This window comes from Zingiber officinale, chromosome 1A, assembly GCF_018446385.1.
Source record: "Zingiber officinale cultivar Zhangliang chromosome 1A, Zo_v1.1, whole genome shotgun sequence".
Taxonomy (NCBI): Eukaryota; Viridiplantae; Streptophyta; class Magnoliopsida; order Zingiberales; family Zingiberaceae; genus Zingiber; species Zingiber officinale.
The window spans coordinates 191,418,050-191,487,187 of record NC_055987.1 but is presented as its reverse complement, the minus strand read 5'-3'; the positions used below and the strand labels follow the sequence as shown (position 1 = coordinate 191,487,187).

The window sequence follows — 69,138 nt, the reverse complement described above, 5'->3', positions numbered from 1 at the left end:
TTATAACGTTATTTTGGGTCGACCAATCCTAAATGAATTTCAAGTGGTTGTCTCCACCTTCTGTCAAAAAATGAAGTTCCATGTGAAGGACCTGGTCAGGGAAGTTAAGGCAATTCATCTAGTCGCTCGTAAGTGCTATGTGGAGATCGTCAAGACAGAGGCTAACGTCACCCGGAAGGTCTAGAGGATGGAGGTTAATACCATCTAAGAAGCGCCACACAAGCTGGTATATGAAGAAAAGGAGGAAGTTCAAATTCAACCAGACCGGCTGGAAGCCACCACCTAAATAGCCGCCGACCTACCTCTGAAACTTAAAGAAAACCTTGTTGCGTGTTTGACACATAACAATGATGTTTTTGCGTGGAAACCCAAAGAGATCACAGGCATTTCACCTATGGTCATGGAGCATGTACTCTATGTCTTCTCTAATGCTCGTCAGGTGAAGCTGAGAAAGAGAGATTTTGAGGCTGACCAGAATAAGATCATCTGGCAGAGGTGGACAAGATATTGGAGGACGGCTACATTCGAAATGTGCAATTCCTAAACTGGTTGACCAATGTTATCTTAGTGTCTAAGCAGGAAACAAATAGAGGGTCTACATCAACTTTAGGGACCTCAACAAAGCATGCTCTAAGGATTACTACCCCTTGCTACGAATCGACCATGTAGTAGACTCAACTTCCGGTTGTGAGTTAATTTGTATGTTGGACGTCTTTCAGGGCTACCATCAAGTGACACTCACCCAGGATGACCATTGCTATAATGTTTTACAGTTTGGATTAACGAATGTAGGGGAAATTTACCAATGACTTATGAATAAGGTGTTCCGAAAGCAGATTGGACAAAATATGAAAGTTTATGCGGATGATATCCTTATCGAATCCCTCTAGGATATAGATCTGTGCTCGAATGCGAAAGAAACCTGCTAGAACATAGAGGCTCAAGCTTTGGCCAAAAAGTTATAAGAAGTAGAGGTTGATCTTCTCGTTGAACAGGCTAATCAAGCGGCTAAACAAGTGGCCAGAGATTTTCAGGTCGAGGAGCATAAGCAAGCCCTCGCCACGAAGGAGGTCGACTTGGAGGCACTGAAGCCCGAGCTAGAGGCATCTAAGGCCGAGTTTGCTAAGTATAAAGAAGGAGAGCCCAATCGGCTTGAAGCCTTCTAAGTGGAGTATATGTGCTCGTAGAGCATCAATCAAATGTTGGCCAATCTGACCAATAAAATGTTTAGCTATGGCTCTGAGGGTATCATCCAACAACTGAAGGATGACGGCTATCTCACTATGGAAGTCCCCAAAAATTTCATCAAGCGTCAAAAGATCTTAGAGATCATACATGATGACGTGTTTACTGACCTTGCTTAACTTTCTTTTGAAGTTCTTCTATGATTTTGTAAAAACTTCTAACAATTTGTGTTCCTATAAGAACAAAGTATCCTTACTTGCATATATATATATAAGCCTTCTATACTTTGCACCTTAGCATTTTACAATGCTTCTTGCTTTCCGTAACTTGCCTAATTTATGATAGGAATATAGGACTCAGGGGTGGGAGCAAGCCCCTTAGAACTCAGACAATTAGTTCGAGAGTCTAGAACTTAGTCGTGAGAGCAAGCTCACTTATAACTCGGTTGATCAGCTTGAGGGTCTGGGACTTAGTCGCGAGAGCAAACTCACTTATAACTCGGTCGATCAGCTCGAGAGTTTGGAACTTAGTCGTGAGAGCAAACTCACTTATAACTTAGCCGATCAACTCGAGAATCTAGGACTTAGTCATGAAAGCATGCTCACTATAACTCAGTCGATCGGCTCGAGAGTTTGGACTTAGTCATTTTCCACTTAAATCTACCTTCATTCATTGAATATAAATTTTTATAAGTTACATAAATTTAATACAAATGTACTTTCAAGCCCGATAGGGCTGTAGATGGTTTGCACTCCAAGACCAGTCCAAGTTCTTCCCATTTTCATCCTATAGGTAATTGGATCCCTAGCTGAGCTTTTGCACCACCTTATACTGCCCGCTCCACTGCAGTTCCAATTTGCTTACATTGTCGACCGACTTAATTCTCTTCCATACTAGGTCACTGACTTGAAAAGACCTTGGAATAACTCTATGGTTATAGTTTTGCTTCATTCTTTATTGGTATGACATTAGCCAAGCGGCTGCTTTGTCTCTAATTTTCTCTACTATGTCCAACTCCATAAGGCGCTGATCAGAATTCTCCTCGTCATATAGTTGTCTCTGATCGGATTCAACGTTGAATTCCACTGTACCACTGCCTCTCCCTCATACACTAAGTGGAACAGGGTTATGTCCATAGCCTCCCGATGTGTAGTGCAATAAGCTCATAGTATACTCAGAAGTTCATTAACCCAACTTCCTCCAAGATGATCGAGATGGGTCCTGAGTTCTTTAATGATTTCTCTGTTGATGAATTCCGCTTGGACATTGCTTTGAGGATAAGCCACGAAAGTGAAAATTTATAGAATGTCATAGCTTGCACACCATTCTCTGATTCTCCGCCATTGAAATTGCCTTCCATTATCAGAAATAATCTTGTAAGGAATACCGAACCAGCACACGATATTTTGTCATAGAAATTTAATGACCATTTATTTCATTATCTTAGCGTGCGATTCAGTTTTCACCCATTTAGAAAAGTAATCCACTGCCACAAGTAAGAATTTCCTTTGACCGGCCACCATGGGGAAAGACCCTATGATGTCCATATCCCACTGGTTAAACGGACAAGAGACAATTGACGTCTTCAACGATTCCATGGGTTGGTGCAGTATGGTTTGGTGCCTTTGACATGATAGGTAGGTGGTGACATGTCGAGCCAAGTCCGCTTGCAGGATTCGCCAAAAAATACCCTGCAAATAGAATCTTCCGAGCGAGTGATCGGGCACCCGAATGACTTTCACATAAACCCTGATGTACTTCTTCCAAAATATATTGAATATCGTCCACTCCAATACACTTGAGTAGTGGTCTTGAAAAGGTTCTCTTGTATAAATGATCTCCAATCAACGTGAACTGACTGACTCTCTTCTTTATCATACGTGTTTGTTCTCGATCAGTCGATAAACTTCCTATTCGAAGGAACTCAATTAATGGTGTTCACTAATCATTCCGCATTTCTGCTTCAGCTAGTCATTCGATATAATCCAGCAATAATATTTGCTCGATCGGCTTGTCTAATGACAAAGGGCTTAAGAAACTAGCTAACTTGGTCCGCTCATCCACATACTAATTATATGCTCAGGGAATCTTTTGTAGTATCACCACTTGAAATCCTGACTTCAACTTTTCAAATGCTTCTATATACAACTTCAACCGTTTATTATTTATTTTGAAATTACCTGGGAGTTGCTGAGCCGCTAGTTAAGAATCCGAGTAAATGGAAATTAGGGCGGTTCTCACATATTTTGCTGCTTGCAAACCAACTATCAATACTTCAAATTCTACTTTATTATTAGTAGCTCAGTAGTCTAGTTAAACGGACATCTGCATTCTATCTTCGCAGGGTGATATCAAAAGAATTCAAACTCCACTAAATGGATGATCCATCCATATAGATTCTCCAAGTTTCCTCTAGGTCTAGATTTTGTATCTCCGTCACAAAATCAGTTAACGCCTATGCTTTGATGGCCTACCAGGGTTGGTATTGTATGTCATATTCATTTAACTCTGTGGTCCACTTGATGAGTCTTTTGAAGGCCTCTGGGTTGATGAGTACTCAGCCTAGCGTGCTGTTAGTAAGAACAATTATGGGATGACAAATAAAATAAAGATGCAACCTCCGAGCAGCTAAGACCAACCCATATGCCAACCTCTAGCTCTAGATTTTAAAAAAACACCGACGGCTGTTCATTGTTGTCCTGCCGCACCAACACCGACCCGATAACCCTCTCAGTGGAAGACAACTTCTGATAAGATCTGATCTTCTTCAAGCTTCAACAGAAACTTCTTCAGCTGATCTTCTTCAAGCTTCAGCAGCAATTCTACCAGAACCGATCAACATCTCCATCTCATGCAGTTTTCAACAGCCACTAATCACATTTGGATTCATTCATTCATTGTGTTGATTTGGTTAATACTTGTTTGTTTTCAATAGTTCTTGATGTTGGTTGATCTTTATTGATAGATGATTGTATTAGATTGGGTTTCTCATGTTTTAGATTTCTTGCATTAGGCTTAAAGCAAATGTTGCTTTGATGTGTTCGATGAAATGCCCCAAACACTTTAATAGCTTTATTAATGCATTTTAGTTCCTTAACTTTTTTCAATGCTTTGTTTGGTTAAATGTTAGTGATAGTTGTCCTTTGATTGAATGCAATTAGGATAGGTTAGCTTAGGTTTCGTTACATGCTCTAGGTTTTATTCTATGCTTAGTTTGTTATTTGTTCACTTTATATTTTCTGCAATTCTAGTGCAATTGTAATTTAGATTAGGTTAGCTTTCCTTTACTTACATTGTCTTTCATTTACTAGATTAGATTTCATTTAATGTTTTGCTATTTCATACCTTAGTTTAATTCCATTGATGGTGAAATTGTAGCGTAGAGTGACAATGCGTTGTGAGATCACTATTAATGGATAGATAGGATGTTGTTCATTTTGTTAGGGTAAATTTCATACCTGTTTTGTTATTTCATTTCTTAGTCTTAGAATCCAAAATCCAAACCCCTAGTTTCATATCAAAAATCCAAAAGTTATAATCAATCCTGAAGTTATCATCTTATCGTTACATTCGTTGGGAGACGACCCGAGTTAGTTCTATATTACTTTAGTGTAGAGGGGTTCGATAACTTTAATTGTAATTTGATAAGCTCTCGTAGGACGACACTCGAGCTCATATCAAATTTTGACGCCGTTGCCGGGGAGCTAATTCGAGTTAACTCATTTATTTGGCTCATACTCTTGGTTGATATTGGGTACTTGGGAGCTAATTGTGTTGTTAATTGACATACTTTAGATTGTTTATAAATTTAGAATTGTTTTGAGCTCAATAGTATTTCTTTTCTTAATTCGTGATATAATCCTCATCATTTGAATTGGGTCTTGTAGGATATTGGAATTGATACATGATTCAAGTGAAGCCAAACCAATTCAAGAGAAATTCAACCAAGTGGAGGTGGTCCCATTCAATTTTACTTCAACCAATTTCTTTAAGCCAACACATTGATTTTGACCTAAGTTCAAACCCCTCACCAAATCCCTAAAATTTCCCTTGAACCAGTCCCAAAACCTTCTCTAATCCCGGTTCAATTGAACCAAGGTATAAAGCTGCAGAAAATCGCGGATGAACACGCTGCGCCTACTGTTCATCGGGCCAGAATTCTGCATTCGCGTTTTCCTCTCCATCGCAGCCCCCATCCTTCTTCCGATCAACTTCTCAAGCGCCGATCTTGGTGCAGAAGCTCAAGGCATCTTATGGGCACTCTCTGGTCATCTGAAATCTCGCGGAGAGGTTTCTCCGGCGAGTTCTTTGTGTCTGAAGTTCTTCCTGCTACCGCGGCTAGAAACGGTGGAGGGAGCAAACTTTCCATCCATCCTTCATCAACGACCACTGGAGGGGTTCTCCGGTGGTTCCCGACATTCATCCGCCTATCAACAGCTCCCCATTGCTCTGTTGGGTTTAGATCTACGATTCCCAGATTTTCTCTGCGTTTACAGTCCAGATTTGCGATTGGAGTCAACGTTGAGAGAGTTTCTTCAATTCAACCTCAGCTTAGAATCCAGTTAGCAGTTGTTTTCTCTTCTTCTCTGATTTCCGGAGCTGAGGATTTCAGTTTTGACCTCTTGCGCGACGCCAAGAAGTGTGGTGTTGAGAATTGGTTGTGTCTAAGCATGGATTGACTCGATTCTGTTGTATTGGTTTTGCAACTTGTTTCTCTAGATTTTGCTCTTGAATTTCTATTTCTGCACTATTAATTTCTGCATTTTAGTTCAGTAAATTGATTTAGTAACTTTCATGTTTAGGAATCGAATTTGGAATTCTTGTTCTGCTCTTCAATTCAGCACTTTTGTTTCTGCAATTTTTTGCATTTGTGTTCTTATTTAGTTTCTGCAAATTTGTGTTAAGTTCCATTAGTTTATTTTATAATCTAGCATTGTTTTGTTAAGTTTCAGCCTTATTATATAGCAACCAGTTTTATTTTAAGTGCCAATTAGCTTAGATCTTGTAAGGGAATGGCTTAAGATAGTGGTGAATTGTTAAGGTGCTTAGTTATTCACTTAGGTTCAATTTCTTCATTTAATTAAATTTCATTTAATCATAATTGTCTTTGTTAGTTTGCAATTTCTTTAAATAAAGAAGAAACCCGACAATCCTCCAAATTCCATTGAGAAAACCCCAAAAAGAGTTTTGAATCTAAATCAAGCATTCACCTACTAGTTTCCTTGAGAAAATCGACTAGAGCTCTATGTTATATCATATCTTTGAGTAGTTGAAGGTTTTCAAATACTAAATTAATTTGGAGTTCATTCGTGACACTTAGTTTTGGGCTTATCAGTCCACTTGATCAGTCATTCAAAGGCTTCTGGGTTGATGAGTACTCAGTCTAGCATGCTGTTAGTTAGAACAATTATGGGATGACAAATAAAATAAGGATGCAATCTCCGGGCAGCTAAGACCAAAAAACACCGGCGGCTGTTCATTGTTGTCCTGCCGCACCAGCACCGACCCGACAACCCTCTTAGTAGAAGACAAGTATATCCACAACGGTTCACTAGCGAAGGGCTTCATGAGCATAGGTAAAGAAGATAAATAACTTTTAAGCTCCTCCAGTGTCTTATTGCACTTGACATCCCATTGGAACTTGATGACTCGGCGAAGTATCTGGAAGAACGATAGACTCCGATCGGACGACTTTGAGATGAATTGGGAGAGAGCGGTAATTCGCCCATTTTGATCCTTAGTCCTCATGAATTTATTTTTGGGCTCTATCCAAAAGGGCTCATACCAATGGAAATATCTTTCATCTTTTAAATCCATGTTCTTTTCCATATATTTCTAATGTGGAATTTTGATTGTATTCACAACAATCCTCCTCTCAAATGAAGGACCGTAATTACTCTCATGGTTTGGACCTTTCCTCAAGCATCTGGTCACTCTTGACTTGCTCCAGACCTCCCCGTAAGTATCCGATCACTCTTGACATGCTCCGGACCTCCCCTCAAGCATCTGGTCACTCCTGGACCTCCCCTCAATTTTGTTCAAGGTCACCCTACATGACATCCAGTCTGAACCATGACTTTGATATCATTTTTAGGACCAAAAGAATTCACATATCTTCATAATGGTATGATATTGTCCACTTTGTGCCTAAGTTCTCATGAATTTATTTTTAGGATCTACCCAAAAGGTATTATACCAATAGAGATATCTTTCATCTTTTAAATCCATGATCTTTTTTTATATATTTTTAATATGAAACTTTGATTATATTTCAACAATTCGAACTTAAAAGACCTACATGAAATTAGTCAATTCGACACTCGACCTCAGTTTTTGACAAGCTAGCACCCTAGCCAATAAGTCGACGAATGGTATCAAAGTCAATTTGACACTCGACCTCAACATTCTACACGAGCCATCCTACATAGAGATTATCCAAGGCACGTGGAATAACCATATATATGATCAAAAGCATAGAAAGACCCATGTCACTGGTGGTGGAGATCTAGGCCTGGGAAGTGTGGACGTACGTGTCGATTTGAAATTACTCATAGAAGTTAGAGTAATAGAAACTATTAATAGCAGCGCTTGATACAGAACTGCCGCTAAAGCCATGCAATGTCAGCATTTTCAAAATTATTTCTAATTGTTGTATCATTAAGAGTGGTTTACAACAATATTTTTTTTCAAATCAAGGTTAAAACTATGCAATACGTGTAGTTTGAAAACCAATTTTAAAACATTAGAGCAATAGAAGTGGTTTATAGTAGTATTTTACATAAAATGATATTAAAAGTATTCAGTAGGAATGGTTTGATAACTGTTCTTAGAAGTTAGAGTAATAGAAATATTTAATAGCAGTGTTTGACTTAGAACTATCGCTAAAAGTAGTCAATATCAATAGTTTCAAAATTATTTCTAATAGTTTTATCATTAAAAGTGATTTTCAGAAGTGGTTTATTTAAATCCGAGCTAAAGTTATTCAACAAGAGCGGTTGTAAAATCATTTTGAAAAGGTAAGACAATAACAACGACTTAATTCAAATTGATTTCATTGTTTAATTTTCAAGAACAGTGTTAAAACCACTCATAATAAACCCCTCTTGCGATGTTAAAACCACTGCTAATAAGTTGACTTGTGCTCCATCGCAAGAGTGACTGCTATAGCTTGCAACATTCCTACAAAGAATATCCAAGTCGTGAGAGAGAATTGAGTAGAGTATTATTTCAATGTCACTGCCTACAAGCAATTAAGCATTCAATTCAATTCATTGTATGAAAGTCCATGAACAAGGCATGCAGAAACTAAGCACCTGGAGGACAAAGAGAGAAGCCCAAGCTAAAGTGGCGAGGATGAGGAAGATAGACACCAGAAATTAGTCCTTGTTGCTTAGGTTGGCGGCTGTCGAGGAATCAGACACACCAAAATGGCCATGCATGTTCTAAGCAATCTCAAGAATGGACCCGTTGTAAAGACACCATGGCTGATGGCCCCTGCCACTGTAACCAGAGTTCCTACCATCTTCGCATGGTATATCACCTTCTTTATATCCACCTTCTCCATCCTACTGAGAGAATTACAATTAATTCATAATTAACTACCTTAATCATAACTAACGAGTAAGATTTTTGTATATACACAGAACAACTATCACAAAGGTGGCAGGGAGCATGTTGCTCATGGCGCATGAGAAGGTAGGAGAACATTTGACACTCGACCTCAACATTCTACACGAGCCATCCTACATGGAGATTATCCTGGCCTAGATGTTGTCAATTGTCTCAAAGCTTATTATAAAAACACTACTTGACTATGACATCTTTGATTTGAGCATCTCAATTTCGGAGGACTAGAATTACTTTCAAAGAAGGAGATGACGAGAGAACTAACTTATATCAAACATCCTGATCAATTATGTGAAGCATGTCTACGTGGGAAGCAATTTAAAAAAGATTATCCAAAGGAGTCAAGTTTAAGAGACCAAAAGTCGCCTGAACTTATACGCACAGATGTTTCGGTCTGATAAAGCCAAGTTTACTTGGTAAGAGTAATTATTTTATTCTTTTCATAGATGACTTTTCTCGAAAAACTTTCGTATATTTCTTGAAGCAAAAATTGGAGGTCTTTGGCATATTCAAGAAATTTAAAACTATTGTAGAAAAGGAGAGCGGTCTTGAGATTAAAACTATGCGTACATTTTGATTGAGGAGGAGAATTTACCTCAAAGGAATTTCAAGAATTTTGTGAAGCCGATGAAATACGACGACCTCTGATAGCTTCAAGATTCCCCCAACAAAATGGAGTAGTGGAAAGAAACAATCAAACAATCCTTGACATGGCAAGAAGCATTCTCAAAAGTAAGAGGCTACCAAAATAACTTTGGGCAGAAACAGTTGCATGTGTAATGTACTTATCCAATCGTTCACCCAAAAGGAGTATGTGGGGCAAGACACCACAAGAAGCATGGAGTGAAAGAAGCCTGAGATTTCTCATCTAAGAGTTTTTGGAAGTATAGCCCACGTTCATGTGCTTGATGAAGCAAGAAATAAATTGGATGATAAAAGCAAGGAGTTTATTTTTATTGGCTATAATACTAACTCAAAAGGGTATAAGCTATATAATTTAGATAATGGGAAGATAATTATCAACCGGGATGTTATATTTATGAAGAAGAATAAAATTGAGAATCTCAAAATGAAGATTACAACTTCCCATACTTTGAAAAGAAGATGTGTTGCAACCAAGGGTAGAGCAAACAAGAGAGGAGATTGCTACTCCACTAGTAATACCAACATCAAGTACTCAAGAAAATTTATCTGCATCAACTTCAAGTGAAATTTTAAGTGAAAGAGTACCACACTTCAGGAGCTTATGGAACCTTTATGATGTAACTGAAAATTTAAGATAATATAACTCTATTTTATCTCTTTGCTGATTGTGAGCCTATGGATTTCCAAAAAGCTATAAAGAGTAAAAAGTGAAAAAAAAAATGTATGGATGAAGAAATCAAGGAGATCGAGAAGAATGTTACATAGGAGTTAACTACACTTCCTGAATAACATAAGGTGATTGGTGTGAAGTGAGTGTACAAAATAAAGAAAAATGCCAAAGGAGAAGTTAAAAAAATACAAAGTAAGATTGGTGACAAAAGGCTACAGTCAAAGATCTAACATTGACTATGATAAGGTATTCACTCACGTTGCTCGATTAGAAACTTTCAGAGTAATCATTTCTTTAACAACCCAAAATAAGTGGAGAATACATCAAATGGATGTAAAATCTATTTTTTTTTAATGGAATTTTCAAAGAAGAAGTCTATATTTGGCAGCCATCGTCTTACAAAGTCAAAGGACAAGAAGACAGAGTTCTAAAATTGAGGAAGACTCTCTACGGGCTAAAGCAAGCACCAAGGGCATGGAATAGCCGAATAGACAAGCACTTACAAGAGAAAGACTTCATCAAATGTCCTTATGAACTTGTACTATATATTCAGAATAAGGATAAAGATGTTTTAATTGTATGTCTATATGTCGATGACTTGATCTTCACAGGAAGCAATCCAAGTATGTTTGGAAAATTCAAAAAAGTGATAACTAAGGAGTTTGAGATGACTAATATTGGGTTCATGACATATTATCTAGGCATAGAAGTGAACCAAAGGGAAGATGAAATCTTCATTTCACAAGAAGATTATTCAAGAGAAATATTAAAAAAGTTCAAGATGGATAACAGTAAGCCCATAAATATCCCAATAGAATGTGGAGTCAAGCTATCAAAGCATGATGAAGGAGAAAAAGTTGATCCAACATTTTTCAAGAGTTTGGTTGGAAGTTTACGATACTTGACGCGCACAAGGTCTGATATCCTTTATGTTATTGGACTTGTTAGCCGCTACATGGAAGCTCCAACTACCACCCACCTTAAGATCGCTAAGAGAATTTTATGCTATATAAAAAGTACGACAAATTTTGGATTGCTTTATTCAATATCTAACCAGTTTAAACTTGAAGGATGTAGCGATAGTGATTGGGGTGGAGATATGGATGATGGAAAGAGCACTACAGAATTTGTGTTCTTTATGGAAGATACAGTTTTCACTTGAATGTCGAAAAAACAACCTATTGTCACACTTTCTACTTGTGAAGTGGAGTATGTGGCTACGACCTTGTGTGTTTGTCCTACTATTTGGCTTAAAAATTTATTGAATAAGCTAAGTTTACCATAAGAAGAAGCAACCAAGATTCAAGTTGATAACAAGTCTGACATAACACTAGTAAAAAAATCTAGTCTTCTATGATAGAAGCAAGCATATTGATATGCACTATCACTATATCAGAGAGTGCATTACAAGAAACAAGGTGTTGTTGGTGCAGTTTGCATTAATTGTCTAACTCATGTTGTGATGAATGACAAGTAAGTTGAGTTAGGTTTTGTTGTGATCTAACCACTTGATTAAGTGTGCAGGAGAAGTCTAGATAGGTCGACGGACTGACTAGATATCTGGCAGAAAATCTAATTAGGTCAACGAGTCGACCAGATAGCTAGTACAAAGTCCAGATAGGTCAACGGACTGACGAGATATCTGGCAAGAAGTCCAGCTAGGTCAACAGACCGATTGGATAGCTGACATAAAGTTTAAACAGGTCCACAGATTGACCGGATGTCTGGCAAATTGATAAGTTAAGGTAAGTCACTAGAGGAGGGTGACCTTGTGAGGGCACGTCTTGGTTGAGGGATAGTAGACATCGATCCAGTTTAGGTCCATTTGGGATCCCTAAACTGAGACCTTGACTAGTTCCTGGTCTTGGGAGGACAGGAACTAATTACTACTCTTTATTATTAATTATTATTGTCTTTGTGTTGCAGGTTATTTGGACTAACATTATATGAACAGTGTCCGAAGACGCTTTCAAGCAGTGAAGGCGCAATCGTACTATTCATAGAAGGTGTCTTCCATAGGATAAATTTTGGACGCAATCTCGAATAAGTGCCGGGTTGCTCGGGATCAAATTTACCAGGTTGAAGGCGCCTTCAACAGCTATAAAAGACACCTTCCAAGCCCCATTTAAGGCAGTCTCGAGAAGGCTTTGGAAGCACACTGATATACGAGTTACTGCACATATGTTTGAGCTTCCGACTGCTCCAAGCTTCTGCTATGACTCTGCTGCAAAGCTACTGCGCCCGACGACTGTTCCGAGGACTTCCGATCGCGACCGATAGACCAACAATGACACACGAGCGCAAGATCTATTACATGGTCGGGTTTCAACCTGCCTGGGATGAATTTGTTACAGGGCCGGATTTTAATCCGCCCCATTGCCATCCCTACACACAATGTCACTGAGCAAGTGATAGATATCTTGGCTCACCTCGGCCAAGAATCACAGATATAACATTAAACATACATTATTCAAAATCAGCATTAATTGTTTCGAAATTGAGAATTTAACATAATGCATAGTACAAAAATATACGCCAATAGGATGATTCATTTTTTTAGACCATTGATTTGGATGGACCCCACCTATTTAAAGATGAGGTTCATCCAAATCAAGGATCCTCATATAGTGGACCATCTCCTGGTCCGTAATTTGCGGACAAGAGGATCCCTACTGGAGGGAGTTGTTGTCTAACTCTGTGTGCTAGCTGTTTGTGCTATAGTAAATCTGGCTGCTATCTGTACCTCCAGCTTCTTGCAAGACTTTCCTTCATTCAATTTATTTCAATGCAAGGAATATGCTTGATCTTGTGATAATCTTCTCCAGTATCCTTGTTAACCCTTCTCTCTATCATTTTCATTCCTCTTATGTAAATTTGATTGAGCTCAGTCAATCTTACAAGTCCCTCTGGTAGCATTCTCATATTTTTGCAGTTCCACATTCTTAGTTCCCGAAGGAAAGGCATTGCTCCGTCTCCCACTTCCCATTGCTCCAAGGTTCTCAATCTATACAGTTCAATCTCCTGGAGACTAGGAAATCCTCCCTTTGGAAACACCAAAACTCTTCCTACAAATGCACCAAAACGCAATCGAAGAATCTGAAGGTTTGCGAGAGATGCGAGCATTGCAATATCTTCATCCTTTTCCAACCTTGTTTCACTAATAAAGAGAGAGATCAGGTTGGAAAATATCATGGAATTTTCTGCCTCTATGTGAATCCTTGCAGGCCTTACCAAAGGTCCATACAAATACAGAAACTGAATATGATGGTAGCAAGATGAACTTAGGACGCTCATCGGCAACGATTCTCCAACCAATCCCAATTTCTCGAGTCTGAAAAGATTCTGGACTGCATTGGCTAAAGCATCCTCGTCAGAGCTTGAAATGCTTTTCAAATACAATGCTCGAAGATTTCTCAGCTTCTCCAGTGCACCATCACATACCCATGGACCAATTGAAATATTCTCAAGTGTCCGAATGTCTTCCAAGCAGTAGTATGCCGCTTTAGGCATGCTCGTATTCTCTTCAGTGAGGAATACATGTCTCAGTGTTCGGATTTTCCAAAATGCATCAGGCAAATGTTGAATCTTAGTACCGTATATATTGAAAGTCTGCAGATGGATGAGGTTTCCAATAGATGAAGGCAGCTCCTTCAATTTTGATCGTTCCAAATTTAGATACCTTAACAGGATCAAGTCCCCAATCTCCTTTGGTAAGTGTTCAATGGGTAGTTCCTGCAAATCCAAGACCCTGAGGAACTTCGCTCCAGGGATGGCAACTGCCAGCATTCTCTTAAAGCCTTCATTACGACAAGTTACAAGTGACCGTAGTTTAGTGGTAGAACAGTTCAACGAGATATGGTCGTTGACATTTTCAGTGACGCTGAGACGCCGTAAAGATCTTGGATCGTCACCTATGTCATCAATGGACCTGAAGAAGTTAAGCTCACGAGCTTCATGACGTGCTAGATCAAGAAGAAGATCATGAATGCGAACTTCGTGGCTATAATACATCCGACCCCTTTGTATTTGTAACATGGACCTGTCGGTCAAATCATTCAAATATGCCTCCGCGAGGTCCTCCATTGTTTGATCCACTTTGTCATTCGTTTGTATGAAACCCTCAGCGATCCATAAATGTATTAACCTCTCTGCCCAAATGCTATAGTCCTCAGGAAAAGCTGCAAAATAGAGGAAGCAAGGCTTCAAATGATGCGGAAGATCATGGTAGCTGAGAGCTAATATTCTTTGGATTTGGTCTTCTCCTTCTCTGAATTCACGAGAAATATGTTCCAACTTTTTCCTCCAGTTACTAGCTTGACTTGTACCTCTCAAAACTCCTCCGAGTACCACAATGGCAAGAGGCAGCCCTTTAGTTTTTTTGAAGATATCTTCCTTGAATCGCTCAAACTCTGGAGGGCAGCATGTCGTGCGGAAAGCTTTCCTGCAGAACAAATTCCAGCTCTCTTCGACATTCCAAAATTTTAGCTCGTGTGGAGGAACATCTGCAACGTTTGCAACATTCATCTTGCGCGTGGTCAGCAGCACTCTGGATCCTGTCGATTCTTTTGGGAAAGCTGCTTTAATGGCGTTCCAAGCTGCCACCTCCCAAATATCATCCATCACGACTAGATACCTTCTGTCGCGCAAGTGCTCCGACAACTTTTCCTTCATCTCTAGTTCTTCCATACCTTTTACTTCCTCATCCTTGAAGTCGAACACTTGCTTGACAATGCTGCACAAGAGTTCTTTGAGCTCATACTTCTGTGACACGGACACCCATGCCTTGCACTGGAAATAGTTTTTGACATCTGCGCTCTTGTAGATCTTATTAGCCAGCGTTGTTTTGCCCAAACCTCCGGGACCAACAACCGAAAGGACAACGCGAGTTGTTGAACCAATGTCAAACAGTTGCCTTTTGATGCCTTTCATGTCTTCATCAAAACCGACAATGTCTTCTTCTAGTTCAAATCTGTAGATGTAATGCCATTTATTAGCGTATAATCTCTCTTGATGTCGAAATTCATGCGATCATGAGTAAGAAGAGATGCTTGCACCAAGTTTTTGTTCTAACCTAATTGTCCACTAGAGCACTGTTGGCTTAGAATCGATAAATAACACATCCAAGGCACACATGATATGCAAGAGGATCGAATAAAGTGAGGAGGAAGATAATTGATAGAATACTTTCTTAGAAGATGAAAAAATGAATTGAATCATTACACATCTCTAGGACCATTTAAATACACTACAAACCTAAGACTAATTCCTATATTTTATCCCATAAAAATAGGAAGACTAATTCCACTCATTTATCCCTTAAAACTAGGAAAACTTATCACCACTAACGCAAGGAAAAAAAATAAAAAAAATAAAACCACGTAGCCACTACTTATCATGTCCGGATTATATGCTCACATTACCCCTCCTAATCCTGACATGGTTCTAAGTCACGGACGCCGAGTAGTTATCACATGGCAGCTAGCTTCACTTCCGGCAATGCTTTTAGTTAATACATCGGCTTGCTGTTCTCCGGTATTAACGAACTCAACCACAATCTGTCCACCTTTGGCGCCACGAGCAGTCCATCTGTCTGCACCACGAACAAGTCCATCTGTCTGCGTTATCCATGGCTCCGCTTCTTTGGCCCCGCACCAAAGTCTATTTGCACACCAAGTGCTCGACCCACAACTCGATCTCTTCGACACCACGAACAAGTCTCGTCTATTAGTTCTCTTGGCAACACGAGCAAGTCCATCTGCTCGCACAACGGGCAAGTCCATCTGTCCACCTTTGCTGCTTGGCATATGTTGCATACCTGCCACGCCCGCTTCGGTGCCAAGTTCGCCTCCTGCAAACTTGGGCTTGGAATGTGCCCAACGCACTGCCAATCCTCTGCTTGGTATGGCTTGCGCCTATTCCACACTTGCAGTTTTGCCAAGTCTTCCTCCTGTAAGACTTGGGCTTGGGCACCCCTGCACTGCCGCTCTGCTTGGCATTCCTTCCACGCATGCCCGACTCGGATGTATGCCAAGTCTGCCTCCTGCAGACTTGCACATGGACAGTGCCCCGCGCACTGCCGGTTCGCTGCTTTGCATGTTCCCTAGCCAGGTTGTGTCTTCTAGTCTTGCTAGGAGACACACTTGCTTGAATATCTTCAAGGTTATCTTGTACAAGTGATTCTGTGTTCGCTTTACCAGCATCAAGATCTTCCCGCTCCTATCAATCACCTATATGGTATCTCTTTTCATGTGCACCTCGTTCCCAGTTTCTGTCAATTGACCGAGACTTATGATATTACTACAAAGTTTCGAAATGTAGTATACCTCGTGGAGAGCCTTCCGATCGCTGTTCTTGCATTCGAACACAATCGTCCCCTTGCCCATGATCTCAATGGTTGATCCATCGCCAAACCTCACCCTCCCGGTGATGGTTTCATCTAGTTCTTAAAACTTCTCGCGATGGCCAATCATGTGGTTGTTGGCACCGTTGTCAAGGTACCAGACGTCTTTATTGTTGGAGAAATCCCAATGGTCCATGGGACCATGTGTTTTGGTGTTTGGGCAAAGGGTTTAAGTTAGGTTCACCCTTGTATTTGATATGTGTACTTGAGTTGTGCAGGACTGCAGGATACACATGTGACTCAGGTTGACGGCTTCGGGTCCGGTGAAGGATGGAGCATCCGAGAGACCGTGGACAAGGCAGCAAGGACAATGGCCGAGGGAAGCGACTTCGAGGCATACGCAAAGGATGGCATTGGGGACAAGTCGCGAGCTTGGATGCATCCGAGGGACGAGAGCCAAAGGAAGTAGGCTTGAAGGCAAAAGGTCAAGGCTGCAAAGAAGAGTCAAATGAGTCGTGAGGGTACGAGTGCATGAGAGATTGTACTCGGAGTAAAATCCTAGTTTTAGGATTTTACTGTAGCGTTATTGTAGCAGTCGACTGGTGCATGAACCAGTCGACTGATGCACTGTAGCAGAGAGCCATTGAGAGAGTCGTTGGGCTGGCACCAGTCGACTGGTGCATGGACCAGTCGATTGGTAACGGGCAAATCAGGTTGTTGATTTGTTCCAAGCTCTATAAGAAGGAGCTTGGTGTGGCCAGCCAAGGTGACGAAATTAGACTTGGTTAAAGTCTAATTAGTAGTCTACAAGTGCTCAAGAGTTTCTCTTGTATCCAAGAGGTCTTGGTGAGTTTGTGGTTAGGTTTCTCCACCCACAAGGAGGTTTGAGCTAGTCGGAGGTTTTCCGGGAAGTAATCCACCGACGGATAGGGATCGTCCACCTTACGGACACGCCGTGGAGTAGAAGCTTTATCTCCGAACCACGTAAATCGGCGCGTGTTGGTTTGCTTGCTCTTTCTTGTTCTTTGTATTTGTATTTAGCTTTCGTATTTGTGTTTGTATTATTTGTATTCCGCTGTGCAACTAGCAAATACGTAGAAAGCGAGCGATTTGGGGGCGCCGTCTATCCAACCCCCCTTCAAGCCGGCCGCAAGATCCTCCAACAAGTGGTATCAAAGCGAGGCCGCTCTCCGTTGGACTAACCGCCAAGGAAGCACAAGATGACCGGCTTGATAGAACCGCCAAAGCTTGAAGGTAGAGGCTTATGGGACATCACGTATTGGATGGTGAAAATGGAGGTGTTCTTCAACACGGATTGGGACACCATGATGGTGGTAAATGAACCATTCGAAGTCCCAAAGATAAGAAAGGGAAGAAGCTACGACCACGACATTGGACGGAGGAACAAACCACACGGTCAAAGGCAAACGATAAGGTAATATCAATTTTAATTGATATGTTGCCTAATAATGTTGTGAGTCATGTAGGTAAATATGAGAATGCCCATGAATTATGGAGCAAAGTGAAGAAATTTCCATGGGAGGAATTTTCACCTACACAAGAAGAAGAAGAAAAATCCGAAGAAAGTGATGAAGTGGTCCAAGAGGAGAAGAAGGACCAATCGGATGTGGAGCCCAAGGAGATGGTTTTAATGGCTCAAGAAGAGGAGGAGGAGCAACCGGAAGTTAACTCATGCTCAACTTCCGAGGAGGAGAAGGAGGATGAAGAAGCATCGTTAACATCCTCAAGAGTTGAAGAAGAATCCAAGACGGAGGAAGAAGAGATCTTGGAGGTCAACCTAGTGAGCACCTCCACCGAAGCAAAGTCAAAGGACCACATCATTTGCTTCGGTTGCAATGAGAAGGGACACTACAAGAGTATGTGTCTAATGAGTAAGAAGAAGGTATCTCCTAAACTCAATTCAATTCCTTTAGAATCTAATTTGAGTTGTAGGAAGAAGAAGGAGAAGAAGCACATTAGATGCTTCACGTGTGGAGAACTTGGACACTACCACACAAGATGCTCGAGGAAGGAAGAGTTCAAGAAGTTGGAGCATCTAAAGAAGTGGGAGAAGAAGAAGAGGAGCTGAAGTCAAGGGGGAGCTTCAAGGGTAAGGGAGGAATACCCTAATTTGAAATGTAATGCAAATTCTTATGTTCTCATGCATGCTAGGAAAAATAATGATTATCATTATGTAGCAATGCAAAATTTTGGATTTAAGTATCATGATAGGAATAGGGTTAATGTAGATCAAAACCCTAGGAGGCCAATTCATGAAAAACCTAGGAATGGTAGACCTAAGGAGACCCAAGGCATTAATCCTAAAAAGGGGAGACATATGCCTAGAAAGGGTAGGTCTAGGAATGTCCAAGGTGGACATGTTGACTCTAGGTTTAGGAACCTAGAAAGGGAAAATCAAGCTTTGAAGGCAAAGCTTGATGGTTTGGAGAAATTTCTTAAGAGATTCACTATTGGATCTAAGGGATTGAGTATGGTTATGGGGAGCCAAAGACCCAACAATGATAGATCGGGCTTGGGATACCGATCTAATCCCTCCAAGGTTAAAAGGAGATTGTGTGCTAGGGTGGCACATGATAAGGGCAAGGGAGAGTCATCCAAGGCCAAAAATAAATATGCTAGGGTTGCATATGACTATGGCAAGGATGATGTGTCCAAGGTCAAGAAGATAAGGAGATCTTCTAAGGGACATCATTGTGGTGTAGCCACAATAGATGAGTCACCTAGGGAGGTGACTAAGGTAAAGAGCTCTAGGGGGAGCTCCAAGAGTCAATTTGAGACCCATGGCCAATGGATCTTAGGTGGGTTCTACTTGAGGGTCTAGAGGATCCATGGAGTGTGCCAAATGATTTAGAGACGGACTTGAGTCTCAAACCTAGGGATTTGGCACACATGGATTGTGTTTCATGCAAGGAAATATGACATTGGGGTCATATAACATGAAAATTGGTTTTGGATGTATAAATGTCATAAAAACCAATGCTAGGGATGCATTGTGGGTTGATATGGGTAAATACATCAAGAGGAAGCAAAAACTAGGACTTTAGGTCAATGTTCAATTGAACCATTTAGCTAGTTTTGGATTTTGTGTCAATCTTGGGATTGGTGATAGATACATTTTGTAATGTATTTTTTCCAAGTAGACAAGGGTACAATAGACCTCTCCACAAAATTTGGAAATTTTTGGAGGTCTAGGAAATTTCTGGTGTATTTCTGAAGTTGGCCTGAAAAAGCTGATTTATTTTAGAAATAGGGTACCAGTCGACTGGTACAGATATCAGTCGACTGGTAACAGTGTTTTTGAGCACAGAATGTCTCTGTAAGCTCATTTTGTCGATACCAGTCGACTGGTGATGATACCAGTCGACTGGTAACAGTAGATTTCGACCACAGAATGCTTCTGTAAGGTTGTGTCGAAGGGGGCAGTCGACTGGCACTTAGGGCAGTCGACTGATACCAGTCTGAAATTGTTTTCAGCATTGGTTTGTGACCATGTCAACTCGCTTAGATGTATGGGATCCAAGGGGGATTAATACATGAGTTTAGGGTCAGTTTGGATGATAAATTTTCAGCAATTGGGATATTGTTGGAGAACTTTTTGGATGTTGAGAAGTAAGGTTTAGTTGGGACAACCTTAAGTGCCTTTGTGTAGGGGGAGCCTTGTGATAGGTTCTTAAAAATCCCTGTAGGAAAATCCTAGCTCATTGGGGAGCTTAGGTGTAGGGGGAGCCTTGGGATAGGTTCCAATGCATGTTTGCATTTTGTTTCGGCGGTTGCCAAGTGTGTATGTAGTCTTGGCAACGTAAGTCCATTCGGCGTTGTAAATCCAAGTGTGTAGCCTTGGTATCGTAAGTCCATTGTATTAGCATGTTTATTTGCTATTTGTTTTCCCTAACTTAAACGTATTGACAAACACCAAAAAGGGGGAGATTGTTGGAGCAATCCTAATGGTCCGTGGGACCATGTTTTTTGGTGTTTGGGCAAAGGGTTTAAGTTAGGTTCATCCTTGTATTTGATATGTGTACTTGAGTTGTGCAGGACTGCAGGATACACATGTGACTCAGGTTGACGGCTTTGGGTCCGGTGAAGGATGGAGCATCCGAGGGACCGTGGACAAGGCAGCAAGGACAATGGCCGAGGGAAGCGACTTCGAGGCATACGCGAAGGATGGCATTGGGGACAAGCCGCGAGCTTGGATGCATCCGAGGGACGAGAGCCAAAGGAAGTAGGCTTGAAGGCAAAAGATCAAGGCTGCAAAGAAGAGTCAAATGAGTCGTGAGGGTACGAGTGCATGGGAGATTGTACTCGGAGTAAAATCCTAGTTTAGGGTTTTACTGTAGCGTTACTGTAGCAGTCGACTGGTGCATAGACCAGTCGACTGATGCACTGTAGCAGAGAGCCGTTGAGAGAGCCGTTGGGCTGGCACCAGTCGACTGGATTATATGCTCACAAGCACATCTTTGAAGATCCAACAAAGTTAACCATTGATACGGTGCATGAATGTGGGGTCTGTGAGATGATATGGCACGGAGTCAAAGCCACAAAAGGGTCAAAAGTCACGCCAGCATGGAGGTCAGAAGTCTATCCCCCGTGGCTAGTCAAAAGTTACACCAGCCTGGAGGTCAGAAGTCTGGCCCCCGTGGCTAGTCAAAAGTTACACCAGCCTGGAGGTCAAAAGTCTAGCCGTCGTGGCCACGCCATCATGGAGGTCAGGAATCAGAATTACAAGGAGGTCAAGATTCCGGCCCACGTGGCTAAAGTCAAAGCTTCAGTTGATGGACTGGTCAAAGGACAGTATTTACGAGTTGGGCCGGATCTGATCTCAAAGGGAATCGAAAATAGACCCGACCCACAGGGCCAAATTCAATTGAGGATCGGACCCATGGGGCAGGTATAACCAGGGATTGGGTGCGACTAGGGGGCCAACTTATTGATTGGATGGAGATACCGAATAAGACTTCCGATGAAGCAATACAGGTTGGGGAGCCGATCCAGCGTGCAGGTCGGGACGTTCATACCATGAATAACAGCGGACAGATGCAGGTCAGGGAGCCGATCCAGCGTGCAGGTCGGGACGTTCATACCATGGATAACAGCGGACAGATGCAGGTCAGGGAGCCGATCCAACGTGCAGGTCGGGACGTTCATACCATGGATAACAGCGGACAGATGCAGGTCAGGGAACCGACCTAGCGTGCAGGTCGGGACGTTCATACCATGGATAACAGCGGACAGATGCAGATCATGGAACCGACCCAGCGTGCAGGTCGGGACGTTCATACCATGGATAACAACGGACAGATGCAGGTCGGGAATTAGACCCAACGTGCAGGTCGGAACATACGTGCCTTAGATAACAACAAGCAAATGCGGGTCGGGAATTAGACCCAGCGTGCAGGTCGGAACATACATGCCTTGGATAGCAATAAGCAGATGCGGGTCGGGAATTAGACTCGGCGTGCAGGTCAGAACATACATGCCTTGGATAGCAATAAGCATATGCGGGTCGGGAATTAGACCCAGCGTGCAGGTCGGAACATACATGCCTTGGATAGCAACAAGCAGATGCGGGTCGGGAATTAGACCCAGTGTGCAGGTCGGAACATACATGCCTTGGATAGCAATAAGCAGATGCGGGTCGGGAATTAGACCCAGCGTGCAGGTCGGAACATACATGCCTTGGACAGCAATAAGCAGATGTGGGTCGGGAATCAGCAGATCGTCAGGAATTAAACCCAGCGTGCAGGTCGGAACATACATGCCTTGGATAGCAATAAGCAGATGCGGGTCGGGAATTAGACCCAGCGTGCAGGTCGGAACATACATGCCTTGGACAGCAATAAGCAGATGCGGGTCGGGAATCAGCAGATCGTCGGGATGTACATACTTCGAATGACGCAGACAAAGGTGGGTCAGGAGGCCAGACACTACATGACAAATAGACCTGCAAGGAATCGTAATCACCTGTCAGAGAACAATCATCACATGTCAGGGAATATTCTAACGGTGGGAGGCTCATACTCCCCTTGGTTCCTCCGCTAGCCTATAAGAGAAAGCCACGTGTCGACCACCGCCAGACAGAGCCTGACATCTGACATTCCCTGACATTCGCCAGGTTCCAGAAGCCTCAGTTGCAGTATAAAAAGGGATGCTTTGTCCCTTACGCAGGTACGCACACTCGTCATTTCTTACCAGTCTTTTATTTTTCGTGTTTTCTCTGTGATTTCTGGAGAAAAAGTACCAGACTTGAGCGTCAGAGAGCCTGACCCGGGAACTTTTTCATTAGTTTCTGGTCTCTAATGACCGGTGGACTCGTCTGAGTGTGTGCAGATCAATAGCATCATCATCTTGATCATTTCTCTCCGTAGAACCGCCCGTGCGAACCTGTGCAGGGGGTACCTCGCTGATTCAGCATCTCAACGACTCTTCGTCAACTTTTAATACAACAAGGCCCGTCTTCATCCGACTTAGTTTCCGGACGAGATCAACCATGAAAATGCTAATAGATGGAAAATGATTGTTAATGAGAATTATTTACCTTCGAGCAAGCGTTGCGTCAGCCGCAGAGGAAGATGAGGAGGAGGTGGGCAAGGAGGACGAGCATTGGATGCCAAGTTGCGACGCTTGTTTGCATACATCTTGAAATCTAGCATGGATGTCCCGCAGGCGCCTCGCGAGCAGATGGCGAGTGAGGATCCGGGAGGGGAAGGCGGCAATCCGTCGGAGACGGCTCTTCCAGCATCCAGCGGTTGAAGCGCGGCCTAGCAGCATCGCGTATTCGTCCACCAGGTCCTCCATCTCGAACACCGAGTTCCGGATCTGCCTCATCCACTCCTGCAAAGAGTTGCTTTGCTCGTATCTGGGCTTCTGGTCGGCATCCCTGAGAAAGGATTGAATCAGTGCCAGTGTTTCCGTCAGCGACTTGATCTCTGCACCCACGTTGAGGAGGCTGGAAACCTCGCTGGAAGCAAGCTCGCCCAGCTTCTCCAGCACCAAGTTCACCACCGTAGATGCCATCTCTGTGTTCTCTGCAAGTCAATGAACCAAGCCAGTGCAGATATTAATTAGGGCGGATGACCAACTTGTTAACATAATAACAAGTCAAGATCAGTCGTAAGTTCACACTAAGCACATTGTATAATAAGGATCATCTCCAAATCCAATTGTAAATTAATCCTAGAATCTTCTCCTATGTTCTCCATCAGCTTTTCCAGCAGGCAATAAACAACTAATTTATCATGCTGGTTATTATTGCAAAACAAAGTGCTTCGGTCGTCTCAAACAGCTTGGTATATTATGTTAATTAATTAGAGCATCATAATGCTCTAATGTTATAATATTCATCATCCCTTTAAAAAATACGGGGCTCACTACCAACAACATCTTTCTTTCACCCATATCATTTTTAACGTTAATACTTATTATTCATGGATCCCACCATCTACTCACTCATCTTAAAATTATATCATATTAAATAAATATATTTTAAATATATTTTAAAATAATTAAATTATTATTATTTTTTTAATAATAATCTTACGTTAAAAAATATAATTGTATTATTTTTCAAAAATAATATTAATTTTTTAAATATATTTATTAAATAAAATAGATGTTCATGAGAAAACGAAATTATAATGTTAGAGAAACGAAATTATAAAATTGGGAAAATGAAATTACAACTGAGCGGCTAAAATTATAAAGTTGGGAAAATAAAATTTATTAAAATTACCATATATTTATGAAATTGAAATGCAACAATAACTAAAATAAACCATACTACTATGTCATTAAAAATAATATATGAAATATTAATTCACGGATTATTGTTGTATTGCCCCCAAATATGCTCAACTAAGTCGGCGCGAAGTTGGTGATGAACTTGAGTGTCACGTAGCTCAGAATTTGTTCGAAGATAATCCTGAAATCCTCGGTTTGAGCCGTGGATAAGTTGTGCGGGTTTGTCACCTTCTTCGTTGTACCAATTCGTCACGTGACCTCTAGAGATGTAAATGAACCAAGCCGCTCGTGAGCTATTCAAAGCTCGATTCGATAAAAGCTCGTTTGAGCTCGTTTAATGAGCCTCGTAAAGATAAACAAACCAAGCTCAAGCTTCGCAATACTCGGCTCGTTAGCTCGTGAACACGTTCGTTAAGCTCATGGATCAACTTTTAAATTAAAAAAAATAATAGTTTTGATATTAAATTTATAGATTTTACACTCTATTTATGAAAAATATAAACAAATATATTAAATTTATTTATTAGAATAAAATTATAAATTTTGATAAGAATATTATAATTTTCTCTAAATATATAATTTAATTTTTAATGAATATTTAAATTTATAATTTATACTTATTCAGCTCGTTTACGCTCGATAAAAGCTCGAATAAGCTCGTGAGCCATGAATATATTCGTTAAATAAAGCTTGAGCTCGACTCGATTATAAACGAGTCAAGCTCAAACATTCAAGAGTTCGGCTCGGCTCGGCTCGATTACATCCCTAGTGACCTACCTCATCCTCAACAATCATATTATGCAAAATAATGCATACTAACATGGTTTGTTTTAACTTTTTCCTATACCAATACTGAGCTGGACTTCTGACAATCGTCCATCGAGATTGGAGCACCCCAAATGCCCGTTCAACGTCTTTTCTTGCAGACTCCTGTCTTTCCTTAAACAACTTCCTCTTGGGATCCTCCGGGCAAGGAAAAGTCTTAACAAAAGTAGCCCACTCGGGATATATTCCATCTGTTAGATAATAGCCCTTCGCATATGCAGTGTCGTTCACCGTGAAATTAATCTCCGGCATATTTCCTTGCAAGACGTTGTTGAATATGGGAGATTCATATAACATGTTAATATCGTTACGTGAACCGGCGACCCAAAAAAATGCATGCCATATCCACAAGTCATGAGACGCGACCGCTTCAAGTACGATTGTTGGTGACCCATGCCCCCTAAATTGAACTTTCCAAGCAACTGGACAATTTTTCTATTTCCAGTGCATACAATCAAGGCTACCTAACATGCCAGGAAAGCTATGTCTCTTATCATGCATTTGAAGAAGACGTTGAACATCATCAGTGATCCTGTCCGAAAGCTGAATCAACAAACGCTGGGCACGTGGCGCTCTCCGAGTCGCTGATGTAGATCTCCGACGGGTCGTACGAACTTCCGACGAACCTGCACAGAAGTCGGGCCGGGAAGGGGTTCCCGGCGGCGACCCTCCGACGCTCAAGTCAGGCAAGCTAACAGTGAAGAAGTGGCTACAAAAATTATAGAACGCGTACCTCCGGCGAAATATAAGGCTCCTTATATAGAGCGGTGAAAGAGCTCACGCACACCTACCGAGGTAAATACGTGTCCTTAGCCCATACCTCGGTATGTGTTTGTCAGAAGGCTTACCTGACACCATACTGCTACAGTCCAGACACGTCTTCGATGGGACAGCAGAACACCTTGCCGCCAGATTTGGAGTATGGCCTAGTCATAGGACTTGACAGCTGTCATAAGATGTTCCTTGTCCTTCTCTCCCTACTCCATGCCGGGGCGTCCGGTCGGCCGGCACTCATCTCCCGTCCGGCCGGCCGGCACTCATCTCACGTCCGGCCGGCTGGCACTCACATCACGTCTGACCCTCCATATGCATCGGTATGCTGGGGAGATCCTCGGTAAGGTGCTATGTGGGGACTGCTAGCAGTATGTTACTTTATGTCTACGGCCGAGCATGACTTCCGCTCGGCCCTTCGTTACTGTTCAATCGAGCGCCGGAACCCCGACCCCTGTCGGGGCGCCTTTTGCCATCGGTTATTCACCGGTCGACCGGCCGGGAGGTCGGCCCATCCTTCTCCGGTCGGCCGACCGGTCCGCCCTTCTCCGGTCGGCCACCTGGCCCTTTGACTTCCACGTGGCGTTGACCCCTCAAAATGGGGGTCCCCTGTTCTAACCGCCGGATCACTTGCCTCCCCCTCAAGTCTAGTCGAAGGAGGCGAAGTCCGACTGACTGGACTGCCGATCAGACTGAGTAACGGCCGCTGCATTAGTCCGCTCGGCCAGGCTTAGGGATGCACATCCGTTCGGCGGTGTCTTGCCCGTGCCTTGTATTCCCTTGGAATCCATGCCGAATCCTCTCCCCTACTGCCAATCACGTGCGCTGTGCGCGGTAAGGGGCGCTCATTAAATGCGACCCGTGTCCTGCTGACACGTGGCGATCTCGCTTCTGTCAGCGTATGGTGGTGGCGTTACGTCCGATGGGACAGCCGCCGTTTAAAATGAGCGGTTGGATGATCGCCTCGTTCTTCACGACCTGAATCGAACGGCTGAGGCCATTCGAGGCTAACGCTATAAATCTCGCGACCTCTTCTCTCCGCCGCATTTCTGCTATATCAATCCCCGACGCCCCGCTGCTCTTTCTTCTCCAGCGACCTCGCTTCTCAACTCTCCGACGACCCCGAGGCCCCTTGCGACCATCCTTTTGCTTATAAGCCTTTCTTCTCCTCGCTTTCTCTTCCCTTTTCTTTCTGTCGGTTGCCTCTTTCATTCTGCCACCTTCATTCCTTGTTTTACTTCCCTTTCCTTTTCGTCCCGCATCTCTTTTTTACTTTCGACCATGACTAGCACTTCCCAACCACCGCCGGTGCTCCTGGTCTCTAGTACATGACCATGGAGAGTCGGTTTGACGAGGAGGACGCACTGCGCCTCGCTCGGACCTATGAACTCCCTGCCGACCACCACATAGTATTAGCCACTCCAGCCGATCGGCCCCATGAGCCGCCGCCCGGCACTGTACTCTTTTTTCGAGATTAATTTTTAGCCGGGCTACGCTTTCCTCCACATCTATTCTTCTTACAAGTGTGCAACTACTTTCGCATCCCACTCGGCCAGCTAGTTCCGAACTCCATTAGGCTACTGAGCGGGATAGTGATTCTCTTTAAACTGAACGACATTCCATTATACCCCAAGGTCTTCCACTATTTTTACTACTCTAAGCAAGCCAAGTGGGGTACCTTCCTTTTTCAATCGAGGATAGGTTTTGTCCTTTTTGATAATATGTCAAGCTCCAACAAATATTGGAAGGAGCATTTTTTCTATATGCGCTTTCCCGAGCCACCGGCCTTCCGAATCAAGTGATAGACGGTGATGCCAGCGCAACCGGAGCTCGGCAAGTTTAGGGGCGATCCGGCCTACCTTCATGCAGCCGACCGGCTGGTCGGCCAGCGCTACCACATCGACAAGCTGCTCCTTCCGGGAGTGATGTATATATTCGGCTTGTCTTCTATTCCCGCCGATCTGCCTTGCAGCATGAGTAAGCTCTCCTATCATCCTCTTTCTTTTGTTCTAACTGATTTATTCTTTGTTTCTGCAGCCGAAGTTATGTGGTGTGCAAAGTCTACCGAGCGGCTGAAACTACGAGCCACTGAGATCGAGGCGGCCAAGAATAGGGAGATCGCCGAGCGGAGCTTGGCCTCAGCTGGTCCGGCCAGCGGAGAGGGTGAGGGGACTCAGAGTGTCCCCGAAGCCTTAGACGCTTCTGCCTCTCTCGGCGAGGCTGCAGGCGATATAGAGCCTGCTCAAGTCGAGGTGGAGGGCCGCTCGGCTAACGAAGCCCCCCTGGCAACTCGGAAGCGCAGACGGTCGGAGCCAGCCACTCAACCAACTCCATCTGATGAACCGCAGTCCGAGCGAGGCGATGCAGCTCCAGTGCTATCCGGGACGGTCTCTATAGAGAGTACCCCCACGCCGCGCGGCTCTCCAAGGGCTATCTCTGAGGTGCCGCCCGCAAGTCCTCCGCAAACCATGCGTCGCCTTAGGCGATTGGGCGACCTTCCTTCCTCAAGTGGTGAGCCGTCCGGTAAAGCAGCTGCGCCCCAGGGTGATCCGAGCGGCTCCAGATTGATAAAAACTGTCCTGCGCCTTCCATCGGAGGAATATATGGCGGCTGCTGATCGGCCAGTGGTCCCCGAGCAGCAGATCACCCTCACGGGTCCTCTTGCCAAAGCCTGGGAGGATGCTCGGCTCCGAATTGCAATGATGACTCCCGGTCAGCTAGGCGACAGCAATCTACAACAGCCGACCGGGGTATGTTCTTTGCCATGTTAGTTATTTGGATTTAGTTTCTAACTTGCTCATATTCGTTTGCAGAATTGGGTGGAGCATATTGCAATCAGCAATCGCCTGGCCGAACTGGAGGATGAGCTGAAAAAGCTCAAAGCCGCGGGAGATAGCAGACAGTCAACGGCCGCTCTGGAGAAGGCAAAAAAGCTGCTGGAAGCCGAACGGGGTAAGTCTTCCGGCTTGTCGAGCGAAGTGGCTCGACTCGAGGCTTTGGTCAAGCAGCGGGACAAAGAGATAAATACCGCGACCACCCGGAAGCACCAAGCCATCGACGACATGGATATGATGAAGTTAGAGAATCGGGGGCTAGAGCAGTGAGTGAAGGAATTAGACGCCTTGCTCAAGACTGAACGGGAGGGCCGCTCGGCCGACCAGGTTAAAGCGGAAGGGGCTTTGCAAGATCTCCAGGCGGCCCTTGACGCTTCCGGAGCCACTCTTAAAGAATATCAAATGGAGAGCCTGGTCGGTTGGCGGAAGCGCGCAAAGCATTCGTCCGCTTGGACGAATTTGGCGAAAAGTTCAGCGACAAGCTGTCCTTAACTTTCGAAGAGGCGATCAAAGTGGCAGTTGAATATCTGAAGAGCAAGGGCCACATACTAACCGAGCTGGCGATTCCTCCCGAAGATCTGGCGGTCATGATGGGCTCCATCCCTGATTCTCTCTTTACTTTTGATGATAGTGAATGAAGGATTTATGAACTTTCTTTAAGTGTTCGCTGTCTTTTGTAAGCTGGCCGTTCGGGGCGAATACTATTATAAATTTTGTCTTTCCTTTACTCTGTGCAAATGAATTCTCTTCTTTTGTTATTTGTTTGTTCGACCAGCATCAAATCTTTAACTTTTGCCTCGGTCCTAATTTTCTTGCGCCAAGTATATTTTATAAGGGAGCCGCTCGGCCACACGTTGCCTTTATTCTCGCCTTATCGGCAGGCCCGATCAGAGGTCGACCTGTTGGACCCCGTGGTAGTTTTGATGTGATCAACCAAGTTAGTTAGGTCCTGCTGTGTTTGATCCCTGTGTCTGAGTGTGCAGGAGCTTAGGAACACAGGAAGTCGAGCGGAAGACGCAGCTAGCGAGAAGGACGGCACGGGAAGGGAGCCGACGGGCTCGGTGCGTCCGAAGGACGAGAGAGCTGCGGAAGAGTACTCCGGTGGGCGTGAAGAGCGTGCGCGACGTTCGAGGGACGTTAAGCCGGGACGGAAGGCTGCTCGAGGAAGGTCGGAAATTGGGTTCGGGTGAGCCCTATTTCGATTGGCCACAATCACCCAAAAGATCGGAGCATCGGAAGTCAAAGTGGAGCAAAGAAACAAGCTGGAATGTTGAGCTGCCAGCTTGGAGGCACCTCCATCAGGCTTGGAGGCGCCTCCAGCTTGAAGGCGCCTCCAGCCTTGCTGAAGGCGCCTCCAAGGGCGCCTTCAGGCTTGATGAAGGCGCCTTCAACAGTGTGTTTTCCGCTGACCGAGCTGGAGGCGCCTTAAACCTTGTTGGAGGCGCCTTGGACCCTCAGGATAGACTTTCCAGGAGCTATAAAAATGCCCCTGGAGCTAGGAATTCAACAACAACTCAAGCATTCAATCTGTAGTGTTTCCTAGCAATAGTTCTGAGCTTTTGAAAGTGTAAAAGACTTCTCCGCCTTCAGCAAAGGAGAGTTTCTTTTAGTGCGCTTTTACTGCCCTGGATTAACAACTTCCTTGGTTGTAACCAGGTTAATTCTTCTGTGTCTTCTTTTACTGTTTTTATTATTCTGTTAACTATTGCACTAAATAAGTTGAAAGAACGAGAAGGGTATAGTTTAATTTTGTGTTTTCAGCAATTCACCCCCCTCTTGCCGGCCTCCGCTGCACCAACAAGTGGTATCAGAGCCTGATCGCCTCAGAAGGACTAACCGCCAACTGAAGCACTACGATCAAGACGATGGCCGGAGCAAACATCCATCCCCCAAAGTTCGACGGAGACTTCGCCACTTGGAAGCGCAAAATGGAGGTATTTTTTAAAACGGATTTTGATATTCTTATTACAATGAAATATGGTTTTGCAGCACCGAAAGACAAAGAAGAAAACACATGGAGCAAGAAAGAGCAAGCCGATTTCGTCGCCAACGGAAAGGCGGAGTTCCACCTGCTTAGCGTGCTGCCACCACAAGAAGTAAATCGGATCGGAAGCTACAACTCAGCGAAAGATCTTTGGGAAAAATTCCTGGAGCTACACGAAGGTACTTCCGAAGCGAAGCTAGCGAAGCGCGACATCCTCCGGAACCAGTTAACGAACCTCCGGATGAACCAAGGCGAGAAGGTAGCGCAACTCCAAGCGAGAATCAAGGAGCTAATAACGCAACTAACGAACCTTGGAGAAGAGGTAACCAACCGGGACTCCATCCGATACGCGCTCAATGTCTTCCCGAGAACTCCAGAGTGGGCCTCCTTAGTAGATGCGTACTACATCTCTAAGGACCTCGAGGTAAGTACGTTAGAACAATTATTTTCAACTTTTGAACTTCATGAATCTCGAGTTTCAGAACCCAACGGAGCAGAGAAGACAAGTCAAAACATTACCTTAAAGGCAAAGATGAACAATTCTGACTCCGAAGCCTCAGTCGACGAATCCGAAGCGGCACTACTGGTAAGACGCTTCAATAAGTTTTTTAGTACTAATAAATTTAAATCGCAGAGGCATCATCGAAAGAAGAGGATGGTTCGCTGTTACAACTGCAATGAAGAGGGGCACATCAAAGATGACTGCCCAAAGCTAAAGAGAAAGGAGAAAGAAAGGGAAAAGCCAAAATACAAGAAGCCAGAAGCCTCCAAACACAAGAACCTAAAGACAACATGGGATGATTCGTCATCCTCTGAATCGGAAGTCGAAGAATTCTCGGGACTAGTACTGATGGCCAACCATCAGCAAGAAGAAACGTCCAGCTCAGAAATGAGCATCGACGAAGGGGGAGGAACGTCAGAAGAAAGCAACAGTGAAGGGGGAGCGTCACCTGATCAGGTAAGTAAGGTACGCAATCTAGCCCCGTCTTAGTCATTTCGATTTATTAAATCGCTTTCTAAAGATTTATTTGAATTAGAAAAAAAATAAAGAATTAAAAATAAAATTAGCAAAAGTATGTCCACTTGAAATGTACGATAGTATGAAATCAGAAAATGAAAATTTAAAATTAGAAATTGAAAAATTAAAAAATTGAAAAATGATGCATGCTTAAAGAAATTTCCAAATTCAAAAATTAAAGTTTATGGAAAATTAAATTGGTATATAAGGAAGCATCAAGGTCAACTTAGAAAAATACCAAGAAACTATGTACCCCCTAGATTTTTGAATAATCCTGTAGGAAGGAACCTCTATTGGGTTCCAAAATCTGTGCTTAATTAATTTTTCAAAAATTAAAAGCTTAAAGTGAGAAAATTAAACATTGAAATTCTTTATGCTAGCTTTGTCTAAGGAAGTGGTTGTTGCTCCAATAACCAAGAAGGCCTAATGCCTCGCCACGACCTGGAAGCTAAAATATTGAAAGAAAATGTTTAATTAACTTTCTGAAAAAGCATTAAACTAGAATCAAATAATGCTTTAAAAGTTTTTTTTAATCTTTTTAAAATTTTAAAAAGTCAGATTGTGAGAATTAAAAAAAAAAAATTGACTTAGATATTTTTTTATTGACTTAGAAATTTTTTTTTCTGAAAATTCAAAAATTTGACTTAGAATTTTTTTGGGAAAAATTCATTTTGACTTAGAATTCTTTTTTAAATAATTCATATTGAGGTAGAAATTTTTTTTTGAAAATTCAAAAATTTGACTTAGAAATTTTTTTTTACTTAGAAATTTTTTTTTAACTTAGAATGTTTTTTTTTAAATTCTATACATTTCACTTAACTTAAGTCATTTGTTTCTGAACCCCATTTTTGCTGTGATCAAAGAGGGAGAGAAAAATACAAGTTTAGGGGGAGTTAGAAAAATTTAAAATTTCTGTTATTACTTTTATAAAAAATGTTGCAATTTTACTAATTGTAAAAATTATGCTTAACTTGTTAGTTTAGTAATTTTTTCTTTAAAATTACTCTTTATGTCTATTTTAACCCTAACTTGAACTTGGGTTGATGCACATCAAAAAGGGGGAGATTGTTGGACCCCGTGGTAGTTTTGATGTGATCAACCAAGTTAGTTAGGTCCTGCTGTGTTTGATCCCTGTGTCTGAGTGTGCAGGAGCTTAGGAACACAGGAAGTCGAGCGGAAGACGTAGCTAGCGAGAAGGACGGCACGGGAAGGGAGCCGACGGGCTCGATGCGTCCGAGAGCTGCGGAAAAGTACTCCGGTGGGCGTGAAGAGCGTGCGCGGCGTTCGAGGGACGTTAAGCCGGGACGGAAGGCTGCTCGAGGAGAAGGCCGGGAATTGGGTTCGGGTGAGCCCTATTCCGGTTGGCCGCAATCACCCAAAAGATCGGATCGTCGGAAGTCAAAGTGGAGCAAAGAAACAAGCTAGAATGTTGAGCTGCCAGCTTGAAGGCGCCTCCAAGGGCGCCTTCAGGCTTGATGAAGGCGCCTTCAACAGTCTGTTTTGACCGTTTGCGCTGCAGATAAAGTTTTATCCGCTGACTGAGCTGGAGGCGCCTTAAACCTTGTTGGAGGCGCCTTGGACCCTCGGGATAGACTTTCCAAGAGCTATAAAAAGGCCCCTGGAGCTAGGAATTCAACAACAACTCAAGCATTCAATCTGTAGTATTTCCTAGCAATAGTTCTGAGCTTTTGAAAGTGTAAAAGGCTTCTCCGCCTTCAGCAAAGGAGAGTTTCTTTTAGTGCGCTTTTACTGCCCTGGATTAACAACCTCCTTGGTTGTAACCAGGTTAATTCTTCTGTGTCTTCTTTTACTGTTTTTATTATTCTGTTAACTACTGCACTAACTGAGTTGAAAGAACGAGGAGGGTATAGTTTAATTTTGTGTTTTCAGCAATTCACCCCCCTCTTGCCGGCCTCCGCTGCACCAACACGACCTTTACAACCGAGCAGGACCTTGCAGAAAATTATCCGTCTGAAGGATTTATAGACTCCAGTTGCTCGCCTTTTAACGTCGAATTTTACAGTCAGTGCCATACGGTCTTCCGCTCGGTGGGTTTATAGACGCCGGCTCGTCTCTCGATTTTTAACGTCGGAGCTCGACGGTCTTCCTCTCGGCGGGTTTATAGACGCCGGCTCGTCTCTCGATTTTTAACGTCGGAGCTCGACGGTCTTCCGCTCGGCGGGTTTATGCTCTCGATTTTTAACGTCGGAGCTCGACGGTCTTCCGCTCGGCGGGTTTATAGACGCCGGCTCGTCTCTCGATTTTTAACGTCGGAGCTCGACGGTCTTCCGCTCGGAGGGTTTATAGACGCCGGCTCGTCTCTCGATTTTTAACGTCGGAGCTCGACGGTCTTCCGCTCGGCGGGTTTATAGACGCCGGCTCGTCTCTCGATTTTTAACGTCGGAGCTCGACGGTCTTCCGTTCGGCGGGTTTATAGACGCCGGCTCGTCTCTCGATTTTTAACGTCGGAGCTCGACGGCCTTTTAAGGCTAACTTTGAAGCGACCGTTCGGTGAAGCTATTTGCCCTTTAATCATTTTTGCTTCCTGCATTACAAGTACATAGGCGGCCCAAAATATATACAAAAATGAGTTACATCAGTGCACCTTTCACCTAGCTCGATAAGGTTGGAGATGATTCGCGCTCCATGGCCTATCCAGTTGCCGCCCGTCTTCATCCTCCAAATAATAAGAGCCCGAGCGTTGCTTTTCGATGATTTTGAAGGGGCCCGCCCAAGGAGCTTCTAGCTTGCCGACGTCGCCGACCGGCTTCACTTTCTTCCAGACAAGATCGCCGACCTGGAATGATCTGGGGATTACGCGCCGGTTGTAATTCTGCTTCATTCTTTGACGGTACGCCATCAGCCGGACGGACGCCTTGGCTCTTTCTTCTTCGACCAAATCCAGCTCCATGTTCCTCCGCTCGGCGTTGTCATCATCATAATTCTGGATCCAAGCGGACTCGACGCCAACTTCGACAGGAATAACCGCTTCACCGCCATACACCAAATGGAAGGGCGTGACGCCAGTTCCTTCCTTCGGGGTCGTTCGGATGGCCCATAAGACGCCTGACACTTCATCCACCCAGCTACCTCCCATATGGTCGAGCCGAGCCCGCAAAATACGAAGAATTTCCCGATTGGCTACTTCGGCTTGACCATTGCTTTGGGGATATGCCACGGACGTGAAGTGTTGTTCGATGTCGTAGCTTTTGCACCAATCTTCAAGCAATTTTCCTGTGAACTGCCGCCCGTTGTCGGAAATAAGTCGACGGGGGATGCCGAACCGACAGATGATGTTCTGCCAGATAAACTTCTTGACCATCTGCTCGGTGATCTTGGCTAGCAGCTCGGCCTCCACCCATTTGGAAAAATAATCGACTGCCACTAGTAAAAATTTCCGCTGCCCGGTCGCCATAGGGAATGGACCCACAATATCCATTCCTCATTGGTCGAAGGGACAGGACACAGTGGCTGTTTTCATTTCTTCTGTCGGTCGGTATGAGAAATTATGATACTTTTGGCAAGAAAGGCACGTCGCGACGGTCCGAGCGGCGTCTGTTTGCAGGGTTGGCCAGAAGTATCCGGCCAACAGTATCTTTTTAGCCACTGATCGTCCGCCCGGATGTCCTCCGCATGATCCTTGGTGCACTTCTTGGAGGATGTACGCCGCGTCTTCCGAGCTCACGTATTTCAACAGCGGGCGGGAGAAAGCCTTCTTGTAGAGTTGATCTCCAATAAGTGTGAACCGATCGGCCCTTCTCCTGAGAAGTTAGGCTTCATGGTGATCGGATGGTGTAGCTCCCGAGCGGAGAAACTCCATGATGGGTGTCCTCCAATCACTTGGGAATGTGAGGGCTTCCATCCGGTCGACGTGCGCCACCAAAGATACTTGTTCGATTGGCGACTGGATGACGAACGGCGTTATTGCACTTGCAAGTTTGGCTAACTCATCGGCCGCTTGATTTTCTGCTCGGGGTATCTTTTGGATGATGACCTCTCTGAAATTGGCTCTGAGCTTCTCAAAGGCTTCAGCATAGAGTTTGAGCCGAGCGTTGTTAATCTCAAAAGTACCAAAGAGCTACTGAGCAGCCAACTGAGAATCTGAATGTATAGTCACCCGTCCGGCTCCCACATGCCGAGCTGCCTGCAAGCCGGCTATGAGGGCTTCATACTCAGCTTCATTGTTTGTAGCTCTATAATCCAGCCGGACGGATAAGTGCATCTTTTCTTCTTGGGGAGAGAGCAGTAGTACTCCAATCCCGCTTCCGAGCCGAGTGGATGATCCGTCCACAAATATTTTCCACATAGCTTCCGGCTCTGAATTCTGCACCTCAGTTACAAAATCTGCTAAGGACTGCGCTTTGATTACCGAGCGGGGTTGATATTGAATGTCGAATTCACTCAACTCCGTTGTCCACTTAATAAGTCGTCCGGACGCTTCTGGATTCAATAATACTCATCCGAGCGGGCTATTAGTTTTGACAATGATGGTATGCGCCAGGAAGTATGGACGAAGGCGCCGAGCGGCAAGGACCAGAGCGAAGGCTAACTTCTTGAGCCCAGTGTAGCGAGATTCAGCATCTTTTAAAATATCGCTCAGAAAATATACAGGCTCTTCTCCGCTCGCCCTCACTAATGCCGAGCCGACTGCTTGCTCATTTGAAGATAAATAGATACAAAGAGGCTCATCTACGGCTGGCTTGGCTAGCATAGGCAGAGAATTCAGATATGCCTTCAGTTCTTCGAACGCCCGATCACATTCTTCGTCCCAATGAAATTTAGTGGCCTTGCGCAATATTTTGAAAAAGGGCAGGCTCCGGTCGGCGGTCTTGGAGATGAATCTGGACAGAGCAGTTATCCGACCGGTCAGACGCTGCATTTCCCTCAGATTTCTTGGAGGCGGCATATCTTGTAGAGCTTTCACTTTGCTGGGATTTGCTTCGATACCCCGCTCGATCACTATGTAACCCAAGAAACGCCCTCCTTTTGCTCCGAACAGACACTTCGGGGGTTTAGCTTGACTCCATATTTCCGTAGCGTTCGGAAAGTTTTCTCCATGTCTTCGAAGAGATCAGCCGCTCAGACGGACTTGATAAGAATGTCGTCCACGTATACTTCTAGATTTCGCCCGATCTGCTCCTTGAACACTTTGTTCATCAGCCGCTGATATGTGGCTCCCGCGTTCTTCAATCCGAACGGCATCACATTATAGCAATAGGTGCCATCGGCTATAACGAAGCTGACTTTTTCTTGGTCTTCACGGGCGAGCGGCACCTGATGATAGCCTTGGTAAGCGTCGAGCATACATATCAGCTCGCAGCCTGCAGTGGAGTCCACCAGCTGATCGATCCGCGGCAAAGGATAAAAGTCTTTCGGGCAAGCTTTGTTGAGATCCCGAAAATCTATGCACACTCTCCACTTGTTGCCCGGCTTGGAGACTAATACTACGTTCGCCAGCCAGCTCGGGAACTGAACCTCGCGTATATGGCCGGCCTCTAAAAGCTTCTCAACTTTCGCCCGGATGATGACATTCTGTTCGGCGCTGAAATCCCTTTTTCTCTGCTTCACCAGCCGAGCGTCCGGTCGACATGTAGCTCATGCTGCGCTATGCTTAGCAAAATTCCGGACAGCTCGTGCGTCGACGAGACGAAGACATCACTGTTTCTCCGGAGGCATTTGATCACTTCCTATTTCTGGCCTGCCTCCAGACCAGACGCAACGAACGTTGTGGCCTCCGTTCGGGTCGGGTGAATCTTCACTTCCTCTTTTCCTTCATAAACTAGAGAGGGAGGCTTTTCAGTTATAGCGTTCACCTCGATCCGTGGCGACTTCCAAGCGGAATTGGCTTATGCTCGGACCATCTCGACGTAGCATCGCCGAGCTGTTAGTTGATCTCCCCGTACTTCTCCCACTTTGTCCTCGACGGGGAACTTGATCTTCTGGTGGAAGGTGGAGACGGTCGCTCGGAACTCGTTGAGTGTCGGTCGTCCTAAAATGACGTTGTATGATGAGGGAGAGTCGACCACCACGAAGTTTGTTGTCCGCGTCCTCCTGAGCGGCTCTTCTCCCAGTGAGATAGCCAGCCGGATTTGTCCGACCGGCAGGACTACATTGCCCGTAAACCCGTAGAGGGGGGTTGTCATGGGCAGCAGCTCGGCGCGGTCAATTTGTAGTTGATCGAACGCCTTTTTGAATATGATGTTGACCGAACTTCCTGTGTCAACAAAAATGCGATGTATTGTGTAATTGGCTACTACCGCTTTGATGAGAAGAGCGTCGTCGTGGGGGACTTCAACTCCTTCCAAGTCACTGGGCCCAAAACTGATTTCGGGTCCACTCGCCCGTTCTTGGCTGCAGCCGACCGCATGGATCTGGAGCTGTCGGACGCTCGCCTTCCTTGCTCGGTTGGAGTCTCCTCCGGTCGGCCCGCCAGCAATAATGTTGATCTCGCCTCGGGAAGTATTACTTCTATTTTCTTCTTCCCGAGCGGACGGTCGGGGCCTTTCCCTAGACATCCGGAGATTCTCCCGCCTCGGAAAGCGATGTCGCTCGGGAGTCTGTTGTTGTCGCCTGTCAGCTATAGTCCGATCGGCTTCACAAGGCCTTTGTCGCCTGTCGGCTGATGGCGATCGACGACCGCCTCTACTGGGAACGGGGTGGGCGATTAGAGGAAGACTCCGGCAATCCCTGGTGTTATGTGTGTCCGTCCGGTGGAAGGAGCAGAACATTGGGGTCCATTTCTTCTTTGGCTTGGGCCGCGCGGCGGCTACCTCTTGCACGTGGGACCTAGTATGGGGGGAGCGAATTGCTTCGGCCCTCGGTCCTCTGGGTGGCTGATGAGTGGCGTGCGGCTTCCGCTCGGCTGGAGGAGCCCGCTCGGTTGGAGTTTCTTTTTTTTGGGCCGCTTGGGCTTCCTCTACGTTGATGTATTCGTTGGCCTGGTGTAGCATGTGGTCGTAGTCTCGGGGCGGCTTCTGAATGAGTGACCGGAAGAAATCCCCATCCATGAGGCCTTGTGTGAAGGCATTCATCATGGTCTCCGAGGTGGCCATTGGAATATCCATAGCCACCCTGTTGAACCGCTGGATGTAGGCTCGGAACGATTCGCGGGCTTCCTGTTTGATGGCAAACAGACTAACACTGGTTTTTTGATAACGCTGACTGCTTGCGAAGTGGTGGAGGAAGGTCATTCGGAAGTCTTTGAAGCTTGTGATAGATCCGTCCGGCAACCTCCGAAACCACCGTTGAGCCGATCCAGAGAGGGTGGTGAGGAAAACCCAACACTTCACCCCATCTGTGTACTGATGCAGGGTTGTGGTGTTATCAAACTAACCCAAATGATCATCCGGATCGGTGGTTCCATTGTATTCACCGATCGTTGGAGGCACATAGTGCTTGGGTAGAGGGTCTCGTAGAATAGCCTCTAAAAATTGGCAGTTGATCCGCTCGGGCGATGTGTCCGCTCGGGGGGCTTTTCCTTTTCTGTTGTCTCGTCTTGGCATTTCATCCGAACAAGATCCCCGATCTCGATTAGTTGCTGCGGCTTTAGGAGTGCGGAATAGGGCCCGATGGAATGCAACGGTGGCTGGGGGTGCTTCCGCTCAGCCACAAGATGCTGATGTTGCTTGCTGCTCAGGCCGCTCGGCTGGTGCCTTCTGTTTTTGTTCTACAAGCTTGGTGGCCCTCAACTCGATCAGAGCGTCGAGTTCCTCCGTGGAAAGCGTCACCGTGTGCTATCGTCCAGCTTCGTCCATTGCTTCCGTTCGGATGTAGGAGCATTCCCACAAACGGCGCCAAATTGATCCTGTCCGAAAGCTGAATCAACGGACGCTGGGCACATGGCGCTCTCCGAGTCGCTGATGTAGATCTCCGACGGGTCGTACGAACTTCCGACGAACCTGCACAGAAGTCGGGTTGGGAAGGGGTTCCCGGCGGCGACCCTCCGACGCTCAAGTCAAGCAAGCTAACAGTGAAAAAGTGGCTCCAAAAATTATAGAACGCGTACCTCCGGCGAAGTATAAGGCTCCTTATATAGAGCGGTGAAAGAGCTCACGCACACCTACCGAGGCAAATACGTGTCCTTAGCCCATACCTCGGTATGTGTTTGTCAGAAAGCTTACCTGACACCATACTGCTACAGTCCAGGCACGTCTTCGATGGGACAGCAGAACACCTTGCCGTCAGATTTGGAGTATGGCCTAGTCATAGGACTTGACAGCTGTCATAAGATGTTCCTTGTACTTCTCTCCCTACTCCATGCCGGGGCGTCCGGTCGGCCGACACTCATCTCCCGTCCGGCCGACCGGCACTCATCTCCCGTCCGGCCGGCCGGCACTCATCTCCCGTCCGGCCGGCCGGCACTCACATCACGTCCGACCCTCCATATGCATCGGTATGCTGGGGAGATCCTCGGTAAGGTGCTATGTGGGGACTGCTAGCAGTATGTTACTTTATGTCTACGGTCGAGCATGACTTCCGCTCGGCCCTTCGTTACTGTTCAATCGAGCGCCGGAACCCCGACCCCTGTCGGGGCGCCTTTTGCCATCGGTTATTCACCGGTTGACCGTCGGGAGATCGGCCCATCCTTCTCCGGTCGGCCGACCGGTCCGCCCTTCTCCGGTCGGCCACCTGGCCCTTTGACTTCCACGTGGCGTTGACCCCTCAAAATGGGGGTCCCCTGTTCTAATCGCTGGATCAATCAGCATTTGGCTTTCTCAAGTACCTATCACCAAATATTTCATCAACGTATTCGCAGAACTTGAAAAGGCACCTGATGGCAGTTGATTCACCCATACGTAGGTACTCGTCAAGATGATCTGCGGGGACTCCGTAAGCCAGTTGACGAATCGCAGCGGTGCATTTTTGTAGTGGTGACAACCCTTTTCTTCGTACAGCATCGTCCCTTTGTTGAAAAAATGTTGAATGATTCTCTAATGCATTTACTATGCGGAGGAATAACTCTCTTCGCATTCGAAATCGTCTTCGAAATATTTCATCGTGATACACCGGGGTTATAGAGAAATAATCATTGACGAGTCTCTCATGCCCGGCTTCACGATTTCTTTGGACGAACCTTCTTCTGCGTGTGTCCCTCCTCTGATATGCTTCCATAAGTTGTTGGTGTTGTTGAAGAACCAATAACTTCAGTTCTTCACCCGGATCATAAGCTTGCTCATCAATTTCAACATGGACTTCGTCTTCACTTGTTGAGCTGGAACTTAAGCTAGAGCTGCCTGTAGAATGAGACATTTTTGGAGGAAACACGTTTTAGTATATGTGTTTGAGAAATGGTATGATGGTCTATATATATTGTTTTTCTCATGCAACGGCTAGTTTGCAACGGCTAGTTGTAACAGCTAGTTTCCAATGGCTAGTTGTAACATCTAGTTTCCAACGACTTGTTTATAACGACTATTTTACAAAATTATAATAATTAAAAATCACATTAATCGAAATGAGAAATACAATAATTAAAAATTACAATCACTCGAAAATATAATAATACTAGAAAATGAACGTTAAGTAAACAATTTAGATATTCCATCTCGACCTAATATCCTTGCATAGGCATTCATGTATGATAAGATGATCCTTTGTCATCTGCAAGGTGTCTTTCTTCAATATTTCGTACTCCTTCAACTTCAAGCGACGATTTTTAGCTTCAGATTTGGACAATGCAGCTTTTGCCTTAATCTCCTCTACTTCGAGTTGTTTTTGTTTCAAATCGACTTCGGACTTCTTCACGCTTGTGTACTCAGTGAACTTTGTGATAATATTGTTGTAGTTTACTGTCAGATCCTCCATGGTCGATTTTACTTTGTCTTTTCTCTTTCTTTTTGCTGTCTTTTGCCCCATTGGACGAGTATCTTCATAATCCAGGTCTATACTCACATCTTGGTTGGAGGAGGTGTTGCTTGCTCCCGACTCTAAGGTCCTCGTCTTCTTTGTGGCCACAAAGTGATCAGCGGACTGTGGAGTAAACATTGGACGGTCTTTGACAATTCTCCACACATGTTCGAGATTGAATGCAACACCATTGTTTTCGGATAGATATTTTTCGTACGCAAACCTCAATATATCTTCATCACTATGACCACTTCGATATGAACTATAAATACTATTGTAATTTGCGTTGAATCGATATACCTTCTTTTGGATTGTATTGTGCCAATGTGACCGTATAACATTTGCACTTATGGTGTTTGAACCTAGGGGAAGATTCTCATTGTAGTAGCTTGCAACCCGTCCCCAAAAAGCATCCGCCTTTTGATCATTGTCGATTATTGGATCATCACTGATAGTGACAAAACTTCTCGCTAAGACCTCGTCTTCAACCTTTGTCCAACTTGAACGCTTTCTTGTACCCTCAGCATTTGAAACCGCCTTTTCTAAATTAACACCTCAATTGGGGATTCATGGTCGAAAAGTTGAGTCTCCGGAACAAAAGTCAGAGTTGCAGGTTCATTCGACATCGAAGGAGTGAAAGACATACCAGTTGTGTGCGGGGTACCATATCCATGAACAACCGACGGCGTGAAATACGGATGGCTCATGTTTTGCTAATATTCGGCTGGAAGCGGTTGATATGGACCTCGAGGGGCATAATTCAGATGATTCATAGAATTTCCAAAACCTTGAAAATTTTGAAGATTTTATGGAGGAAACGACATATTGGGAAATGGATATGGGTATTAATAATTTGGTGGAATTTGTGGATTTTGGGAAGCTGAATATTCTTGCGAGTTGTTTGTAGAATTCAAGAAATTTGTAAAAAAATACCCTATTATTTTTATCCATTTCAGATAGAAAATAAGATGGTAGGAACTTGAAAAAAATAGATGGGGAGAGAATTTAGAGAGTAGAATTGAAAGAGTAGTGAATTGGAATGAAAATATGTATGCATATTGATGTTATTTATAGATGAAATTTCAAACTAGCCGTTAAAAAATAACTGTTAAATAACTAGTTGTTATTTAATTTTTAATTTAAAAATTTACATTAAAAAAAAGCTTGAATGCAGCCGTTATTTAATAAAAAAATAATAATAAAAAAGAAGTTTACACATGGTGTGGGCCCGCCCTAGCCCACCCCATGAACGCTTGAACGCGTTCAAAAGTTTGAACCCGTTCAAGCGTTTTAACGCCGCGTTGGCATCTGCAACGCGGCGTTAAATGAATAGTCACGTTATAATGCGGCATTCACGCCGCGCTGCAGATGCTCTTATATTTCATATGTTATGTAATGCGGTAATTTACTAAAAGATGTATATAGATTTCAGCATTTATCAAAAAGCACATTATACTTTAATAATTATCAAAGGACACACTCTATTATATGCTCTTCTCCTTGCCAACTTCCCTTGTTATACTTTATTTTCCAATGCATCTGAATCATATTCCTCTATTATATGCTTATCTCCTTGCCAACCTCCCTTTTCATACTTCATTTTTCAATGCATCCGAATCATATTCTAAGAAATTTATATTCGAAAGTAATTTCTATAGTTCAGATGCCTATCATCTCATCATGTGTCACACACACTCTCTCTCTTCGTCCATACCTCTTCATGCTCTTCTGAACACAACATCATCATGGATCTTTTCCTTCTTACGATACCTCTTCTTGCATTTAAGAGGCATTGTCTCAAGGCGTTCAAAATGTGACTTTGAAGGACAACGATGCTCAAGAACAACATCATTGAAGAATAACGTTGTTGAAAAACATCAGCATAAAAGGACAAATTTAAAGCAAGACTGAATTTGGTAGAAGAAGACAAATAAAGATTTAGTGATGTATGTATCAATTTGCTAATGTAAAATTGATTTGTAATGTCAAAAAAAAAAAAATCATGCACACTTTTGTAGCAAAAGGTGATTACACAAATCATGTTTATGTTGTCCATCGTTGTGTGGGAAAGATTTATGGAACAACACCAGCAATATTGTATCCTCCATTACTTATTCGAGCTCTTCGGAGGTGCTTCACTGTGTTGCTAAATTTCAGCTAGGCTCTGCCTCGTATCTAGGATAACAGGTTCACATTAAACCTAATATGGTATCTATCAGGTCCATGTTGGGCCTGATATGAGATCATATTAGATCCACTTTGTCTGATTACACTAATTTCAAGTATTGTGATTTTATAGTATTACAAGGATTTTAACAGTGACATCCATTGCTTATTTAGGACTCTCTAGAGGTGCTCCAACATTATAATAAGTTTATCTTGAATATGGATCTCTTATGAGATCATATCAGACACAACATGAGTTTGATATAATCCAATATTAGACCTACGTGGGCTTATATGATCTCATATCAGGCCCAACATGGGCATAATATGATCCCATATTAGACATACTTTGTTCCTTGATCAAAACTTTGATTTGGCATCATATCTACCTTCTCCTCACTTAACTCTTCCAATCGGTTGCGAGTTTACATAAATACAAATAGCATCTGTCCATTAGTGAGTTTTGGTTAAAATCCATTGATAAACATAAACAAGTTTAATTGCACTCATTTCATGTATTATGAGTTTCTAGTGTTATAAAAACTCCAATGGTGTCATCTATTTCTTATTTAGGGCTCTCCAGAGGTGCTCGAATATTACAATAAGTTTCATCCTGAATGTGGGCCCGATATAAGATCATATCAGGCCTAATGTGGACATTATATGATCCCATTTCAAGTCTACTTTGTTCCTTTATCACAACTTTGATTTGACACCATATCTACCTTCTCCTCGCTCAATCCTGACTAGTGATTGTGAGTCTGTTGAAATACAAATAGCCTAGGTCTATTAGTGAGTTTTGACCAAAATCCATTCATCAATTATGAAAATCTAGTATATATATCATATCTATCGTTGTTTGTTGTTTGAAATACAACACTACTTGATTTTGAAGTTGTAACTTTGCTAACTTAGTTTGCAATTTATTTTTCAGTGATGATCATATTGTTGAAGAAATTCTCTCTGAGATATAGAATACGCTTGATGCAAATTTTGCTGTGGGACAAGGAGCTAATGTAGTAAAAGTATCCAAAACTAATAGTTCATCATTTTCTGAGTATACTGGTGTAGAGAATACAAATAGCAATTTGACATTTGATCTCAATGAAGAAGCAAGTAACCTAGAAGATGAGGTCCCGAATCCTTATACGACACTTGTTGAATATTTTGAGCCTACTTAGAGCATTATATTCGGATTGCAGAGGAATTACAATGAATACAAATGTATAAGAATTCTTAGTTGATAATATGCAGATTAAACAATATGAATTTCTCCAGAGTAGTATAATGACTTAGAAGAGGAGTTCCCAATAGCTAATGATCTATATATTTTGAATTCTTGATTGCAACAAAGGTCAATTGAAGAGGCAACAAATGATCATAAATGTTTTTTTTTGGACAGATTTTTTCGTCTCGGTAAGAGTTCAAGAATGCATTTGTGAAGCATGACATTGTTAAACATATGAGATATAACTCAATTGACACTTGGATAAATAGAGTTAAAGCAATCTTCTTTAATCAACCATGTACATGGAGAGCAGTTGGTCGGAGGATGTCTAGTTTACTATTATGAAATATATAAAAGAATACTAATGTGACACTGTTAGGATAAGTGTTGATTATCAAAAATGCTCTTCCTTAATTGCAACATCTTTTGTTGAAGAGCAATTTGTTTCTAATGATCAATACAATCAAAGTATGATTATATCATATATAAAAGCTAGATTTAGAGTGACTGGGAGAAAGTGATGAAGAAGGTCGTTGGAGATTATGATCAGACATATAGAGATCTTCCATTATATGTAACGACCCGGCCCTTTGGCATCTTGGGCGGCCCTTGTGGCGGCCCAACTAGCGACTCTTATGTCGTCGGCTCATTTGCCGACCTCTCATGTCGTCGACCGACGACCCTTTGGCCATGCCGTTACTCACTAGAACTTTCCACCCCTGGCAGTGGATTTTTGTCTTTCCCAATATTCGAACTCTAAACCTCCAGGCTTAAGTATTAGAGTTTATGAATACTGGTAACCAAGTGAGATCATCTCACTTGGTTACCAGGATTCATAAACTCTAATACTTAAGCCTGGAGGTTTAGAGTTCGAATCCTAGGGAAGGCAAAAATCCACTGCCAGACGACATGAGAGGTCGCCAGTTGGGCCACCACAAGAGTCGCCCAAGAGGCCAAAGGGCCGGGTCGTTACAATAAAAAGGCGCCTTTTTATTGTAACGACCCGGCCCTCTTGGCCCATTTGGCGGCCCATTTGGCGACCTCTCATGTCGTCGACCGTCGGCCCTTATGTCGTCGGCCCATTTGGACCGACGACCCTTGACCGTGTCGTTACTCACTAGGACTTTCCACCCCTGACAGTGGATTTTTGCCTCCCCTAGGATTCGAACTCAAAACCTCCAGGCTTAAGTATTAGAGTTCGAATCCTGGGGGAGACAAAAATCCACTGACCAGGGGTGGAAAGTCCTAGTGAGTAACGGCACGGCCAAAGGGTAGTCGGTCGACGACATGAGAGGTCGCCAAATGGGCCGACGACATAAGGGCCGCCAGTTGGGCCGCCACAAGGGTCGCCCAAGAGGCCAAAGGGACGGGTCGTTGATCTCACTTGATTACCAGGATTCATAAACTCTAATACTTAAGCCTGGAGGTTTAGAGTTCGAATCCTGGGGGAGGCAAAAATCCACTGACCAGTGGTGGAAAGTCCTAGTGAGTAACGGCACGGCCAAGGGTCGTCGGTCGACGACATTAGAGGTCGCCAAATGGGTCGACGACATAAGGGCCGATGGTCGACGACATGAGAGGTCGCCAAATGGGCCGCCAAATGGGCTAAGAGGGTCGGGTCGTTACAATAAAAAGGTGCCTTTTTATTGTAACGACCCGGCCCTTTGGCCTCTTGGGCGGCCCTTGTGGCAGCCCAACTGGCGACCTCTCATGTCGGCGACCTCTCATGTCGTCGACCGACGACCCTTTGGTCGTGCCGTTACTCACTAGGACTTTCTGTTGGAGTGTATACTGAAAGCCTAAGCTTTGTAAACATTCATTATGAATAAAGAATCACATTTGGTCAAATTGTCTACATTTAGTTGTAGTTGTTCAATTAATTTATACTGTAGATAACATAGTATGTGGTGTCACATGCAGAAGATGATGTTATCAGTACCTTATAAATTATAAACAGTAGCTCACGACCAAAATGGAAAGGAACAAACCATTAGAAGGTCATAGTGTAATTAGGTATCAGTTTATCTTGACTGTATAATTACACTAGTACATTTAGAGTGTATTGAGTAGGACCATTTGAAGTCGTTTCTTTTATATTGACTTTATAAAGAAATAAAGACCTCGGTTATTATGGAAGTGTGTGCTCTTAATCCTGATATAATAACAAGCACATATATTTGATATTTATTTCTTTAATTTATCAATGGGTGAGGTTTAGTTTGATGAATCAATAAGCCCGATAAGTTGGGAAATGGTATCACTTATAGTGTGTGTTGTTGATTATAGAAGGAAACTGTGTCCTAGAGATACTAGGTTGATAATGTCCCCAAGGGGAGCTCATAAGGATTGTCATGTTAAACCCTGCAGGTGGACTTAGTCCGACATGACGATAAGGTTGAGTGGTACTACTCTTGGACTAAGATATTAATTAAATGAGTTGTCAGTAACTCACTTAATTAGTGGACATTTGATATCTTAAACACAGGGAGACTAACAAACTCATAATAAGAAGGAGCCCAAAAATGTAATTTGGGATTGGTGCGGTAGTTCAATAATAGTTCTCTAGTGGAATGAATTATTATTGATAAAATTAAGTTGTGTGTTCGGGGCGAACACGGGATGCTTAATTTTATCGGGAGACCAAAACCAATTCCTCCTCTCGGTCCCTATCGTAGCCTCTTATTTATAGAGTTCTATACCCACCTATACCCACCTTCATACCCATGATAGGGGTCGGCCAAGCTAGCTTGGGGACCAAGCTAGGGCCGGCCAAGATTGGTGGCCCTTAGCTTGAACCCAAGCTAGTGGGGGCCGGCCAAATTAAATTAAAAAAGAAATTTAATTTTAATTTTTATTATGTGGAAGATATAATTTATTAAAGAGAATTAAAATTAAAATATCTCTCATGTAAAAGATCTACAAAAGATTAAAGAAAAAGATTAGATCTCTTTCCTTATTTGTAGATTGGTGAGATATTTTATTTTCTCTTTAAAAATTATTCACATGTTGTAAAATTAAAATTATAGAAATTTCCTTTTTATCAACCATGAAGAGATTTGAAGAGAAATTTTATTTTTTAAAATTTCCGGAAACAAATTAGGAAGTTTTAATTGTTGATTGAAACTTGTCCAATTTTGTTTTCATTGATGTGGCCGGCCACTTGATTTTAATTGGGGAAATTTTATTTTTCTCAATTAAATCATGTCAAGGAAATTAAGGAAATTTTATTGTAATTAAATTTCCTAATTTGCCTAGGCTAAGGAATATAAAAGAAGGGGTGAGGGTGCCTTCATGAGACAACCTTTATTATTTTCTCTCCCTCTTTTGTTCCTTGTTGTGGCCGACCATCATCATCTTCTCCCTCTCTTCCTCTTGTGGTGGCCGAATACTTCATCCCTCTTGGAGTTCTTGTGGTGGCCGGATACTATTTGGAGAAGAAGAAGAAGGAGAGAAAGCTTGCATCTCTTGGAGCTTGGTTGGTGTTTTGTTCTTCATCCTTGGTAAAGCTTCTTTGTGACCGAACCTAGCTAGGAGGAGAAGAAGGTGGTTGGTGGTTTCTCATCTCGGAAGATCGTTGCTCACACAACGTCCGAGGTTAGAAGAGGAATACGGTAGAAGATCAAGAGGTTATTTTTCTACAAGGTATAACTAGTAATTTTTCTTTCCGCATCATACTAGTTATTTATGGAAATAATACAAAATACAAGAGGCTACGTTCTAGTATTTCGAATATGTTTTTCAAAGTTGTGTTCTTTTGTTTTATTTTTTCCTTGTGATTTGATTGTTCTTTTTGGTTAACCTAAAGTTATTTTAGGAAATTAAATATTAGCTTTCTATAAAAGGTTTTGTCTAGTCGGTGGTGGTTGCTCTCATATCCAAGAAGGCCATGTGCCTCGCCACGTCAGTACTGGGAACCGATTATGGAAATTAATATTTAATGGAATTAATAACTTAAGGTGATTTGGGTCGAACGTGTTAAGTTTCGCAGGCGATCCAAAATTTAATTTAAAAGAACACATGGTAGCTAGGAAAAGGTTCAGACCTTTGTACAAATTTTTATACAGTGAAACCTCTAGGTTTTCCGAGTAGCAACCAACAATTGGTATCAGAGCTAGGGTTTTGCCTCTGTGTATTTGGTATTAGTTTAATTATGCACATGTCATACATAATTTAGGCAGGTTAATAGTAGGATGTGCTAACTTTGTGGATGCAGGATCCAACTATTATGGCTTTTAGTTATTATGTGTGTGATTGGACCCTTGGACATGTCAAGGGCATTTATATGTGTGTGCATGATTGTATTAAAATACAGCAGGAGCTGTATTTAGTTTTATTAGGATTTTATTTTTTGATCTAGATACATGTACATTCCTTTTATGGAATATAGGATCAAAAATGTAAAATTCTATTTATGTCGCGGATCGAATCTTGCAAAGCGTGGAACCTTCTAAGGACCAGAGGTGCAGCGGAACTAGGAGCAAGATGGATGCGACAGCTAGACCCGGTGGCAATGGCCAAATATGGCAGCAGCTAGGGATGACAACACACGGAGGATAACTAGAGATAAAAGCCATAATAGTTGAAAATTAGATTTTCTATTTATTGCTTTTATATTGTGCTGTGTGTATGTGTTAGTTTACATGCTTAGTAGGCTAGCATAGTTAAAATTCCTCATTTATAAATAACTAAGTGGGAGAGAGATTTTTAAATAAATCCCATGGTCTCCATTACTGGTTTGTAAGTGATGCAAACAAGCTTGCGCGTTGGCTCTGAGTGCCTTCCTCCATAACGGATGAGCTTGTTTGTGGATCACTAGAACAAACTTCCATTTTTGGATGACTATAGGAAGTTAATTAAGAGCGTGTGATCTTCCCCAATGGAAGGGGCATAATCTTATTAATGAACTTAGTGTCAAGTAATGGTATACACTTAGACACATCTAATAGTATCCTCCCCATCGGAGTCACTGCTATTATTTGTGTGACCAAAAGACACCAACTATTAATTTTATTTGTCAAAAAGTTAGGTTGACAAGATAATAAAATTAATGGGATAAAACCTTCCTTTTACAAATGTTGAATTTGTATACGTCCACACTAACGTGGCATACAAAATTCACGGTGTTTTGAGGTGTTGGTTAATTTAAAATAGTATTGTTTGAGGAATCAATATTATTCTAAATTTAGAGTTCTGACCAAAAGTTATTTGTGATTCTTAGGATGTCTTTCAACCCACTGTCCATCATACTTCAACAGAATAGACTTACTGGACCAAACTACATAGATTGGAAAAGAAACCTGGACATTGTTCTTACTGCTGAAAGCTATAAATTTGTACTGACTGAGCAGTGCCCTGATGCACCTACTGGTGAATCTACCCAAGAGGAGATTGAATATCATAGGAAATGGGTAAAAGCAGATGAGATGGCGCGGTGTTATATTTTGGCTTCAATGTCAAATGTATTGCAACATCAGCATCAAGATTTACCAACAGCCTATGATATTATGAACAATCTCAAGGAACTCTTTGGTCATCAGGATAGGGCTTCTAGGCAAGAAGCCATGAGAAAGATAATGACAGCCACCATGCAAGGGATCATATCCTAAAGATGATGGCTTATCTGAACGAGATACAGATCCTTGGAGGAGAAATTGATGGGGAAACCCAGATCGATATGATCCTCCAAACGCTACCTAGAAGTTTTGAGCAGTTTCGCCTGAACTATAATATGAATAAGAGGGTTTATTCATTAGCGGAACTACTGACAGAACTTCAAGCAGCAGAAGGATTATTTCGTCACAATGCTCAAATTCACTATGCTGAAAATGGTTCTACTTCTAAACCGAAAGGAAAGAAGAAGAAGAAATAAGTCGGTTCACAAAGAAAGTGAATAAATCTTAGAGTACGGGATTTAAAGCTAGAATGCCGAAGGGCAAGTGCTTCATCATTAAGCAGGCAGGAAGGCTGTCCTCGTAGGAACCAAAACAAAGGTATATCTCATACTCTAGTTGTTGAAACATGTTTAGCGGTGTTATCTACCAGACTGGTGTGTAGATATCTGGAGCCATCGATCATGTCTGCAATTCCTTGCGGGGTTCGAGAAACGCGACTATCTGAAGGAGAGATTACCATCTACATGGGCAATGCTACTAAGGTGGCGGTTGCAGTGGGAGACGTCTACTTATCTTTTAGTAGAAATAGAAATTTGATTTTAAGAAATTGTCTTTATGTACCCAGTTTTAGAAAGAATTTAATTTCAGTTTCTAAACTGTTTTTAGATGGATATTCAGTTTCTTTTAGTAACGATGTAGTTATTAAAAGAAATAAAGTGATTATCTGTTCTGGTGCATTAGTTGGCAATTTGTATACTTTAAATCCAATTTCTTCCACAAAGCAAAACATGGAAATTTATAACTCATCTTCTAACTCTAATAAGAGAAAAGAACCTTCGGAAATGAACCAAGCATATCTTTGGCATCTAAGGCTTGGTCATATTAACTTAAGTAGGATTCAGAGGCTTATAGCCGATGGACTTTTGAGTTCATTTGAGTTGGAAAATTTTCTAACTTGTGAATCTTGCTTGGAAGGTAAAATGACCAAGAGGCCGTTCAAGGCCAAGGGGTATAGAGCCAAAGAAGTGTTAGAGTTGGTTCACTCTGATTTGTGTGGTCCTATGTGTTGGGATCCTTCGTACGGAGGCTAGAGAGGGGGGTGTGAATAGCCGACCCCAAACCGTTCGTTTCTTCCTACGAATTAGGTTAGCACAGCGGAAATAAACACAAGAAACGAAAACAAGAAGATCAAACCTCAACGCGTCGATGTAACGAGGTTCGGAGATGATACTCCTACTCCTCGGCGTGTCCGTAAGGTGGACGAAGCCTACCAATCCGTCGGTGGATGAGTCCCCGGAGAACCGGCTAATAACTACTCCTTGTGGGTGGAGAAACCTCGCCACAATACTTGTAACAACAAGAAAGGAGTACAACAGATACAAGAAAGCAAAAGACAATATGAAACACTTGCTTGCCTTTCTTGTTGACTGGAGTGATGAAGCAGCAACCTCACACCAGCGACAGCTGACGAGAATCCAGTCGAGAAGCTCACGCGAAGCTTCAGCAGTGAAGAGCTCAGCAAAGCTCTGATAGCAGGTAAGAGCAGAAACTCTAGAGCACCAGAACAGCAGTTCTAAGAAGGAAGCAGTAGCAGCAACGAAGCCCTGTAGCTTCTTTTATACCTGCGAAGAAAACGAAGAAACACAGAAGAAATCTAGCCGTTGTCTCACAACGGCTAGTGCCTGGATCGGTCTGTGGACCGATCAGGCTCCATGTGGATCGGTCCACAGACCGATCCATTCCGTTCCGTCGCTGATCGGTCGATCGGTCCATGGACCGATCGGGACCATCGTCCAGACCGATCGGGAACTCCTGATCGGTCCGTAGACCGATCGGGCTTCTCTTCTCTTCTTGCCTCGATCGTTATTTGATCGGTCTCACCGATCGAGATAACTCTGATGAAACTCTTTGGATGGTTCTTGATCGGTGCGGTGGCCGATCGTGCTATCGATGTATCCTGGATCGGTCCCTGCATCGATCCAAACTCCCGACCCTAAACCTCGGGGCTTACACCAACATCCGGTCAACCTTGACCTGTTGGTTCATCATTCCTAGCATCTGGTCACTCCCTTGACCTGCTAGAATTCTTCACCAAGTGTTCGGTCAATCCCTTTGACCCACTTGGGCTTTCCTCTTCGTGCCAAGTATCCGATCACTCCCTTGATCTACTTGGACTTCCCAACACCAGATGTCCGATCACCCTTGATCCATCTGGATTTTCCCTTGCCCGGCTTCACTCACCAGGACTTTCACCTAGCTTCACTTACTAGGGTTTTTACCTAGCTTCACTCACCAGGATTTTCAATCTGCCTGGCTTCACTCACCAGGACTTCCAAACTGCCTGGCTTCACTCACCAGGACTTTCCCGAATGCCTGGCTTCACTCACCAGGACTTCCACTTTCACCTAGCTTCACTCGCTAGGATTTTCACCTGGCTTCACTCACCAGGATTTCCCGACTGCCTGGCTTCACTCACCAGGACTTCTCCGACTGCCTGGCTTCACTCACCAGGACTTTTCCCTGTGCCAAACTCCCTGTTTGGACTTTTCGCGTGCCAAGTCTCCATACTTGGACTTTCCGTGTGCCAAACTACCTGCTTGGACTTTTCCCGAATCAGGTCAACCAGGTACCTGCTTGGACTTTTCCCGAATCAGGTCAACCAGGTCAACCTTGACCTAAGGTTGCACCTACAATCTCCCAAACACCTATTCTTGTCAAACATCAAGAATACAACTCTCTTCTCATCAAACATCGTCAAACATCAAAACACAACTCGAGTCGGGTCAACCAGGTCAACCTTGACCTAAGGTTGCACCAACAATCTCCCCCTTTTTGATGTTTGACAAAATCCAAAATCAAGTTAGGTTATCCTGATAACCTAACTTAGGTTTTCCAATGTTCACACTCTCCCCCTTTGGACATCTCTCCCCCTTTTTGACACACATCAAAAAGAGGGAATCAAGGTCAAGAGTTTCTTCCTAATGAAAGTTCCATACCTTTCATTGAAACCCTTAATTTCCCCCTTGATACTAAACTCAACACTCAACTTAGTGACAATCCCATATCACTAATCCTCAAAAGTCTTAAGGAGTAAAAACTCCCCCTAAAAGTCAACTCCCCCTTGACAATTAGTTAAGACTCCCCCTAAAGGTCAACTCCCCCTTGACCATTGCACCAACAATGTCTTGGAGAGTTTCAAACCTTTAGAAACCCAAAACTCAACTCCCACAGCTGAAATTTCAGACCACAGTCGAAATTCAGCAAATTCAGCGCGCCTGATCGGTCACCGGACCGATCAGGACCCCTCTGGATCGGTCCCCAGACCGATCCAGCCTTCCCTGGATCGGTCCAGTGACCGATCCAAGTTCAGATCAGGCGGTTTCTGATTTCTTCTCTCCCGAAATTCAGAAACTCACAACAAATTCCAGAAAATTCGAAAAATTGTGAAATTTTGAGGATACATTCCTCATAGCATATACTATCAACGAAAAATAGTTTTCTATGAAAATAACTTCCATTTTCAAATCTTGATACAGAGTTCAAAAACTTTGAAATAGTTCAAAGTTAAGTCAACTTTGTATCAATTTGCTCAATAATGAATGCTATCACTAAAATGGCTTCATCAAGGTTTTTCAAATCAATTTCAAAATGATTTTAAACCTTTTAATTTAGGACCATAATCTTAGGGCTAAATGTACATGACTTGTACAAAAGCTTTCCCTATGATCCCCAATATCGGATTAGGCTCATCTAGGTACAAGAACTATGCACCTTGATCCTAACTCATGATCCTAATATCTCACACACATCTAAGATGTATAAAACACATCCAAGTCAATTTTGATGTGAGATATGGGTTTAGGTTATCTTAGGCTAAGTTTTCATGCATTTTCTAAAACAACAACTTGATCTCCATATCAAATTGTGTTGTTTATCCTTAGATCAATTTCATTGAATATAGATGCAAGAGATGATGACATGGCATAAAATGATGTCATAAATAGAAGCATGTTCCAATTTCATGATGTCATGGCATAAAGTATAAAACTTAAAATAAGCATGACATATAATTAGCCTAAGCATGATCATGACATTTCGAATGATAATAAGTTAAACATGATGTCATGGCATGACATATGACAAACAACCATGGTAAGTTAGCACAAATAAAATACCTAGATTACCTATCTAAGTATCCTTAACACCTTAGCTAACTTAAAATCTAAACCTAGATTGCTCAAAGTGCTTCAAGAAAATGCCCAAACCTAAATTGGCATTCCTATTTTTCTTGATTAATTTATTCCACTTAACATTAAGTATATCCTCAAATATTGGCATATTTCATATTTCCTCAAGAATAGCACCTTTTTAATTAAGGCCTAGATTGTCTTAAATTCCTAAGAGAGTACCAAGACCCCAACTTGGTATTTCTCTAGGTTTTCCTAACTTGTGCCAATAAAGATTGAAGTCGATATTTTTTTTTCAAATATAGCACAATTTACTCTTCAAGGAGTAAATGATAAATCCATTTCATTTTCAAAGATTCACAAAACCTTGAAAATGTTCCTTGAGTGTCAATTTCCTCAAAGTTGGGTTAACTACCCTTCTAATCGGAGTTGACACTCTCTAACCCATCTATGGGGTAGAGAAGATGCTCCTAGGAACCCAATACCTATTAGAGCTCATTGGGTTCACTAAATATTCACTAGGAATAACTTCCCTAGCAACCCTCCTAATGACCCTCTTAGGCTTTAAAGCCTTGGCCATTTGGGACTCATCAAGATCAACTCTAGGGGTGACTCCCCTTGTGACCTTGGTGTTCGTCTTCCTAGCCCTAGGTGTTGTTCCATAATCGAATGGAACATTATGATAGGTGGGCATGACCATTTGGGACTTAGGTTTGTGACCCAAACCTTTCTTGTCCTTGGGCTTTGAAATTTGACCCTTAGACCCTAGAGTTGACTTTTCTAAATTCTTTAGGGCCTTTTCTAGAGTGTCAAGTCTTGACCTCAAGACTTGATTTTCTTTCTCTAAAACCTTAAGTTTTAATTTATCATTCTTTCTTGAGGTGTTCCTAGGCATATGTCTAGTTGTCTTGGGGTTTCTACCTAGATTTTCCTTAGCCTTAGATGAGTTGATCCTAGGGTTGGCTTTCCTAGTGTTATCCTTATCTAGGTTCACATGTTTAGCACCTAAGCACATATATTGGTTCCTTAAGTTAACATGCTTATCATTATTAGCAATTGCAATAAAACTACTAGCATGTGTCTTATTAGAATTGCAATAATGAGCTTTAAATGTTACCTTAGGGTTTGCCTTCGCTCCCCCTATTGATGTGCTCGGTCTCTTGTCCTTGTGAGGTTGCCTCCCCCTCGGACATTGACTCCTATAGTGTCCCCTTCGCTTGCATTGGAAGCACACCACGTGCTCCTTGCCTTTGTGTATCGGGACTCCAGCTTCCTTGACCTTTGGCGCCGGTGGAGACTTTCTAATCCTCTTTGGACACTTACTCTTGTAGTGCCCAAACTCCCTACACTCAAAACACATTATGTGTAATTTGCTTGAAATTAAAGTGCTTGAGTTACCTAGGGTTGAGGATGAATGTAGACTCTCTCCTTCATCCCTTCCGGAGGTAGATGCTTCTTCTTGCTCCAATCTTGAAGAAGTGCTCTCCTCCTCTTCTTCCTTAGATGTTGAGTAACCTTCAACTTCTAATTCCTCTCTTCCATGGTGTGAGCTACTTAGCTCACTTGACTCCTCTTCATGGCTTGAAGTGGAGCTCTCCTCATGGAACTTGGCCAAGTTGTTCCACAACTCCTTGGCATTGTTATAACCACCTACCTTACACAAAATGACATTAGGTAATGAAAATTCAAGAATTTTCGTTACCTCATCGTTGATTGTGGATTGGTGGATTTGCTCCTTTGTCCACTTTTTCTTCTCTAGGGTTTCTCCGTCTTTATCCACCGGATGAGTAAACCCTACCTGCACACAACTCCAATTTTCAAGGTTAGTCATAAGAAAATACCTCATTCTTACCTTCCAATACTCGAAGTCGCAGCACTCGTAGAATGGTGGAAACGTGATGTCTTCTCCGAGTCGATCCATTCTCTAGCTTGTGCTCCCCCCGGGTGTTAATCCGACGAAGAGCAACCTTGCTCTGATGCCACTTGTTGGGATCCTTCGTACGGAGGCTAGAGAGGGGGGGTGTGAATAGCTGACCCCAAACCGTTCATTTCTTCCTACGAATTAGGTTAGCGCAGCGGAAATAAACACAAGAAACGAAAACAAGAAGATCAAACCTCAACGCGTCGATGTAACGAGGTTCGGAGATGATACTCCTACTCCTCGGCATGTCCGTAAGGTGGACGAAGCCTACCAATCCGTCGGTGGATGAGTCCCCAGAGAACCGGCTAATAACTACTCCTTGTGGGTGGAGAAACCTCGCCACAATACTTGTAACAACAAGAAAGGAGTACAACAGATACAAGAAAGCAAAAGACAATATGAAACACTTGCTTGCCTTTCTTGTTGACTGGAGTGATGAAGCAGCAACCTCACACCAGTGGCAGCTGACGAGAATCCAGTCGAGAAGCTCACGCGAAGCTTCAGCAGCGAAGAGCTCAGCAAAGCTCTGATAGCAGGTAAGAGCAGAAACTCTAGAGCACCAGAACAGCAGTTCTAAGAAGGAAGCAGTAGCAGCAACGAAGCCCTGTAGCTTCTACCTGCGAAGAAAACGAAGAAACACAGAAGAAATCTAGCCGTTGTCTCGCAACGGCTAGTTCCTGGATCGGTCTGTGGACCGATCAGGCTCCATGTGGATCGGTCCACAGACCGATCCATTCCCTAGCCTTCGCGGTCTCCGATCGGTCCATGGACCGATCGGATCTGATCGGTCCATGGACCGATCGGAATCTCTGATCGGTCCACCGATCGATCAGGACTCTGATCGGTCCGTAGACCGATCGGGCTTCTCTTCTCGAACTTCTGCGCCTCACGATGCGTTGCGATCGGTCTCGGGCCGTCGAGATAACTCTGATAAACTCTTGGATAATTCTTGATCGATGCGGTGGCCGTCGGGCTATCGATGTATCGATCGGTCCCAGGCCGATCCAAACTCCCGACCCTAAACCTCGGGCTTCTTCTCCAACATCCGGTCAACCTTGACTGTTGGTTCATCATTCCTAGCATCCGGTCACTCCCTTGACTGCTAGAATTCTCCACCAAGTGTTCGGTCAATCCCTTTGACCCACTTGGGCTTTCCTCTTCGTGCCAAGTATCCGATCACCCTTGATCTACTTGGACTTCCCAACACCGGATGTCCGATCACCCTTGATCCATCTGGATTTTCCTGCCGGCTTCACTCACCGGGACTTTCACCTAGCTTCACTTACTAGGGTTTTACAGCTTCACTCACCAGGATTTCCCAGCTTCACTCACCGGACTTCCAGCGCCTGGTTTCACTCACCAGGACTTTCCAATGCTGGCTTCACTCACCAGACTTCCACTTTCACCTAGCTTCACTCGCTAGGATTTTCACCGCTTCACTCACGAGTTTCCATTGACCGGCTTCACTCACCAGATTTCCCATGCTGGCTTCACTCACCAGGACTTCTCCGACTGTCTGGCTTCACTCACCAGGACTTTTCCCCGTGCCAAACTCCCTGTTTGGACTTTTCGCGTGCCAAGTCTCCATACTTGGACTTTCCGTGTGCCAAACTACCTGCTTGGACTTTTCCCGAATCAGGTCAACCAGGTACCTGCTTGGACTTTTCCCGAATCAGGTCAACCAGGTCAACCTTGACCTAAGGTTGCACCTACAATCTCCCAAACACCTATTCTTGTCAAACATCAAGAATACAACTCTCTTCTCGTCAAACATCGTCAAACATCAAAACACAACTCGAGTCAGGTCAACCAGGTCAACCTTGACCTAAGGTTGCACCAACACTATGTCTGTCCAGGCAAGAGGAGGTTTTGAATATTTTGTCTCTTTCATAGATAATTATTCAAGATATGGATACATTTACCTAATGCGCCGCAAGTCCGAGTGCTTTGATAAGTTCAAAGAATACAAGGCTGATGTGGAGAAACGACTAGGTAAAAGTATCAAGACACTACGGTCAGATCGTGGTGGCGAATACCTCTTAGGAGAGTTTAGGAATTACTTATCAGAGGCCGGGATTCAATCCCAATTGTCTGCACCTGGAACACCCCAACATGGTGTGGCAGAGCGAAGGAATAGGACTCTTATGGAGATGGTTAGATCAATGATGAGTTATTGAGAATTACGAAATATGCTCTGGAAACAGCAGTATACGTTCCGAACTTAGTACCTTCTAAATCGGTTTCTTCTACTCCCATAGAATTGTGGAATGGGCGGCCAGTCTAAGACATATTCGGATTTGGGGTAGTCCAGCACATGTGCTGAAACCAGATCTTGATAAGTTAGAATCCGTCAGGAAGTTGGCGTGTTTGTAGGATATCCCAAAGGAACGAAAGGTGGTTTATTTTATAGTCCTAAAGACCGAAGGTCATTGTTAGCACCAATGCCCAATTTTAGAAGAAAACTATATAATGGATCACAAGCCCAAGAGCAAAGTTGTTTTAGAAGAACTTAGAGAGGACACGTCTACTTGACAGTACCAACAGTACAAGATGAAGTACCACAAGAGACCGCAACACGTGTCACACATGATACACAACCACGAGACTGCCTCGTCGTAGTGGGAGGTTGTAAGGCAACCTGAAAGATTCATGTTTTTGGGAGAGTCTTGGATTTGATCCGGGTAAATATGAACTGATCCCCGACATATGATGAAGCACTCCAAGATATAGATGCGACATCTTGGCAAAAGGCGATGAATTCAAATAGAGTCTATGTACTCTAATAAGGTGCAGGAGCTTGTAGAACCACCGATGGTGTAAAAGTCGTTGGATGTAAGTGGATCTACAAAAGGAAAAGAGGGATGACGGAAGGTAGAAACCTTCAAAGCTAGGCTTGTTGCGAAAGGGTACACTCGAAAGAGGAATCGATTATGAGAAACCTTTTCACGGTAGCCATGCTTAAGTCTATCCGGATACTCTTATCCATTCTTGCTCATATGGATTATGAGATTTGGCAAATGGATGTCAAGCGACTTTCCTTAATGGAAGTCTTGAAGAGAACATCCATATAAAGCAAGGGTTCATTGAAAAGGGCAAAGAGCATCTAGTGTGTAAGCTCAATCGGTCCATTTATGGACTGAAGCAAGCTTCAAGATCTTGGAACATCCGGTTTAATGAAGTAATCCAATCGTATGGATTTATTCAGTGTCCGGATGAGTCTTGTATATACAAGAAGTGTAACGGAAACGTGGTGGTATTTCTTGTACTATACGTAGATGATATTTTGTTAATTGGTAACAATGTCAAGGTATTATCAGACGTAAGGGTATGGTTGTCCAAACAATTTGATATGAAGGACTTAGGAGAGTGTGCACACATTCTTGGGATCAAAGTGATAAGGGATCGCAAGAAAAGAATGTTGTGTCTGTCCCAAGCTTCATATATAGATACAATCCTTGCTCGTTTTAGTATGCAAGATTCCAAGAAAGGTTTCTTACCTTTTAGGCATGGAATAGCTCTATCTAAAGAGATGTCTCCGAAGACATCAAAGGAGATAGAAGACATGAAAGCTGTAACGACCCGACTCCTGGGTACTAAGCTGTGAGCCGGATCGCTACCTTACCTACTGAAGCTACTGTGCTGTACTGAGCGGAAACTGGGTAAAATAAAACATTACCAAACTATGGTAGTTGCCTCTATTAACACTGTGAGAGGGATTTTATATTTAACTACCTTCTAGATATTCATAGCTATGCTGGGGGGGGGGGGGGGGGGAACTGGAACTTTGGATCGGTCCGTGGAACGATCCACTAACACGCACAGGAACGCTGGCTGGATCGGTCTGCCGACCGATCCAGCTGCTCACTGATCGGTCGGCTGACCGATCAGTGACCGCTGATTTCGTCCCGAACTCTCTGTTCGCGGATGGAACGGTCGGCTGACCGATCTAGGGAGATACAGTAGGCTACTGTATCCATCTGGATCGGTCGGCTGACCGATCCAGGAGAATAAATGGCACTGGATCGGTCTGCTGACCGATCCAGGCTCTGATAGTCTGAAACAAAATCAGAATTTCTGATTTCCAGCACTGATTCGTGCCCATAATTACATACATAAGCTCTAGATACATGAAAAACACTCTAGCATGTAAGTTCTAACATTCTAAACATGATAAACTAAACAAGACATAGTTTACTAAGCTATAACAACTAGTAACAAGACTAAGTCATAAAACTAGACATGTTAAGTACTAAAACTGAGATAAAAGCGTATAGATCCCAAGGATCTTTATTCCAGACCCCTTGCACACACACATCATCGTAGCATTGCCCTCCAGCCTCCGCTAGTCCACTTTTCTTTTACCGGTATCTGCAGTATAAGAAAAGTAGCATCTGTAAGCTAAGAAGCTTAGTAAGAAACCATCTACCTCACAAAAACATGCAACGATGCGATAATGTTTTTAAAACATGCTGTTTGAAAACTGAACTGAGCATGGCAACATGGCATGGCATACAAACATGTACTGAACTAATCATGGCATACAAACAAGCTGAGCATAGCAAACATGAATACTGAATCTGGTAATGCATATACATCTAATCGGTCATGAACTCAAATCATGAAACTTAATTGAGATAATTAATGAAACTGAAACTAAGTTAGTGTTTCCATCATCGATTACATATTTGGAAAACTATATATAATAATAGATGAAAATACTAAACATCTTGTTTGGGCCACTTACTGTGGCGCATCCCTACGAGACCCGGATTGCAAGTTTCGAATCCAACAGGGTTACTAGGTTATCGAACCTAGGGACGACTGTGGGAGTCCAACCCATGGATATCTGATCCAAGTACAGTGCCAACTGAATAAAAGTAAAATACTGAATATTGTTTTATTTTACTTTGCTGTTCTAGGTTATCTAAACCTAGAGCTAGGTTATCTGAACCTAGAGGCTACTGTGGGAGCCCACCCAATGGATATCTGATCCATATAGCTGTAATAACTGATAATAAACCGAATAAAATGTTTCTAATACATTTTACATGCTGTTAGGACGCCTACTGGTGCATCCTTCTGAACTGGGCATTCTACCGAATGCTTGGTGTGCACTAAAAGCACACCCTAAAACTGAAAACTGTAGAACTACTGAACTAACGCCAAAACTAACAAGCGAGAGCAATTATACTGCAGGTGAGGGGTTTCTTACCTCAATCGCAAGGTTTTCTTACGATTCTATCCGCTAGGTTTTCCGGAAAACTGCTCCGTTCGACGAACCGCTTACGTCCTCGCGTTCCTCTCGCGGAGAAGAACCTTTTTCGTGTTGGAGTCGTCGCTGGAAGATGTTCCCTTGCCCCTTGGCTTGGTGTGCCGTGCGTGAGGAAGAGGAGAAGAAGAGAGGTGCGGCGGTTTTAGGTTTCGGGTGAGGAAAACTACGGTGAGAAATAATCTAAAACTTCTCACTTAAATCCTTATTTATATTTACTAATTAATTCATCCAAAAATCAATTATAAATATAATTGATTCCCTCTTCTTTCAGCACGGCCCTGCTGGGTTCAACTGGTTACTAGCATTATCCCTTACACCATAGGTCTTGGGTTCGATTCCCGCCTAAACTATTTTGCGGTTCTAATTATTTTTGCTACTTCCGCTACTCGGAAAAATTCCGGAAAAATATCTAAAAATTCCAGAAAAATCATAGAATAATTCTAATGCAAGTTTGAGAATTTTCGGGCGTTACAAAAGTAGTTCCTTATGCTTCGGCTGTAGGAAGCCTTATGTATGCAATGCTATGTACGAGACCTGATATTTGTTTTGCCGTGGGCATGGTCAGCAGATATCAGAGTAACCCTGGACAAGGACATTGGACTGCGGTAAAGCATATATTAAAGTACCTGAGAAGGACTAGAGATTATATGCTAATTTACCAAGCAGATGATTTGCTCCCTGTGGGTTACACAGATTCAGATTTCCAATCAGATAGGGACAATAGTAAGTCTACATCAGGCTATGTGTTTACTTTAGGAGGTGGAGCATTTCATGGAGGAGAGTTAAGCAGAAATGCGTATCGGACTCAACCATGGAAGCTGAGTATGTAGCAGCCTCTGAGGCAGCTAAAGAAGTAGTATGGCTCAGAAACTTTCTAATGGACTTAGATGTGATTCCTGGTTTGCCCAAAATTATCACAATTTATTGTGATAATAGCGATCTTGCAAACTCGAAGGAACCACGAGCTCATAAGGCAAGTAAACATATAGGGTGCTACCTGATACGAGATATCGTGAGCGAGGAGAAGTTGTCATCGCCAAGATTGCATCGGCAGATAACTGGAGATCCTTTCACTAAGACCCTTCCTGAAAGCTTTTGATCGGCATGTGGAGGAATGGGAATCGGATGTATGGTAGAAGATATGGCGACTTAGTCATTAGTATAAGTGGGAGATTGTTGGAGTGTATCGAAAGCCTAAGCTTTGTAAACATTCATTATGAATAAAGAATCACATTTGGTCAAATTGTCTACATTTAGTTGTAGTTGTTCAATTAATTTATACTGTAGATAACATAGTATGTGGTGTCACATGCAGAAGATGATGTTATCAGTACCTTATAAATTATAAATAGTAGCTCACGACCAAAATGGAAAGGAACAAACCATTAGAAGGTCGTAGTGTAATTAGATATCAGTTTATCTTGACTGTATAATTACACTAGTACATTTAGAGTGTATTGAGTAGGACCATTTGAGGTCGTTTCTTTTATATTGACTTTATAAAGAAACAAAGACCTCGGTTATTATGGAAGTGTGTGCTCTTAATCCTGATATAATAACAAGCACATATATTTGATATTTATTTCTTTAATTTATCAATGGGTGAGGTTTAGTTCGATGAATCAATAAGCCCGATAAGTTGGGAAATGGTATCACTTATAGTGTGTGTTGTTGATTATAGAAGGAAACTGTGTCCTAGAGATACTAGGTTGATAATGTCCCCAAGGGGAGGTCATAAGGATTGTCATGTTAAACCCTGCAAGTGGACTTAGTCCGACATGACGATAAGGTTGAGTGGTACTACTCTTGGACTAAGATATTAATTAAATGAGTTGTCAGTAACTCACTTAATTAGTGGACATTTGATATCTTAAACACAGGGAGACTAACAAACTCATAATAAGAAGGAGCCCAAAAATGTAATTTGGGATTGGTGCGGTAGTTCAATAATAGTTCTCTAGTGGAATGAATTATTATTGATAAAATTAAGTTGTGTGTTCGGGGCGAACACGGGATGCTTAATTTTATCGGGAGACCAAAACCAATTCCTCCTCTCGGTCCCTATCGTAGCCTCTTATTTATAGAGTTCTATACCCACCTATACCCACCTTCTATACCCACCAATAAGGGGCCGGCCAAGCTAGCTTGGGAACCAAGCTAGGGCCGGCCTAGGTTGGGTGGCCCTAGCTTGAACCCAAGCTAGTGGGGGCCGGCCAAATTAAATTAAAAAAGAAATTTAATTTTAATTTTTATTATGTGGAAGATATAATTTATTAAAGAGAATTAAAATTAAAATATCTCTCATGTAAAAGATCTACAAAAGATTAAAGAAAAAGATTAGATCTCTTTCCTTATTTGTAGATTGGTGAGATATTTTATTTTCTCTTTAAAAATTATTCACATGTTGTAAAATTAAAATTATAGAAATTTCCTTTTTATCAACCATGAAGAGATTTGAAGAGAAATTTTATTTTTTAAAATTTCCGGAAACAAATTAGGAAGTTTTAATTGTTGATTGAAACTTGTCCAATTTTGTTTTCATTGATGTGGCCGGCCACTTGATTTTAATTGGGGAAATTTTATTTTTCTCAATTAAATCATGTCAAGGAAATTAAGGAAATTTTATTGTAATTAAATTTCCTAATTTGCCTAGGCTAAGGAATATAAAAGAAGGGGTGAGGGTGCCTTCATGAGACAACCTTTATTATTTTCTCTCCCTCTTTTGTTCCTTGTTGTGGCCGGCCATCATCATCTTCTCCCTCTCTTCCTCTTGTGGTGGCCGAATACTTCATCCCTCTTGGAGTTCTCGTGGTGGCCGGATACTATTTGGAGAAGAAGAAGAAGAAGGAGAGAAAGCTTGCATCTCTTGGAGCTTGGTTGGTGTTTTGTTCTTCATCCTTGGTAAAGCTTCTTTGTGGCCGAACCTAGCTAGGAGGAGAAGAAGGTGGTTGGTGGTTTCTCATCTCGGAAGATCGTTGCCCACACAACGTCCGAGGTTAGAAGAGGAATACGGTAGAAGATCAAGAGGTTATTTTTCTACAAGGTATAACTAGTAATTTTTCTTTCCGCATCATACTAGTTATTTATGGAAATAATACCAAATACAAGAGGCTTACGTTCTAGTATTTCGAATATGTTTTTCGAAGTTGTGTTCTTTTGTTTTATTTTTTCCTTGTGATTTGATTGTTCTTTTTGGTTAACCTAAAGTTATTTTAGGAAATTAAATATTAGCTTTCTATAAAAGGTTTTGTCTAGTCGGTGGTGGTTGCTCCCATATCCAAGAAGGTCATGTGCCTCGCCACGTCAGTACTGGGAACCGATTATGGAAATTAATATTTAATGGAATTAATAACTTAAGGTGATTTGGGTCGAACGTGTTAAGTTTCGCAGGAGACCCAAGTCAAAACCTAAAAGAACGAATAGATTAAGTTTTGGATCAAACGTGTTCAGTTCCGCAGGCGATCCAAAATTTAATTTAAAAGAACACATGGTAGCTAGGAAAAGGTTCAGACCTTTGTACAAATTTTTGTACAGTGGAACCTCTAGGTTTTCCGAGTAGCAACCAACACTTTCCACCCCTGGCAGTGGATTTTTGTCTTCCCCAGGATTCGAACTCTAAACCTCCAGGCTTAAGTATTAGAGTTTATGAATCCTGATAATCAAGTGAGATCAACGACCCGACCCTTTGGCCTCTTGGGCGACCCTTGTGGCGGCCCAACTGGCGGCCCTTATTGTTAGAGTGTATACTAAAAGCCTAGCTTTTGGTATAAACATTTATCTAGAAATAAGAATCACATTGGTCAAATGTCTACATTTATGATAAATGTAGTTGCTCAATTAATTTATATTGTAGATAACATGGTGTGTGGTGTCACACACAGAAGATCATGTTATCGGTTCCTTATAAATTATAAACAGTAGCTCACGACTAAGATGGAAAGGAACAAACCATTGGAAGGTCGTAGTGTAATTAGGTGTTAGTTTATCTTAACTATATAATTACACTAGTACACTTAGAGTGTATTGAGTAGGACCATTTGAGGTCGTTCTTTTTATACTGACTTTATAAAGGAACAAAGACCTCAGTTATTATGGAAGTGTGTGCTCTTAATCCTAATATAATAACAAGCACATATATTTGATATTTATTTCTTTAATTTATCAATGGGTGAGATTTAGTTCGATGAATCAATAAGCCCGATAAGTTGGGAAATGATATCACTTATAGTGTGTGTTGTTGATTATAGAAGGAAACTGTGTCCTAGTGATACTAGGTTGATAATGTCCTCAAGAGGAGCTCATAAGGATTGTCATGTTAAACCCTGCAAGTGGACTTAGTCCGACATGATAATAAGGTTGAGTGGTACTACTCTTGGACTAAGAAATTAATTAAATGAGTTGTCAGTAACTCACTTAATTAGTGGACATTCGATATCTTAAACACAGGGAGACTAACACACTCATAATAAGAAGGAGCCCAAAAATGTAATTTGGGATTGGTGCGGTAGTTCAATAATAATTCTCTAGTGGAATGAATTATTATTGATAAAATTAAGTTGTGTGTTCGGGGCGAACACGGGATGCTTAATTTTATCGGGAGACCAAAACCAATTTCTCCTCTCGGTCCCTATCGTAGCCTTTTATTTATAGAGTTCTATACCCACCTATACCCACCTTCTATACCCACACAATAGGGGCCGGCCAAGCTAGGGAACTAGGGCCGGCATAGGTATAAAATTGGGTGGTCGGCCCTAGCTTGAACCCAAGCTAGTGGGGGCCGGCCAAATTAAATTTAAAAGGGATTTTAATTTTAGTTTTTATTATGTGGAAGAAATAATTTATTAAAGAGAATTAAAATTAAAATATCTCTCTTGTAAAAGATCTACAAAAGATTAAAGAAAGAGATTAAATCTCTTTCCTTATTTGTAGATTGGAGAGTTATTTTATTTTCTCTTTAAAAATTATCCACATGTTGATAAAATTAAAATTATAGAAATTTCCTTTTATCAACCATGAAGAGATTTTTAAAGAGAAATTTTATTTTTAAAATTTCCGGAAACAAATTAGGAAGTTTTAATTGTTGATTAAAACTTGTCCAATTTGCTCTCCAATGATGTGGCCGGCCATTGAACTTTAATTTGGAAAATTTGTTTTATTTTTCTAAATTAAATCATGTCAAGGAAATTTTATTGTAATTAAATTTCCTAATTTGCCTAGGCCAAGGAATATAAAAGAAGGGTTGAGGGTGCCTTCATGAGATACAACCTCTATTGTTTTCTCTCCCTCTTTTCCTTGGTGTTGTGGCCGGCCATCATCTCTTCTCTTCTTCCTTTTTGTGGTGGCTGAAACTCTCTATTGCTTGGTGGTCTTGTGGAGGCCGGATACTACTTGGAGAAGAAGAAGAAGAAGGAGAGGAAGCTTGCATCTCTTAGAGCTTGGTTGGTGTTTTTCTTCTTCCTTGGTGGAGCTTTCTTGTTTTGGCCGAACCTAGCTAGGAGGAGAAGAAGGTGCTTGGTGGTTTCTCATCTCGGAAGATCGTTGCCCACACAACGTCCGAGGTTAGAAGAGGAATACGGTAGAAGATCAAGAGGTTTTTCTACAAGGTATAACTAGTAATTTTTCTTTCCGCATCATGCTAGTTATTTATGGAAATAATACCAAATACAAGAGGCTTACGTTCTAGTATTTCGAATATGTTTTTCGAAGTTGTGTTCTTTTGTTTTCTTTCTTTTCCTTGTGATTTGATTGTTCTCTTTGGTTAACCTAAAGTTATTTTAGGAAATTAAATATTAGCTTTCTATTAAAGGTTTTGTCTAGTTGGTGGTGGTTGCTCCCATATCCAAGAAGGCCATGTGCCTCGCCACCGTCGAACCTTTTATGGAAATTAATATTTAATGGAATTAATAACTTAAGGAGACTTGGGTCGAACGTGTTAAGTTCCGCAGGAGATCCAAGTCAAAACCTAAAAGAACAAATAGATTAAGTTTTGGATCAAACGTGTTAAGTTCCGCAGGCGATCCAAAATTTAATTTAAAAGAACACATGGTAGCTAGGAAAAGGTTCAGACCTTTGTACAAAATTTTTGTACAGTGGAACCTCTAGGTTTTCCGAGTAGCAACCAACAATTGGTATCAGAGCTAGGGTTTTGCCTCTGTGTATTTGGTATTAGTTTAATTATGCACATGTCATACATAATTTAGGCAGGATAATAGTAGGATGTGCTAACTTTGTGGATGCAGGATCCAACTATTATGGCTTATAGTTTTATGTGTGTGATTGGACCCTTGGACATGTTAAGGGCATTTATATGTGTGTGCATGATTGTATTATAAAATACAGCAGGAGCTGTATTTAGTTTTATTAGGATTTTATTTTTGATCTAGATACATGTACATTCCTTATATGGAATGTAGGATCAAAATTGTAAAATTCTATTTATGTCGCGGATCGAATCTTGCAAAGCGTGGAACCTTCTAAGGACCAGAGGCGCAGCGGAACAAGGAGCAAGATGGATGTGACAGCTAGACCCGGTGGCGGTGGCCAAATATGGCAGCAGCTTGGGATGACAACACACGGAGGACAACTAGAGATAAAAGCCATAATAGTTGAGAATTAGATTTTCTATTTATTGCTTTTATATTGTGCTGTGTGTGCATGATAGTTTACAAGTTTAGTAGGCTAGCATAGTTAAAATTCCTCATTAATAAATAACTAAGTGGGAGAGGGATTTTTAAGTAAATCCCATGGTCTCCATTACTGGTTTGTAAGTGATGCAAACAAGCTTGCGCGTTGGCTCTGAGTGCCTTCCTCCATAACGGATGAGCTTATTTGCGGATCACTAGAACAGACTTCCATTTTTGGATGACTATAGGAAGTTAATTAAGAGCGTGTGATCTTCCCCAACGGAAGGGGCATAATCTTATTAATGGACTTAGTGTCAAGTAATGGTATACACTTAGACACATCTAATAGTATCCTCCCCATCGGAGTCATTGCTATTATTTGTGTGACCAAATGAAACCAACTATTAATTTGTCATAAAACTAGGTTGACAAGATAATAAAATTAAAGGGTTAAAACCCCTCTTACAAATGATTGATTTTGTATACGTCCACACTAACGTGGCATACAAAATTAACGGTATTTGAGATAATTTTATTTGTCATAAAGTTACGTTGACAAGATAGTTAATGGGTAAAACCCTCCTCTTACAAATGTTGATTTTGTATACGTCCACACTAACGTGGCAT

General features: G+C 42.6%; 3 protein-coding genes across 3 annotated transcripts; all 3 read right to left on the bottom strand.

The window, feature by feature from the left end:
* Positions 1–12,576: 12,576 nt before the first annotated feature.
* On the bottom strand, positions 12,577–23,550 carry LOC122038886 (disease resistance protein RPP8-like). Its single transcript, XM_042598848.1, has 2 exons — positions 23,023–23,550; positions 12,577–15,095 (listed from the first exon to the last, which is right to left on the bottom strand). The coding sequence occupies exons 1-2, from the start codon at positions 23,499–23,501 to the stop codon at positions 12,899–12,901; spliced, it is 2,676 nt and encodes an 891-aa protein (XP_042454782.1). The 5' UTR covers positions 23,502–23,550; the 3' UTR covers positions 12,577–12,898.
* A 16,800-nt stretch (positions 23,551–40,350) lies between these two features.
* LOC122008822 lies at positions 40,351–40,905 on the bottom strand. The gene has a single exon (XM_042564685.1). It carries the CDS (start codon positions 40,903–40,905, stop codon positions 40,351–40,353), a length of 555 nt encoding a protein of 184 aa, XP_042420619.1.
* A 282-nt stretch (positions 40,906–41,187) lies between these two features.
* On the bottom strand, positions 41,188–42,209 carry LOC122008817 (glutathione S-transferase T3-like). Its single transcript, XM_042564673.1, has 2 exons — positions 42,149–42,209; positions 41,188–42,044 (listed from the first exon to the last, which is right to left on the bottom strand). Exons 1-2 carry the CDS (start codon positions 42,207–42,209, stop codon positions 41,188–41,190), a joined length of 918 nt encoding a protein of 305 aa, XP_042420607.1.
* Between the last annotated feature and the right edge of the window lie 26,929 nt (positions 42,210–69,138).

Coding starts and splice junctions, on each gene's coding strand:
- LOC122038886 (XM_042598848.1), bottom strand. CDS start 23,501: ATGGCATCTACGGTGGTGAACTTGGTGCTGGAGAAGCTGGGCGAGCTT. Junction 15,096..23,022: donor GACGCAACGCTTGCTCGAAG/GTAAATAATTCT, acceptor TTACATCTACAG/ATTTGAACTAGAAGAAGACA.
- LOC122008822 (XM_042564685.1), bottom strand. CDS start 40,905: ATGTCTCATTCTACAGGCAGCTCTAGCTTAAGTTCCAGCTCAACAAGT.
- LOC122008817 (XM_042564673.1), bottom strand. CDS start 42,209: ATGAGCCATCCGTATTTCACGCCGTCGGTTGTTCATGGATATGGTACC. Junction 42,045..42,148: donor TGGTACCCCGCACACAACTG/GTATGTCTTTCA, acceptor GTGTTAATTTAG/AAAAGGCGGTTTCAAATGCT.